The 72,089-nt window shown below is 42.6% G+C and overlaps 1 protein-coding gene and 1 long non-coding RNA gene across 3 annotated transcripts; one reads left to right on the top strand and one right to left on the bottom strand.

Annotated features, from left to right (window-relative positions):
• Positions 1–12,387: 12,387 nt before the first annotated feature.
• LOC120608722 (uncharacterized) lies at positions 12,388–22,196 on the bottom strand. Its single transcript, XR_005654495.1, has 3 exons — positions 22,081–22,196; positions 15,520–15,581; positions 12,388–12,808 (listed from the first exon to the last, which is right to left on the bottom strand). It is a non-coding gene; the product is annotated as an uncharacterized LOC120608722 (long non-coding RNA).
• Positions 22,197–39,595: 17,399 nt separating this feature from the next.
• On the top strand, positions 39,596–44,409 carry KLF4 (KLF transcription factor 4). 2 transcript variants are annotated; one of them, XM_039870653.1, is made up of 5 exons: positions 39,596–40,203; positions 40,315–40,435; positions 41,093–42,086; positions 42,186–42,350; positions 43,330–44,409. In XM_039870653.1, exons 1-5 carry the CDS (start codon positions 40,199–40,201, stop codon positions 43,503–43,505), a joined length of 1,461 nt encoding a protein of 486 aa, XP_039726587.1. In that variant the 5' UTR covers positions 39,596–40,198; the 3' UTR covers positions 43,506–44,409. The 2 variants fall into 2 exon arrangements, with proteins under 2 accessions (XP_039726587.1, XP_039726586.1); XM_039870652.1 differs by having other exon boundaries at positions 41,093–42,350.
• Positions 44,410–72,089: the final 27,680 nt, after the last annotated feature.

Genomic DNA, 72,089 nt, shown 5'->3' with positions numbered 1-72,089 from the left:
GCCATAACTGATTTCTCTAAAACACAGTTCTGATCATGAAACTCCTACGATGGTCTCCAATGGCTTCCAAAGGACAACTATCCAAAACCTCTCATCTGGCTTTCAAGGCGTGTTAAACGTTCTTGGATATAAAGAGCTTGAATAAGAGGTTGATGCCACTCTTAGAAAGAGGGCCCTGGTGTAAGTGGGGACATTGCCAACTTCCTATCTGTACTAGAGTTCTGAAGACCGCCTTCTCTACGGAAGCAGCAGCTCCCACGAAACTCACACATTTTGAAGATGGAGCTTCCAGCTTCGTTTCACACCACCCCTCCTAGTCCCTCTGCTCACACCAGACAGACTCTTTGTTGCTCCTTGTTTGCATCACCCCCTTTCCTGTTACAGCACTGTGGTGCATGTTATCCCTTTAGCTCAGAAGGTCCTTCTTCTCTTCTACTTCTGAGACACTTACTCATGCTTCGAGATTCAGCCTGAATTCCTTCCTGTGGGATGTCTTCTCCAGCTCATGCAGGCAGACAGAGCTTCTCCCTCTGGATTCCAATAACTCTTGCTACCGCCCTGCACTGTGGCATTCAGCATACAGCTAGTCATTCACCTCCTACATTTCCCACTAGACTGACTGACTTTGGCATCCAGACCACAACCACTCCCTACCCTGGGCTAGGCACATAGTAGATGGTTGGTGCTCAGTAATGCCTGCTGAATGAATATTTGTAGATAATGGAAAAATTATTTTACTACAGAAAACCACTGTTGATCAACTAATGGGTTCTAGGGAACCTTTTACCCTAATTTTCAAAATATTTTCCAAATTTCCCTAACTAAATCGATTATTACTAGAGTGTGGCAAGTTCATGAAAATCCCATTGGAATCTGTAAGTTTGGGGCTGGAGCAGCCACACAAGTCTTCGTATACCATGTAACTGAAGGAAGAGGAAAGTGACTCATTGATGAGCTGGTTTACCTTTACTTATTGTCCCATAAGACCTTTAACTCATCCTTTTCTACTTCCCCTTGACTACGAAGAAGCTCAATTCTAAGTTTCGTGCATTATTGCCAGAGGTATTCTTACATCATGTATCTGGATAGGCTAACTTCCCCATTACGTTTTATGGCTTTTGATCTTTCTTATTTTGACAGTTCTATTTACATTGCCTTGAATTTCTTTTGGGGGGAAAAAAAAAGCAGAGCATAATTTAGTGATAGATAAAAGACACCAGTACCCAACACTTTTCTTAAATGTAATCACATTTGCCTTCTGAATTTAATAGAGGATTCAAAATTAATTGCTGATTTAGAGCTCCCGAAACTTGCTCTAAGAGCAGAATAAGTGCTTTACACATTAGAGGTATAATCTCCTACACTCTCTCATTCAGAACTTTACAGAGCTTAGCACAGTGCCAGACATATAGTAGAAATGCCATAAATCTGGTGAATAAATGAAGGCATGAACAAACTTCAGTCTCTAAGGGCATCAAAGAACCTCAGCTAATAAAAATTTTGACACAATAAAAATCTTTCAAAGATGACAATGGTGATTAATAGCTTCTGTGTATATTGCAGGCTTACCAGCACTGACTCTGTACAAAGCACTGTGCAAAACAGCATTTTAGTAATCAATGAAGCCTGTGTCATTATACCCATTCACTGACTAAGAAGCTGAGGCTCAGAGCAGCTAAGCACAGCTAGGAAGTGCTGGGTGTTGGACTCTGGTCTGTCTGATGCTACAGTCCACGTTCTTCATCACCGTGCTGTACTTCTTCGGGTTTTTGTTTGTTTGTTTGTTTGTTTGTTTTTAATTTTTGATACTACCTCTGTAACTCGATCATGTATTCAGGATGTAATATTTGTGCAAGAAAATTTAAGTATTAGTTTTTTTTCACCTTGTCGATTCCTTAGGCAGCTTCTTCCATCTGGAACTACAAAACAGGAGGAGGAATAATATAGAAGGGGGATTTATGATTTATGATCCTTATATATGTATATATGAATATATATGTTGCATAAAGCACTAAACTCATCATTCAATCATAAATTCCTCCTCCCTTCAAATGTACCAAGTGATTTTTCACATCTGTTATGTCCTTAAACTCTAAAAACCTAGAAGGTAGATTCTAACGTTTCTGACTTCCAGATGAGAAAATCCAGCCCAAGGTGATCCAACAATACAACCATCACCCGAGATGTTGCCTGGTTCCAGAGCGCATGTGCTATTCCTTTTTCACGACAAAATCGTGACCTCCTTACGCCCTCCTCCGGGGGCATTCAGAACTAATGAGATCGTGTCTTAACCATGAGAAATTAGTATTTACGCATATTCCAAACCAGTAATTATACACCTATTTCAGGTAGAAGTAGAGGGATTAGGTATACGGAGGCTGGGAATATTTTGAAATAGAGATGAACCGAAAGTAGTTAGGCCTTGCAAGCTGCTGATGAGGGCTGAACGCTGAGCCTAAGGGGAAATACGTAAGGAAAGGCCTACACCTAAATAGCAATTGTGTTTGGATTGAAGCAAAAGGACTGTTTTTTGTCTATACGATATTAACCTTTTAACTAAATTTCCAGTGAACTACAACCGTTTTTCAAAGCAGGTATAGCTGAGCCCACTCTCTCCTCTCATTCATATATCTGAACTTAAGCAGCCGAGTTTGGGATGGCACATGTATACAGACCCACTTCTATCCTTCGCGGGCACCTGGGCCTCTCTTTCAATACCTCAGATCCCTCCTGTCACCATCTTCCTCTTAATCATCACCCCAGGAAAACTTTTAAAAGAGCGAAAGGGAATCAAAAGAACTCACAGCCTCCTGTCGTGCTTCAGAAAGTCCACGGTGGGGATTTAGGCCATTCAAGTCCCTGGCCCTGTAGATTTTCTTGCAAGTTCACCAGCCTGCTTGCTGTTCTATGCCCTTAAGCTGTTCTCTTTGCCTTGAAAGTCTTTCTTTCCTCCTCAGCCTGTAATTTGCCTCTCAAAAGTCAGCTTAATTCACATGGGATCCCTCCCCCCAAACTAGAACCTTCTTCCCTTTGCTCTCACAGCACTTGGCTCCATTCTACTGAAATCACTGCTTCCCACCTTCCCCACCTCACTGATTATTTTTCAGGTCTGAGATTCACATCTTATTGTTCTTGCATCCCATGTGCCTGGCATGGGGCTTCGCACGTGGAGGGCAACGTCAGAAGTTCACAGAATAAATGAATGTGGTACACACCTCAATTCTTGCAAGCTTATACCTATCTGAAGCCCCTCCTTACCAGAATTAATGTTTGTAATGGGCACCTCAGTTTGCACAGGACTGCAAATTACATTATCTCCCCTGATGCTCAGAGCAGCCCTGGGGTCTGGGAATTATCATGATCATTCTCAGATGAGGAAACAGGCTCAGAGAGCAGCAGTGGCCCAAAGTCACACTGTGAGAAGTGGTAGGACTGTGATCCTGGCCTTCTGGTCCTTCCCTCACTATCACACTGCTGACCCTTGAGGGGCACTTTCAAGTCTACACTACGTGTGGTTTTTCACATGTTGCCATGCACATTACAATTTCCATTCTAGATAACATGTACAACTTGCCCTTGCTAGAACAGTCTCGCCCTCCAGCTGCTATTTCTAGTTTGCTGTCACCAACAGCCTCCATTCCTAGACTCCTCTCTTTTCATAAACCAGAACCATCTGAGCATCTGCTGTCCTTCCAACCAAACCCAAAGCAAGTCCTGGGGAGGGAAGAGCACAGATCTATCTGCTAGAGAAGGGAGATCCGAGTTCAAATGATTCCTTCCCACATACCCCGAGGCATATCACCCCCACTCCAGCCTCGAGCTGCCACCCAAAGGAAGTGGCTCATCCATGTGGCCCATGTGTTCTTGGAATTGCCTTTGCTGACATTAAAATTAATTTAATGCACTAGGGACTTTGGTATCCAGAAGAGCCCTGCTGGCAATTATTAAGCAAAGGAAGATTCCTTCTGTAATGAGAAGGGCTGGCCCCAGAGTAACTCATTTGTACCTGATGGGTTTGCGTAAGGAAGCACCCACCAGCTCCCACTTCCAAGATCAGAGTGTTTGGAAAGGTGATCTTTCTGGGCGCCCTGCTGTCTGGCATTGGGCCCTTCATGTCCTCACCCTGCTTCCTTTTCCTCCCAAAGCACATGTGTAGATGTGAGGTCCAAGCTTGTGAGGTGAAGAGGAGTCTTGGACCCTCAGCGCATTGCCACCTGGGAGAGTGGAAGGTGGAGGAACAAAGTCAAAGAGCTGGCAAAACTATGTGTTAGATGACAGAGGGGAAGAAAGCTGCGTCTAGATTTCATAATGGCTCTGCTTCTAGGATACTTTCATTTTTACTGTGGAGACAGGATTTGATGACTCTTACTTTTGGTTTCATCATTGAGGGCAGAGAGATTGTGTCCTTTACCCTGATTGGCCTTCACAGTTGTGTTTCTGCGGCTCAGTGGGATCTTACTGGACCTGAAACATTATTCACAAGGGTGCCCCCCATCTCTCTCAGCAGCCAATTCCAAACCTCTACCCCCTCCTCAAACTAATAGCTGGCCATTTCCCCCGCCCATATACCCAGGGGCACTGCACTGTTAGTCTCCCCCTGCAGTATCTTTAACCCCTTCCTCTCTGCCAGCTCTCCCCATCAACATTCAAAGGTGCTCACATCTCTCACAGAACAAAATAAATGACTGTGGAAACCCCTTCATCGCAGTTCCCCTCCAGCTATTGCCTTAGCTCTCGCTACACTTGGCTCAAATGTCTTTCTCCCAGGTTCCACAGAGCCCACAAGCGGGCATCAGGCTTACTCTGCTACTAAAACACCAAGGTCTCACCAAGGTCACCATGATCCTTTGTTGGCCAAACCCAGCTGTTAGTCCAAACACCCATCTCCCTCCCTGCTCACAGCCATTGCTCACTTCATCATCCTCCCTAACACTTCAGCTCCAACTCCCAAATGCTCCCAGAGGTTCCTGGCCTCAGCAGCTCCCCCCATCCCCCCGCCCCTGGCATGAACTGCAGACCTACCCATAGGACAGTACATATAGTAGGATCTTGGAGGGTCCCAGATACAGTGCTGTAATCGAAAGTTAAGCAGTTCTAAGCTAACGTGTCCTGGAATATCCATCTCCACTTACCCTAACAGCCCAGACCCTATCAGCCTCTGCAGTTCCAGTTTCTTCCAAGATTCCAGCAATGACCTGGTCCCTTTTAGACTAATGCAATCCTTCTTTAGATATGTTAAAATTCTGGATACCCTTGCTCTGGTCAGTTGTTCTATCTCCTTTTGATTTGCATATCTCTGGTCCCTTCCTACTTTGCTAGTTTATAGCTCATCCCTTAGAAGGCAACCTCATTTATATGCAGCTAAGACACTGACATGCTATTGCTCTTGATGTCACCAATAGGGATCCTGTGACTGGCATGAGGTCAACTACCTTTCCATCTACTAATTTTTTGTTCCTTCCTCACCCCTGCCCCAGCATGCTCCTCCAGTTCTTCTTAGAGGCCTCCCATCTTGCAAGCCATCAGCCCCATCACAGTTCAGGCAGAACAAATGGGTCCCCCACTGGGTTCCCTCCCTGGACTATAAACTTACCATACTCTAGTATTGATTATTCTTGACATTCTATTAGGGCCATTTAAGGCTTATTGTCACATTTATTTTCATTTTAAAACAGAGTGTTAAAAAGGTAATCTATAACTGCATGATACCTACATAAACATGGGGAGCCATTATGTCAATAACTTGGTAAATGTTTCACTCACTGGTTTCCAGCTGCCATGGGGAGAGATCCTACCATTCGCCAGATGCTCAGATGCTGCCTGGAGAACAGATCTACAAAGTGCATTCTCCTGGGAAGGGGTGAGGAGTGGGGGAGGGGGGAGACTGGTAAATAAACCATTCCAGGGCTGCTGAATATTTCAGATTTATTTTTTAGAAAATAAAAAAAGAAAGGCTTAATGTAGTGGAAAAAGCATGGTAAACTCAGATTCATCTTGACAAACTGGACGATAGTCCTGACAATACCACTTACTAGCTATGTGAAAACTCTGGGACTCAGTTTCCTCTGTACGATGGGTACAAATAACAGCAAGCCTGCCTGCCTACCTCACTGGGAATTATTGGGGTAGGAGGTGTGAAAGCCCTTGTAAACCATAAACTAAATGGGCATCAAAGTTGTTTTTGCCTGTAGCGTTGATGTTTTGTGCTAAAAAGAAAAACTGGGACAGAGAATCAAGCACCTTCGCTTTGACCCAGCAGGATCACTTTGGACACAAGATGCCTCCATGACTTCACAGGATTCCTTGGGAGTTAGTGATATAGGAAATGGCAAAGAGCTTCCAGAAGTCAAACGTCTGGGCCAAGCGTTGAGGCAACTCAACAGCATTAACCTTTTATACAGCAGCAAATTGAGAACATCTATCCCCCCACCTCCTCTCCCATGGTACTATGGCACCAGAAGGTCCATGAGCTTCAGTATCTACCCAGAGCAGGAGCCAGTGACCACCCCCACCCATCCTCATCTTCCTAGTCTGGCCACAGAAGACTCCTGCAGTGTAGATGACCTTGGTCTGGTCAGTTAGGTTCCCTGTCCTCTCTTTTCATCTGTCAACTGGGCATGCTGAGAGCATCCTTACCACACGGTTACTGTGTGAGTATCAAGTGAGGTCATGTATTTGATAAACATTTAACTGTTTACCAAGCTGTACGCATGTTAACAATCAGCATTATTTACAGTAAGTGTGTGAGATAAATTGAGGAAAGCCCAATGACGATCCCTTTCTCAGCCCAACTAGGCAGAAACAGAAATTCCTTTTAAAAGAACCTGGTTTGGTGAAGTTTCCTTGTAATTGATGGAGCAGTAGGGGGTGGGGTGAGGGATTCTAGATCAGAGTCAAGAGTACAGTAGTTCTGGGATTTTAGATTTGAATCCTGACTAGTGGTGACAATTTGCATAATCTTAAGCAATTTATTTAATCTTTCTGAGCCTCCCTTTTTTCTTCTGTAAAATGAGAATAATAATAGCACTTACCTCACAGGGTTGTTATGTTGATTATTCGAGATAATGCACTTAAAACAATTTGCACAATGCCTGGCTGCATTGGTTAACAAAGTGAGTTTCAGTGAGTAGGTGGGCTGGACAAAGGAAGACAGAGGGAGTGGAACGGAGTGGAACATATGAACTGGTAAACCATTTATGTTTTGCTCCATACCATGGTCATTCTCACCCAATGAAATACATAAAAAGTGTGCTATTGGCAAGAACTGGACCATCACATGGAAGATGAGGACTGTCTTGCTAGTTATGGTGGAGGTGGGGAAGTGATTGCTTTTCCTTTCTTTTTCTCCTGTATTAATGTTGTTTGCACAAAGGACAGTTTTATCACATATATATATATATATATATATATATATATATATATATATATATATATGAGATAAACTAATATATATGTATATATATATATATTAGTTTAAAAAGAAAAAACAAGCCTTGCCTTGAGAGTAGTAGCCATTAGCGCCAGAAGTCTTAGGTGGTGACAGAAATCTTCAGCTTGCTGAGAGAAAGATCAGAAAAATGTTAAAGAGATACATTATATTTGGAATGAAATCCATGCTCCTTCCTATGGCCTAAGATGTCCTTGAATGTAGAAGGTATTCATGGCAGGACTCAGCTCTCACCTTTCTTTTGCTAGTCGCTTCTCCTCTGGCCTTGCAGGCTACCCATCATTCTGACTCGCTTCCCCTCACCTCCAAGGCTGCTTTCACCTGGGTCAGATACTTGCATGCTTGTAATTCAGAGCTCTGAGGAATATTATCTCCTTCCAAAGACCAATCATTTAATCTCATTATCCTTCTTTTCTTCATAACTGAGCATACACTATCGAACATCTTATTTGCTTATATGTTTATTACAGTGCCTTTTCTCTCTAGAATATAAACATCAGATCAAGGACCTTATCTGTCTTACTCAGCCACTAGATCTCCAGCAATGGAACTCTGACAAGGCACTCAGTAAGTATTTGATAAAGGAACAAATGAATACATGCCAATTGCTAAAAATGAGGGGATGAGCAGGAGGTGAATCAGCAGTACCACACCTTCTAGCTGACAGATATGCACACATTCCTGGGCAGAATTTCAGGCATTTTAGCCAAAGAGTGGATAGCAGCCGAGGCCAAGGTTTAGGTAGCAATTGGCACAAGAGGCTCCTATCATCACAGAAACCTGTAAATTTGGCTTCAGCAACATCAGCCTTGTCTATCTTTAAGCAGAAACCTTCTGGTTAAATTCAGCCACTTAGACTGGTGCCCTGGCTTTCGTGCAGCTGAGAATGTAAGGCCAAAAGTCCATGTCCTTCCCTGTGTGAAAAAAAGAAAAAAAAAAAGACAAAAATCTCACTCAAGGGAAACGAATTCTTGGGAAGTAGCAACACAACTCACTTTGATGCAATCCACATTTTCTGAGCCAAGTCCTGTAGCAGGATGAGCAAGATGCAAAGCATATACCTCTCTGGGTAGATATGACTAGAATAACTAATAAAGCAGAATAAAGAAAGAGTATTGAGCACTCAGTTCCCAGGGAGCACAAAGTAGGGATTCAGAAGCTACGTCTACAGTGAAGGCCCTGCATTCCATTCCTGTAGAGGTGAAAATGCTGCCTGGAGAGAAATCCACAACAAAAATAACCCTTGATGGAATCTCACCAGCCTTTCCTGATATCACTGCCCCTTAAGGTCTGACATCTTTTTTCTAGCTCTGCCAACAATGGTGGGCCTGGGGGCAGATTGACAATTTGCTTCTGGCAGAAGGGAGGACAAGATCTCAAACCACTCAATTCCTTGAGAAGAATGTTTAGTTCTTCTGGCCACGGCATGGGCAGTTTCTAGAGGCTGCCTGGAAGGAGGTGAGGCATCTGCCTACACTTGGCAGGTGAAGGCTGGGCTCTGAGCTCCAGAAGGTATTCTAATGTCTCCTTTTAACAATGGGCTTGCTCCTGAAAGGTTCTAAAAGACTTTGTTGACCCTTTTATAACAACAACAACAATAATAATAATAAAAGACCCTTCCAGACTGTCAGGAGTGATGCTGTTGACACACCTGAGGGGCACCTCAAGAGGTTTGTGGAAATAGCCAGAGCTTTGGGGTCCACGCATCTGGCTTCAGCCCTGTGCCACCTACCACTTGCCTTAAGCTACTCCCTTTCCAACACTCTGTGCCTCGGTTTCCTCATCTGCAATCTCACAGAATGAACGAGAGCAGTGTTTTTCAAACTGCCAGTTTGGATCTATTTATAGGTAATAAAATCAATACAGTGTGTTGCAACCAACATTTTTTTAAAAGTGAGATAGAAAAGTTTAGCGTATAAAATATCTGAGTGCATTACAGTTAATAGATAAGTATTGTCTTGTGAAACTTTAATTTCATCTATAAACACATATGTACTGAAATCGATATCAGTATTTCTCACTCTGGGTTACTGCTTTTATTAAAAGTTCAAAACAGACTATGTTGAGCTTTCAAGGCTTGTTGTAGCAGAGACAGACCAGTCAATAGGTCCATACTGCTTCTTGCCTAATTGCCAAGTTCCCATTATTTGCCTGAGGACTGAATCCAGCTGCAAGTGAACATACGATTATATATGTACATATCCAAAAAGAATATACTGAAAGTGAGAGAATGCACCCAGATGCTAGCACCATGACACCGTCCCCCCTCAAATGACTTGACTTTCCTGACTTCTAACTGTCCATGAGCTTTGCTTGTTTTTTGAACTTGGTATAAATGGAATCCCAGTATGAACTCTGTGGACATGATGACCTAGAAAAGGAGATGCTCAAAGCTGCATTTATTGTCCAGCATGACATCAACCAGAAAGCACTGCGAAAATAATAATATTATGATTTTTGAGTGAAGGCCTGTTATGTGCCAGACTCTGTATTTGAGTTCATTCTCACAAGGCGTATGTGATTCGAGGTCTATGTTATTAACCTCATTTTTCAGAAAAGGAAATCAAGGCACAGAGAAGTTGTGATGTGGCATTCCAAGGTCATAGAACCTGTGAATGGTCAAGGAACGGCTGGCATCCTTATCTGTCTGCCTCCAGAGTCCTTTCCATTACACACTTTTTCCAGGGGCTGAGATACTTTGCAACAAAGTAGCTGTGAAATAGCAGTTTATTCCATCTGTGCAGAACCAGTCTGTATTGTACAAGTAACCGAGTCCTCCCTGTCTGGCTTTCACCCACACTTGGTGGAATCAAGTTAGTTTACATTTTTAAGGAAGCAATCAAACTACCCTTCATGAAGCCAGCGGGTTCCAGAAGGCCTGAATTAAGCCGAGAGGTCTAATTGGGGACATTCTTACTATACAAAATTTCTTCCAGAACATTTGGTCCTTTGGGATTTCCCCAAATTGCCAACGATTAGACAGAAAATTCCATCTCCTTCTCTCTGGTTGCTTCATAGTGTCCAGCGTTTCCCCTGGACCTTACCTATGAGTACAGTTCCTTTTGGGCTACTTTGGCAACACCTCACTATCCAGAGAAATTCAGGGGTCTTTCTTGTTGCTTCTTTAACAAATATAACTACATTTCACTTCATCGATGAAGCCACATCTAACCAATGATGTTTAGTAATTTGTTCAGTGTACTCAAGAATAGAAAATAAATGGATCCACGTATCGATTTTCTTAATATTAGAGATTTTAGAGTTTTTATATTTCCCATCCAGATTACAACATAACTGCTACCCTGGAGTGCCAAGAAAATTAGTCAGGCCTTAAATTAAACTTTAGCCTTGTTTCAAATTAAAAGTATAACTTGCTGCATGAGTTTCATATGTTTCTATTTCCTGGCCTCAAAAACACTAACAGCTAGCTCTCCCTGACTGCAGTAGTTGAAACTCTACTTAGCACTCAATAACTGACACAACTTCCCCAACCCCCAGGCAAGCCTAACTGAGCCCTCTTTCTGCTCTCATGATGCTTCGTAAAATTTTTGAGGCTTATTCTTCCATCCCTTACCTGCCCCCACAAGTAAGTCTTCAACATATGTTGTTGCATTGAATTAATTCTAAGTAAGCTTTTAATTAAAGTAGAATGTGCATACAGGCAGGTACACGATTATAAGTGTTTGAATGTTCACAAAATGAAAAAGAGTATATCCAGCACCTCAAAAGACCTGCACCATGAAACGTCCTCCTCCCAGATGACATGACTTTTCTGATTTCTAACATTGTACATTAGCTTCACTTGGTTTTTTAATTTTGTATAAATGGAATCTCAGTATGAACTCTCTTGGTTTTGGCTTTTTGTATCATGCTTGTGAGACTTAACCATGTTGTTTTGTGTGGCACAGGTTGATTTATTCTCATTTGCTGCATGCCATTCCACTCTGACTGTGCAGTTATTTATTTATCCATTCTGTCGATGGACATTTGCGTTGTTTCTAATTTGGGGCTCTTATAAATGAAGTTGCTATGGACATTCTTGGATATTTCTTTCTGTTAAGTATTTACCTAGGAGTATGATTTTTTAGCTTTAGTGAACACTGCCAAACAGTTTTTTAAGGTGGTTGTAGAAATTGACAAGGTGATTCTAAAATTTACATGAAAATGCAAAGAGCCAAAAAATATTCAAGACAATCTTGAAGAACAAAGTTGGAGGTCTTACACCACTATATATTATAAAACTACTGTAATTAAGACAGTGTGGTTTGGGCAAAAATAGACCAATGGGTTGAAAGAGAAAATTCAGAAACAGATCCATAAATATAGGTTACTTGACTTATGATATAGGGGACAATTGCAGTGAGAGAGGGAAAGAATGATGTTTTCAATAAATGGTGCCAGATCGGTTGGATAAACACATACAAAAAATTAACCACACATTAAAATTAATTCCAGATGGATTATAAATCTAAAATGTTAAAAGTAAAACAATATGTCTTTTTAAAAAGACATATATATACACATACATATATATACATATATGTGTGTGTGTGTGTAACTTAGAGTAGAGTAGAAAAATTTTCTTATAAATAGTACAGAAAAAGCACTAACCATAAAGGAAAACTTTGATAAATTGGACTACTTTAAACATAAAAACTATTTTTCAAAAGACACCATTAAGTGATTGAAAACACAGCACAGACTGAGATAAGATATTTGCAAAAAGATATCCAATAAAGGACTTGCAAATAGAACATATATAGAATCCCTACATATCAATTACAAAAAGATGGACAACCCAAGAGAAAAATATACAGAAGGAGAAGGACTAGGAGGAGGAGGAAGAGGAGGAGGAGGGGAAACTTGAACGGGTTCTTCACGTACACACATGCACACATGCACACACACACACACACACACATGTATCCGCGTAGCCAATAAACACATAAAAAAGTGCAAAAGAGAAATAGACTTTAAAACTGCCACAGACATACAAGAGAATGGCTAAAATGGAAAAGTCAGGTAATATCCAGTGTTGGCAAGAATGCGGAGTAACCAAGCTCTCGTACACTGCTAGGGGTAGTAAATATTGGTCTGTCCACTAAATTTTTTTAAACGGGATCTGTCCCAATTTTTCTCTCTCCGCAGCTCACAGGGGAGTTGACTGCAGTAGGAGGATGGGGGCTGGGAAACTTCTGCAGTTGTCAACACTGACCTCTATTTATTCTTTTTCTTCTTTCTATTCATTCATCCAGCATCAAATACTCTCTGAGCCACATTTTCCGCTTGGCCCATTTGCTGGAGCCTGTGAACACCGTTGGGAATAAAACTCATTTCTTAGCAGGCTGGCCTCACAAGCTCCTGGAGAAACAAACAAACACATGCTATAAACATATAATTCTTACCTCATCCAAAGACCCAAAGCTTTCTCACTCTTCTTAAATATGTCCCCAAACTAAATTCCTAGCATATTAATTAATGATGTCCTGTATTCTCCCACCCTCCTCCCTCCCCCTGCTCAATCCCCACTTAACTTTTAAACATAACAGTTTGTTTATGAAAAGCTTTGGTTAAAAGTGGAGCTACAGGTGTCTTTCTTTCCTTCTCATATTTTTTGGAGAATGAGTTAATAGCTACAGTTGACTGACTCCATCATAGGCAGAGTGCTTTAAAAATCACCTAATATAGGCGGCCCGCTAAGCAACACGAGAAATAAAACAAAACAAAAACGATTAAAAAATACCTATGTCTAGAGTAATTATGATGAAATTTCAGAATACAGAGCATAAAGGAAATATTAAGCAATTTTGTTCCATCCTCTTATATTTGTAAGTGCATTTTCTAGGAAGAGGATCTAAAACAATTATTCGGTTCTCAAAAGAGCATCCAAAAAGGAAGTCTAAAAACCCTCTATAAAGACAACTTCTCCAAACAGGGGGGCTGGTAAAGGGGATCGACCCCATGTTAAGACAGAAAGGCCCAGAGATTGCCATGTGAGGACAGAGGCAGAGATTGGTGTGATGCATCTACAAGCCAAAGAATGCCATGATTGCCTGCTATCACGGGAAACTGAAAGAGTCAGGGACAGATTCTCCCTCAGCATCCGCAGAGCTAACCAACTGCTGACACCTTGATTTCAGATTTCTATCCTCCAGGACTGTGCGAGAATAAATTTCTGTTGTTTTAGGCCACCTAGTTTGCGATTCGTTGTTATGGCAAAATGAGGAAATGACTACACCCCCCTACATGAAACTTTATTTTATAGCAGGTATGAATTTCTGATTTTTAGTGTGAGTCAATGGGAGTTTTGGCTTAACTCCTACAGGGCCAGGACTAGGGCAAGGTATGTAAGGTGCCCAAAATTCCAGGAGATAGTCATTCTTAGGTCTCTGCCATCGCTGATCCCGGGAGTGAGTGCCTCCTTAAGAGCCGGGCACCTGTGTCTGTGCTGGAGCATGCAGCACTAGTCAGTCCCTCTAGAATGCTTTATCTAAAATCTTTGAGTGGTGCTTTGGGGCTAATTATAAAGTATAGTTCCAGCCGGCTAGCCCAGGGCAGAGCTAACATATATTTCTCACCATCTCAGAATACTCTTTCTTTACTTAAAGTGGAAAGCTGAATATGTCACCCCAAAATGTGACTGTAGGAATTCAAGACATGCCACCCCAAAACATAGTGTTTTAGTATATTGGTTATTTCGAGCTGAAGGCACTTGAAAAACAGCAAATGCAGGGAGAGGCTTTCTCTAAACTCCTTTTTTTTTTTCTGCCTAAAGACAGAATCTCCTAAAGGAACTCGGTTGTCATAAATCCCCTCTCGAAGAGTTTTATCAGCCAGGGAGGATTGACTCATCCCAGAAGACTAGAGATCACACCCAGACAAACTTTGTCACAAACTACCACATCTCCTATCTATTCTTCTATGGGCTCATTTCTCTTTCCTAAAAATCATTTCCTCTCCCCTAAGTGACCTATATCTCCCTCCCTTTTCCTTTTTAAGATGACATTTGATCTTGAATTCTAAACCACCTCAGGGAGTTACTCATTTTCACCTGGGTATCTCGCATGTATACATGAAGTATACATGTTAATAAACTTGTTTGTTTTTCTCCTGGTTTTTTTTTTAAATACCACATATAATACCCCTTCTGTAATAACTCTGAGGTTTTTATTTTCATCCTCAATGTACAGATGAAGAAGGAGAGTCTTCCAGAAATGAGGCAGTCACCTGCATGAAACCACCAACACGAAGGACCAAGATGCAACCTCAGGTGGCTGTGCCTCCAACACCCAAGCTCCACACCCAACGATGAACAACGTGGATGTTGAGCTGGCATTTTGGAGGCTGGGAAGTCAGCATGGCAGATGAGAGAAATTACTTTTTGAAGTATTTAGTGCCTTCTATTTATTCGTAAAATGGTTGAGCCTGGAAGGGCTTCGGAAGTCAGCTCACCCAGCTTCCTCATTGCACAGATAGAGAACAAAGCATATTGTACAGCCCAGAACCACGAGATGTGCCCAAGCCGACTAAACAGTGAGTCTTGGGTCCCCTCCCCCTGTGCAGTGCTTATAATCTCCATGTGGCCTCAAGATCAATGGCCCAGAGATGGAGGGGAATCGTGCTTGGTGTTGCACAGCCTGCACAACAAAACAAGCAAAAAAAGACATTGTCATAGCCCGAGGAAGCTTGCAAATCAGCAAGGGAGAGGATTAAGGCCTATAAATGACAAACACCATGAGTAAGAGGGTGAAAGCACTGTGGGGTCTTTGGAGGGCTCTTGGCCAGAATCAGAGAAGACTTCTCAGAGAAGGCTGCAGGAGAGCTGGGTCTGCAGTAGAAATGACAGGAAGGGCAGTCTAGGTGGGGAAGTCACACCTCGAAGGGATTACTAATAATGAAAGCTAACATTTATTGAGTTGTAAACATGCAGATTTTATGCTAAAGGCTTTATATGTATTAACTCCTTTAAACCCCACATCGACATTCTAAGGAGAGTATAATAATTATCTTCATTTCAGAAAAAGGGAAACTGAGACACAGAATGGATAAATGAGTTGCCCAAGAACATATACCTGGGAAGTGGCAGGTTCCAGGATGAGAATGCCAGCTGGAGTGACTCCTGCATTCTTGATACCTGAGGGAGGACCCAAGTGTCACAAAGAAGACAAAGATATAGGATAAGGGGAAAGGAGATAGGTTTCTTTTTCTAAGCAAGTTAACTTCCAATTGATCCCAGGCTCTTCCCTGGCCATTTGGGGCCTCCAAGGTAGGCAAGGAATACTCAAGTGAAAAGGGTCAGAACCCAGACCCACTGGCCTCTGGACCAGCCTCGAGACCTTCCAGAGACAATAAGAACTGAGCTAAGGGGCCCTGGCTGAGGGGCTACAGAGGTTGTTTGGCTCACTCTGGGACCACAATGTCCAAAAACCCATCCCGACTAATCTGATACCAGCTCAGGGGCTCTGTGGGGCCAGGCCTTGGACTCTGGTCCTAGAATCTGGCGGCAAATATTGTCTAAATGCCAACTACAGCTATGGCTTAGCCCACCTGAGGTCAGTGAGATTTGGAGGTAAGGGCACAGATTGCAGCCAGAGCCCAAGTCTAGCTCTGAGAGCTATGTGACCTTGGGCCAGCTGTGACCCTCAGTTGGATTTCAGGGACCACCTGGTGTGTGTGTGTGGCAGGGGGTATCCTGACCTCACAGGCTTGTTAGAAGGAATCTGTGAAACCAGATGGATAGGTGTCAGCACAATGCTCCGTGTCCACAGGTGTTTAATAAATGCTAAATGATTGGACTTGACATTTAGGCTTCTCTCTTTCTTGGAGCAGGCTAAGAATGGGATGGACTCACCCCAGTTCTCACTTCCTTATATTTCCTAAAAACAGATCCACAGGCCCTTTACGTGTTGACAGTGTTACTACTAATCACTTCTAGAAACAAGAGACACAGAAACCAACATGGAAAGTGTGACGAAGATCTCAGAAGCTATATAAACCCACTCATCGGCAGCCTCCTGCTCCTTCCTTGGACAGAACCCACTACTTAAACGGGGGATCTTTTTTCAAGTCTCCTCTATCCCAAACCTTCTCAAGGTGCCATTCAAAATTTGTTCATCCATTCTCTTATAGAACACCTACCCAATGTTCTGGACTTGAGATAACTAACTCTGAAGCAAATGGGAAAGCAACCCAAGTATACGTTGATGGATACTGAATAAACGAAATGTGATATATATATGCAACATAATATTATTCAGCCTTAAAAAAGGAAGGAAATTCTGACACATGCTATAACATGGATCAACCTTGAAGACATTATGCTAAGTGAAATAATTCTGTCACAAGAGGAAGACTACTGCATGGTTTTACTGATATGGGGTACCCAGAGTAGTCAAATTCATAGTGATATAAAGTAGAATGGTGGTTCCTAGGGGTGGAGGAAGAGGGGAATGAGGAGTTATGATTAAATATGTTTCAGTTCGAGAAGATGAAAAAGTTCTGGAGATGGATGGTGATGATGGTTGCACAACGGTGTAGATACATTTAATACCACTGAACCATATACTTAATATGGTTAAAATGGTAAATCTCATGTTATGTACATTTTATCACAATTTAAAATATTTTTATGTCATTTAGTAGATGAATGGATTCATAAACTTCGTACTTTCAGACAATGGAGTATTATTCAGTGCTAAAAATAAATAAGCTATCAAACCATAAAAAGACATGGAGGAGACTTAAATGCATATTACTAAGCAAAAGAAGCTAATTTGAGAAGACTGTATACTATATGATCGCAACTATATGACATTCTGAAAAGGCAAAACTATGGAGGTGGTAAAAGGATCAGTGGTTGCCAGGGGTTGGGAGGCAGAGCACAAAGAATTTTTAGGGCAGTGAAAATACTTTGTATGATACCATAATGATGGAGACATCATTACACATTTGTCCAACACCAAGGGTAAACTATGGACTTTGGATGATGATGATATGTCATCAGTTGATAATGTGCCAGTTTAACACATGCGCTCCTCTGCTGTGGATGTGACCGTAGGGGAGGGTGTGCATTGCGGGGTGGTGGCGGGCAGAGGTATATGGGAGTCTGTAACTTCCTTTCGATTTTTAGTGCCCCTAGAACTGCTTCAAAAAAAAAAAAATCTTTAAAGAAGGGGGAAGTTTTGCAAATCGTAGGTCTCCTGCTCCCAGAGATCAACAAGTCTATTTGAGGATGCTGACAGACAAACCAGCAGTTACGAAGCCATGTGTTAAGAGATGTCCATTATGCAGATGGCTGCAGGTGTCTCAGATTGGCCTTGCCCCAGCACATAGGGCAGAAGCTTCTCTGGAAGCAATGAGTCCCTTCCAGGTAGGAGGCCTGCAGCCTGGGCATGGCCATCGTAGTGGGTCCCTGACCTTTACTGGCAATGTCCCTATACAAATAAGGGACATTGCCAACTATTCACACCCTCACAAACCACAGTTAGCTATCAGCTGCTCAATGGGAATTCACTTCTGATAAGTGAGCTTTGACCATAACAGAGATGAACGTCATGGACACAGCACTCCCAAAATGACCCACTGCTGCACCTGAACACCTAACTCAGGTGGCCCTGCTCCCTATTATTTGGTTCTCTTCTTTTCATCCAATCTCTTCCTGCCTTCTTTATAGAACTCTTAAATCTATCTTGATCTTTCATTATCCACTTCTAGGGTTCTAGACAGGAGAACTGCATGGGTCTCAGAGGGCCTATTCTAATGCAGTAGCTATCTACTCACCAGGCCAGTCATGAGATTAGAATTAGAGGTGACATTGAGATGCCCTACAGCATTAGAGCAAAGATATGCAAAGCTGAAAAGAGATAGAAGGGCTCTTCCAGAACAAAGCTAAACCTGATTTAGGATCAAGGTATTTAAAGAAGGAATGTGTCCATCAGAAGTGGCTAGAGGCAGGAAGAGAAGGAATGTCAGTCTCCCAAGGTACAGAAAAAGAATTCATTCATACATTCATACATTCAACAAACAGTTACTAAACCTTTCCTGTGTGCCAGGCACTGTTCCAGGTATGAGGATGCGGAGCGAACAAAATGCAAGAGTCCTGATTGTGTGTGTAGCTTATGTTCTAGAGAGGAAGTGAAATGATAAAAAAAGACAACTAAGAAAAAGAAATGATATGTCAGATGGTGATAGGTGATACAGAGAAAATGAAGTCAATAAGAGAAACGGAGAGTTCTAGGTTTGGGAAGGAAGGATTGCAATATTTTAAAGATCAGTTATGCTGAGAAGTTGGTACTTGAGCAAAGACTTGAAACTGAGAGAATCTACCTTCTGGATGACTGGAGAAGAGTATTCTAGGAAGAGGAAATACGGATGCAAAATCCGGAGGTGGGAGGATGCCAGTAGTGTTGGAGGAGCTGCAAGGAGGCAGATATTGGAAGGGAGTTTGCCAGTGGGGAGCAGGAGATGAGTCAGGAAGGAAACAAGGAGCTAGGCTGTCTGGGGCCCAGTAGATCATGGCAAAGACTTGGTGAGACATAGATATAGATCCCAGCACTGTTCAGGGAAGAGAGGTCTTCACCGATGGAGTATGGGCCTTCTCCTCCCAGGGGCAGGGTGGATGCCCCAGGCTGTCAGGAGCTAATACCTTTAAAGAATAAAGGCCCATAACTGACCTCTTGCTTGGACTCCAGGCCCACAAGGTAACCTTCTGGTCATACCCTGGCTTCCCACGGACAGATCTTCTAGAGGGAGAGAATGCTGAAAACTAGGGCATTGTCCTCATTGTGACACTTCTACTTTTCATTGTAAATCAACATATAACATGGTATGGTATGGTATGGTGCGGTACGGTACGGTATGGTATGGTATGGTATGGTATGGTATGGTATGGTATGGTATGGTATGGTATGGTATGGTATCTAACCCTGAGAATTGAAGCAGCCATAGATGGACAGACTAACCCAGTCTCTAAACCCGCCAGGGCCCTAAGGTCATACTGTCTTCACAGCTGTGCCACTATGTGAGACTGCTCAACAGTCAGTCAGCTGCCCTTCCCTTGGTACTATTCTGATCTCGCCACTCAGTTTTTGATCCAAATCACCATGTCTCACCCAGCCTCACTTTACTCAACTATAAAATAGGTATGATATTTCCTTCCCGCTTTCAAGAATAGCTGTGGGAACCAATTGAGATAAAATGTCTGAAAATCAGCAAGGCTCATGGCTTCCCATCTCGCCCTTCCTTCCCTCACATAGGCCCTCAGCCTTCCCTGGTTGGACCACTCCCAGCAGTGCCTCCCCAGCCTCCCAGCAATTATTCTCATGCCAATGGCACACGGCAAGCAGGTACCATTCTCAAACACGGGCCTGATCATGGCCCTTCGCTGAGTAAAACCAAAATCCTTTAGCGTGCATCGAGGACCCCGCACTCTCTAGCCTTGACCTAGAAACAGAATATTCATCCTTTCCCCGATGGGATGTGTATCCTGCCCTTTGCACATCGCCCCGTGGTTAGAATGCCCTTCCTCTTCTCTGCCTGATGAACTGCCAGGCATCCTTCAAGTTCAAGCTTCAATTCCACCTCCCCTTCAAAGCTTTCCAGCCCTTTCTGCCTGGGTCAGTTCTCTCCTGTCTGCCCACAGCACCCACGCTTTCCTCTGTCGTAGCACTTACTGCTACACTGCTTTTAACCACTTAAGGTTTTTTTCCTACTAAAACGTGAGCTCCTTGAGGACAAAGGGGGATCATATTCTCAAATACCATATTTCATCATTTTATGAACCACTAAGAAAGAAAAAATACTGCCAATTATGTCATGACATATTGCCTTCTTATTGCTGGAAATTTCTACTTTATACTTAGTAAAGGGCCTCTTCTGAATTTACTTAGAAATAGCATTTGATATCTTTTATCACTCTTGTGCACATTATATACATTTATATATAAAATCAATCGATTAAAGCATTAACATGACTAGCACCTGCCCAACAGCGATTATAAGAGCCATTGATCATAATGCCTATCCCGGTTTTAAAGATGTTAAAATAGGAGAGAAAAAAAAGCATCCCGAACTCAAGAGAATATAGACTGACTATATCCTTTTCTCCTGGACTAGTGTCTGGCACACAGGAGATATTCAATGTTTGCAGGCTTGCTATTGGTTTGTGACATGTTCTAAGCCATTTCTATATTGTCCTGGGCCTCTCACATGTGTCCAAGGCTTCTGGAAGGACGGGTTGGCATCAAAGCCTTGCTACAGAAGCTCATTCAGGGAGGAGCTGGAGACAGGGGAACAGCATGGGGCCTTGGGGAAGGTCCTGGTGGACAAGAGGACCAGGAATGGGGTGTTGCAGGCCAGGTAGGAGGTGGTTGTGAAGCCCTTCAAATCCCTGGATGTTCAGCAAAGGCTGAGACTATTGAGGTTCGGAGCACAACGCCTTTGCGTCTAGAAGGATGTTTTTATCTAAGTGTAAACTTTTGAACCCTATGTCCAGGAACAGCGATGAATATTGTGCTCTGTGCTGTCTCCACTCTCGCTCAGTGAAGTATGAGCTGAAAAAGGAACTCTATATTTTTGGATAGCAAGAGACAGGGGAACAGTTATAACCTAAGGAAAATAATTACACGTTCAGGCCAGAAACTCCCCACTGTGTCTCCATGTGAATGTAATTTTGTTTGAATGAGTTGAACTAATTTTAATTTAAGCTGATCTTAAATTTGCAACACATACACACACACACACACACACACACACACAGATCTTTTTGTGGGAGGAAACAAAGACCCCCATAGTTCGATGTCATATTTTAAGCTTAGATGAATTCGGGAGGCCATTCTCAAGCCTCTAACATTAGGTCACCCTGAGCCTCGCCCTGTGCATGGAGGAGTTTGTTGAAACTCGAGTGAGTTCAGCCAGCCCGCATACTGGACAACATACAGACCAGAAGAGACAGGAGTAGGAGGCTTGACCGTGTCCTGAGAAGAGTCACATGTCTGCTTGATGGCCCTGGGGTCTGCAGGACCTCCCCTCTAGGCAAGAGCAATAGCCCATCGCCATTTAACAACCCATATAGCAGGGGAACTGCCAAGGGTTCCTGGGCTCCCACTAGTGTTTGGAGTTAACCTGTTAGTTACTGGATGATAAAAAATACTAGGAGAGGAACCAGTGGTCGTGCTGGGTGGGGGGTGGGGGTGGCACTCAGGATAGTTGCAATTTATTTACCAACTGCTACAGTACTGATATAATAGTAGGACGATCAATTTGACTATACCGGTGCATATCACATGAATGGCACCCTGCCTATTTGCTATCTGCAAAGTTTAGATGACATCATGCAAATGAATGAGTGAGTGAATGGGCATCCTGGACTGTGCTCATGAGTCAAGAATACTCTCATCCAGTAAATATTTATTGGACATGTACAACATGCTAGTTTTCATGTCAGGTGCTGAGGAGGAAAGGCTGATTCAGAAGGAAGCCTTCCTCGGAGAGTCCCCCTTGGAGTAATAAGTGATAGGAAGGCAGGGCACCCCCAGTGGAGAGAACAGTACAAGCAAAGGCACAGAGGCAAAAACGAAAGAAAGCAAAAGCAAGCAAAGAAAACAACACAAGCAAACAAACAAAAAGCAGCTTACCTTGTTCTGGAAGCTACAAAGCGTTGCTATGGTCAGTGCAAAGTTTGAGGCTGGAAGCAGTGAGAGACGGGGCTCGTGGAAGCCCAAAGGATGGCCAGTCTCGCGAGAGTTGAACACTGCTCTGTAGGAGAGTGGAAGATGGTCAGTGACAAATTATTTTCACAGTAAAATAATCAGTCTAGCAGCAGCATGGAGAATGCTTTCCCGAGGCTGAGGGTGCAGGCAGGGAGACTGTATTAGGGAACTCCTGCAATAATCCATGTGAATGATGATACAACGAAATAGAAATTGGTGGAATAAATTAAAACTATGACGTGTTTTTATTTCCGTTTCTTAAAGTGGAAGGGTGAGAGAGAGACAAATAGGGCCAAAACCAGATATGTGAATCCAAGGCTGGAGAGAAAGTGACATAACTAATGAAATGGTTAGAGGGTAAGGTTAGTAGGACTGGAGAATTACCTAAATAAGAGGGATAAGGGAGAAAGAGTAGTCCCAAGGCATTCCCAGGTTTCTAGGTTGGGTGACCCAGAGGTGACAGTGTTATCATCAGGAGCCATGGAACAGGAGCAGGTCTTGGGGGAAGGCATCAGGGGTGTGTTAAGCCAGAGGAATCTCTCAAACATACAAGTGGAGATCTTCAGGAGGCAGGTTTTTTTCCCTGTAGTCCCACCAGTTTTCCCGAGATTTGCTTTGAGTAATACTCTGAGCCCTGGGACAAGATAATTCTATGGATTCCGATTGCTTTACCATGATCTTGGTTTTAATGAGCTGACACCTTGTACTTTAGAAAGTTAGTAAGGATCCTGCCCAACGTGTCACTTATTCCTTTTGTTATTGAGGCGTAGCCTACAGACAGAAAAGTACATGAATCCTAAGTGTATAGCTCAACAAGCATGCTGTTTTGATTGCATTAAAGACTTTGAAAATACTCAGTGGTACACACATCATCATCATCATCATCATAACTCCTCCTCAAGAACTTTCATTTCGAGAGGATGGACTTTGAGCACTCATGGGTATGACAACACCATTAAGCCTAAGCACCCTACTTTACATGGAATATAAGACCCTTTGAGATAGACACCTGCTCACTTCTCCCTTATCTAGTGCTGACACCACCATTTTCTTCCCAAATCCAGCCCTGTCTTCACTAAGCCTCAGTGCCCCAGATCCCCATTGCTTACCTGTCTATCCACACCCACCTCTTCCTCACAGGTCCATCCAGCAAACTGTCTCTTGGGCTTTAAATTCCAATGCTTCCTCTTCTGTGGAGCCTTCCTCTTCTATTCTCCTACTTTCGTCCCTACTTGCACCCCATTTCAGAGGATGCTTCTCTTTTGAACTCTGTAACAGCACGGTTCCATGGTAGTCTCTCCAGACTGAGAGACTATTTAACTATCTTTAAATCCCATTGCCATCCTTGGGCCAACAACAACAACAACAACAAAATATGTGAGGAAGGAAGGAAGGAAGGAAGGAAGGAAAAGGAAGAAAAGGAAGAAGAAGGAAGGAAGGAAGGAAGGAAGGAAGGAAGGAAGGAAGGAAGGAAGGAAGGAAGGAAGGAAGGAAAGGAGGAAATATATGAGAGAATTAACTTTTATTCATAGTTCCTGAGCCTGACGAATTTGTTTTTGCTATGAAAAAACAGGAATCTGAGGCCCAGACTAGAGTCTGAATTCCACAACTAATGAACTGTGGACCACAGACAAGTCAGTTAACTTCTCTGGGCCTGATTCCTTCCACTTTTCAAACGTCCATGATCCTCAAGCCAAGAGTTTAGAATTATAATAAATAGGATGTTAATGATCTTGTTCTTCTATTTCCACCATCTCTCGTTTGGTCTCCACTCATGTGAATAAAGACTGATGCAAAACATATTTCTTTTCATTTTTACACTCTGAAATGTAAACCAGAGGGACAGAGAGGGAGAGAAATAAGAGATGCTGAATTCTTTCTACACATGATACAACAAAGTTAAATAATATGGGGTTTTAATTGTTCTGCAAGAGAGCTAGATCAATAGCGTGGTTAGCAACTCCACATTGACCTTCTCTCTTTCTCTACTAGGGCAATGAGTTGTGTACTTTCTCAAGGGCAAACTGGCTAACTGCCCTGCATCAGTCATTCTCTTTAATGAGGCCCCTCCATTCAGACCCCATTTTCTGCCACACAACTCATTTCATTAAATGGCTGCAGCTGCAATTAGGAGTGGGAGAATCCAGGCATGTGTTTGGGTTCGAGATGTGTCTTGTGTGATTTTTCGAATACTTTGGGTTTGGCAAAAGCCAAGACACATTCTGTCAAGTTCTTGTTCCCCTTCGTTTTTAAGCCCATGTGTATTCAAGAGAAATGTGGTCCATCTGATTCTCATTCATTTTTGCTTAACTCAACAAAAAGTTGTCTCAAGAGCTAGAAAACGTCCAAGCAGCAAATCCGGCCTTTTTAATGGAAGCCTTATTAGAATCTCTTTCTCTCAACCCCTGACAGTTTGACCATCTCCAAACAGACCAACAATTTTCATTTTCTTTGTGAGGTTGCACTAGCTCCCCAAGCCTGGAATGCCCCTTCCTTGTACCCACTTCTCTGCTTCTTGACTCCTACTCCTTCAAGTTCATGCCTTCCTCTTCTGTGAAATTTTCCTACTTTGTGAAGGCTCTCTCCAAGGCCTAACTTACAAATACAGCTGTCCTCCCCTTGTCCAAAAATATTAAACAGAAAATTCTAGAAATGAACAATTCATAAGTTTTCAATTGCACGCTTTCTGGTTAGAGTGATGAAATCTTTCGATGTCATGCTTTGTCCTGCCCAGGACGTGACTCATCCCTTTGTCCAGCAACTCTATGCTGTATATGCTCCCCTTCCATTCGTCAGTAGCTAGTAGCCATCATGGTTATCATATCGACTGTCGTGGTACCACAATGCTTGTGTTCAAGTTACCTTTATTTTACTTAATAACGGTCCAAAGTATAAGAGTAGGGATGCTGGCAATTCAGATATACCGAGAAGCCATAAATTGAAAAGGCGAAAGTTCTCAACTTAATAAGGAAAGAAACAAATTTCATATGCTAAGGTTGCTAAGATCTACAGTAAGAATGAATCTTCTGCGTGTGAAATTGTGAAGGAAAAAGAAATTTGTGCTAGTTTTGCTGCCACATTTCAAACTGTAAAAGTTGTGGTTGCAGTGCGTGGTGAGTGCTTAGTTAAGATGGAAAAGGCATTACATCTGTGGGTGGAGGACACAAACAGAAAGCGTATTTTAATTGATGAAAACTTGTTGCACCAGAAAGCATTGAGCCCGTATGGAGACTTCAGCAAGGGGTCCCCTGAAAGGAGTGACACCAAGCCATTTACTAGAAGTAAGTGATACCCAGATTCAGGAAAACATTTTTGCACTGAAAAATATAAAAATTGCTGAAGAGGCTGTGTCTGCCAATAAAGAAGCTGCTGCCACATTTCTGAGAGAGTTGAGGAAATTGATTAGGGTTCGGTATTATCCGTGGTTTCAAGCGTTCGCTGGGGCTCTTGGAACGTATCTCCATGGATAAGGGGGGACTCTGTAATCTACAGTCATCTGAGCTCCTGCTATATTTTACCTGTGGCCTTCAATAGCCTTTATTCCACTCTGCTTTGTGTTACAGCTGGTAGTTAAGCCAGGTTCGCCAAGACCTCACTGGTGTCTGCTTCGGTGTTAAGCCCTTGACCCTTAATTAAAGGCCTTCATAAGAAATGACAGACGAAAATTGGCATTTGTGGTAAAGCTGTTGGCCAAAACATTAATTATTGTGTCTATCAATGTCCCTACGTGGGTTTCCAGGTGAGAAGTGAACTTGAGGCTGGAGGACCCCAAATAACAATGGGATTCCTCCTCTATGACAATGAGTGCTGTGGAAGTCAGCCTGTTCCCTTTTTGTCTTGGCTGACAGGAAGCTAAGCAGCAGTTTGATGTTCAGTATAGCAACGATATTGCATGCTAGCTTCCCTTTTCAGGGACTTGTTTTTTTACTTCTATATTATTAACATTACAAAGGAAAACCCAAACTTATCCTTCACTGTTAGTCACTTAAAGTCTTTGTAGAATGGCAGAATGAAGTAAAAAGTAAAAAAAAAAAAAAAAAAAGAAGCTATTTATGATAGTTTCTTCTGTAGAGCAGATCTAGAATTTCAGAAAATAGGGAAAAGTTTTGCTTTTAATCTCAGATTTTTCATAAACTATTTGACTCTTTTACCACATGTATGTATTAGTTAATATAAAATCAATTTTTTAAACCTAAAAATTAGTTAATTATCAAAAACACAATTCTTTACAATTCTGACTACCCCAGGAATGCAGCTTCTGTAATTCATATTCTTCTCTGAACCTCCCTTCCTATAGCAGAGCACTTTGTACATAACTGGAATCCAGCAAATGTGTGCTAAGTGGATGAGGAACAGAGTTCACGCAAGTGAATTTAGAAGCCAGAGAGAGCTCCCAGGCTTTGGATCTCTAGACAATGCTGGGTTCAAAGCCCAGCTCTGGCCACATAGCCCTGTGACCACAGTTCCTTGGATCCATCCCAGTTTCCTCATCTGTAAATGGGGCTTTAACCACTACTCTTTTAGGGTTGCTTTAACTCAGAGACAACATGCTTGGTATTGCAAATTCCCTTCCTTTTACCTATGAGTGTTCATGGGCAGAGAAAACACTATATGTTTTAAACAGACAACTGACCACCAGAAGCTGCACTGCTGGGGAGACCAATGGGAGGGACATTGTCATTGGGTGGACAGTGCATGTTCTTCAGAACCACAGAAATGAGAGAAAATAAAATAAAAGAGAGAATTCAAGCCCAAAGCCTTCTTCCCAAGGATACAGTAAACCTTACCTCCTTGTCATAGAAATCAGCAGTTTAGGTAGAAGAGATTCTGCTCGATCACCGATTGTAACACACAGGTAATGGAAAAAAATAAGTAAACTTTTGGTTTTTCACAACTAAGTTGCTCTAGAGTTGAGGTAGAATGTTTATTACCAAAGCAGAATACAAGTACCACTCACGGGACTTAAGGTGATTTTATATGGCACATGAAGAAGCATTTATGATTTTCACTGCGATGCGTTTAGTATATTATGTGTTATAACACATTGAGCTAGCACATTCGAATTGTGCTATTGATACTACATGATATTATTCGATACGTTTTAAAGTTTTAAAATGTCTTTAAAATAAGTGGATCTGAAGAAAATGATCAATCATAGTAGGACTAGTAGAATACATCTATGTCAAAAAATTGAACGTATTTCTAATATCACTGGAAGCATAGGAAATACAACTTTAACATGTGAGTCTTGAGCAACTATTTGTCTTAAGGGGAGTCATGACACTGGGCCCCTCAATTTTGGTCTCTAAATGACTTTTCCAAAGATTCACCAATCCCACTCTGGTCCTACTGGGTTTCATAACAGTTCACCTCCATACCGTGTACTCTCTCGCCTCCATGCCTTGATCTACCTGGAGAACCCTCCTCTTCCCTCTCTGCCATGTGCACCTCAAGCAGAATCAATCGCTCTTTCTCCTGGCTCCTTGTGTACCCCACTTGCTATTATGACCCTTCACACCTTGTATTACAATTTTTTCAGGGGTGTGTATCCTAGGTAATGTCTTGTTTAAACATCTCTGTGCCCTGAGTCCCTAGCCTGGGGCATTACATAACTTTAAAATATTAAATAACTTTGAAATATCATCGAGAGGAACATTTAAGATCTTGTTGTATCTTGGCGCTTGTCATCAGTTTTGGCTCAAATAAACTCGTAAAAATTCTCTACAGGTTTGGATATTTCCTACATCGTCACAGGGTTCCCATGCACACGTATGTATTAAATTTGGTCCTTCTCTCTTTTAAAAAAAATTAAAATTAAATTAAATATCATTGAGGCTATGGTCGGTTTAGAAATTCAAGGGCATAAATACTTGTCTTAATCATTTACGGGAGATCAGAGCTCACAGAGAGAATATGACTTTCCTCACTACACTCTGTGTACTCCCCTGCGAGGCCAGCTCCGTAGTGTGCATCCTCTTTCACAGCAGTTTTTGCCATTTGCGATTATTTTCGTGATTATTTGATTAATATCTTTCTCTTGGCAATAGACTGTCAGCTCCCTGTGGTAGCATCACACCTATCGTTGTTCATCATTGGTATTCCCAGTGCCCAGCATCAAGCCAGACACATAGCTGGTGCTCCCTAAATATCAGCTGTATGAATGAATGAATAAATGAATAACACAGAACTGGTCTTTTGGCACTAACATTGTTATATAGATTGAGTGGGCAGATGGTTGACATAGAGACCAGTGTAAACTCTCCTGTTGGTTTTTTTCAGGCAGATTACAGTGGAAACATGATGCTTGCCAACCAGAAGGAGAGAAATTCAAAATGGTAAAAGCAGCATTCTCACTCACAGGCCTCGTTGAGGGCTTGACAAACAACACAGAGCCAAAATAAATTTTTTAAAAGTATACTCCAGCAAAAGAATATTTACCGTGTCCTTTCAAGAATTTTCCCAGCCATCAAGAAGAAAAACTTTAAGGACTAGAACTTTGAGAGGACTCAGGCACCCGGGGAATGTGTTACTTACACTGACGGCTTCTCGGGACCGGGAGACGCTGAGACCGCAGGAAGAAAGAAGAATCGGTGTTACATTAAGATGAAGGCAAAGCCGCTCTAAGAACTGTTTCTGTCTAGCCAGACAACAGATTTTTTAAAAGGATCAAAGCTACTTAATGAGCTCAAGTTTTAGCAGAGTTACAGGGTGGATGAAGAAGAAATTTCTCGGCCTTGAGAAATTTCATTCCTTTTTTTTTTTTTCCGTTTCTTTGATTGAGAATATCTAGGCTGAGGCCAAAGACAAAGTCAAGAATGGATCCAACCACCTAGATTAATCCTGATGCTGCTGAGCCACAAGAGCCTAGCTGCCCTCCTTCCTTCATGTTAGGGCTGAAGAGCCTGACATGCAAGATGAAGCACAACTAACTCAAGCTCACACGTGTGCACAGGTGAACCTAGACAAGAGGCCAGACCTTCCAGCTGCATGGAAGCGTTCACGTCCCTGCCCACCCTGCTCCGTGACTACACAAGACCAAACAGCAAACCTTTATCTCCCCGCAACCAGCACACCAAACAAAGCTGACTGACAGCAAGCTTTGCCTTCAGATCGGCCACATTTCAGCTCGTGTATGGTCTATTATCTCTCAATGCTTTTTCTATCCCTCAGGCATTCCTGAGGCATTCGCAAATAGAGCCAACTTGGAAAACAAGCAGTGAGTCTCTTGGTGCTATCTTTTCTTAAATATCTCCTGGTTTCAGGCAACATACACTGATCACGTACCAATATTTTTGAATACCAGACAAGAGTCATTGGCTGGTCCCTGAGCTGCTTGAAAAAAGGAACCACTTTTTATTTATCTGTGGGGCCCCAGCACCAAGGCTCGCGTCTGGCTCACAGTAGGACAGCCAAATGGGAGGCTGTCTGAAAATTACACAGCTTCTGAAATTAAAGCCAGAAAGAACTGTATTAGAATCCTTAGCCAGGAGCGTACAAAGGTGCTTAACCTCTGTGGCCTTCAACAGTTTCGCCTATAAAATAACACAAATAAAATAATTCGTATAGAGTCTCTGTGAAGACAGAATGAGATAACGTGTACAGAGCACCAGGCCCACGAGATGCTGCGTCAGTCCTAATCCTTACAACGACGTGTCCTCCGTCAATGCTGAGGCAAGAAAAAGATGAAGTAAATCAAAGTTTAAATTGGTTCTTTTCTAGGAGACAAGCAAGAAATAAAGGAAATAAAAAGTGCTATTACCCAGCCTGTGAGCAGTCAGACTTTCCTTTGCTATTTATTGTCAGAGCTCAGAGCCCTATTTTAAAGCCCACCTTGCCTCATCCCAGCTTGGGCTTCATCTCTCAGTGAAGTCATAACGCTGGGCTAATGCTCTGTCTATTGACACAGAAAGCCTGTGAGTCACAAATTCAACATGATGACTTTGCTGCAGTGTGATTGACTGGAAAATGTTCTCTCATCTGAAAATTTTTTTCAAGCAAATGGACATGCTTATTTTTGCAACACGGAGTGCAGGCTCTTTATTTATTTGATGTTGGTCTCCGTGACATTCCAGCTGGCCCAGGGAAGGCTCACAACCTTCATGATTTGCCTTAAGAAGTGACATATATTTTTATCCCCCTCCCTCTCCTTCTCCCTTCCTGCCGACTATTATATCTAAAGCAAACAGTTCCAGCACAATAGTTAGATTGCCCTTGAATTTGGTGTTTACTTGACATTTACACACTGGCAATGCTGGACAGCTCAGTCATTCCAGAACAGGGTCTCGGCCAGCAGGCATTGTGTTTGACTTGCGTGCAACCCTGAGCAACACAGATCCTGAAACAGCTAGACAATGTCTTGAGAAGGTGCTTGTGCTGCTAGTTTTCATTCTTATGCCTGAATTAGTGCTTTATCAGGGAGCAGGTATCAGAGGGTCTTCGGTCTTCCCAGTAAATATCTCACTTAATCACACGAGGCACACGGCTTTCGCCGACACTACTCTTCCTCCCTTTAAATCCAGCTCACACACTGCCCCAGTATTCATTCTAAAACAAATCTAATCTAGTCTAGGATGCTAAATCTCCTCAGGACTCATCACAGATCACTAATTTGATTAATTTAATCTCCGGTTCTTCCATTTTCTCCTCTGAATAATAGAATTAATAACTACCTCACAGGATTGTTGTGGGCATGACATATGCAAAGAACCTGGGGCAGGTTGAAGCTCATAGAAGATGCTCTGAAAATGTGGATTCTCCTCCCTTCCTGAGGTCCATGCCTCTGGCTTTGGGAAGGGCAGGTTGTGGGGGTTCCTGTGCCAGTGCAGTTTGATGCAGGGAAGGAGGCTTGGACTTGGCTGGGAGCCAGGGCACGTTTTCTATAGTCCCAGCTCAGCCAGCGTGTGGCATGGGGAAGTCACCTTCACTCCTGAGGTTCGTTTCCATATGTGTGAAGTGAAAGCCTCCGATTACATTCTAACATTGTACAATTTCCACATCTTCAGAGTCTGGAGGAAGTCCAAACTAACTGCCATAAAAGGTTGACTAGCCCCAAAGCTGATATATGTAGATGTCAGTATTTAAAAGGTGTACCGAAGAACAAGGTCATAATATCATGCTTCTCAGCACGTAAAGAAACCGATATCTTCCTACCTTGCTGATGGAGATGTAAATTTTTTGAGGAACTTGTTAATGGTTGATAATGTTGAACAAGTAAATCAATTGCTATAAATTGAGCCTAAGGAAATAGAAAATATGTTTAAGGGTACACGTGGAAATTTTGTAATAGTCAAAAGTTAGAAACAATCTAAATGCCCATCAAAAGGGGATTGATTAAATACATTAGAAAATACTATGATGTGTTTAAAAATACTAAGTATAGCTATGTATTAATATACATAGATGTATGCGGTACACTGCCAAGTGAAAATAAAAGCAAATTTACAGAACTGTGTGCAAATAATTAGTGTTTTAAAAATAAGTTTTAACATATTCATATATGCATAAAAATTCTAAAAACTTACATACCAAACTGGATTGGTAATATGTGGCTTTTTTTTCTTTTTAACTTGAAACATACATTGATTAATTGATTTTTTAAATAAGCAGGCATTAATTTTTGAAATTAAAAAAATTAACTTTAAAAAGTAAAATAATAAATGGAACATGGGATTTGGGTTAAGCATGATATATTAAACAAACATGTTTTCTGACACTCCTTCTGAATCCCCATTCAAGTGATGGTAAATAAATTGAAAAGACAAAGCCGAGCAGGACAGAGAGTGGGAACCGGGAAGCAGATAGACAAACTGGCCACAAACTTAGATTAGAGAAAGTAGAAAGAAAAAGAGACTGATTTTAAGGTGAAGGACCCTGGGAAGGCTTAGGAAGTATAGAAACCAAGTGACTCAGAAAGTAAGGTACATGTGGGAATAAAAACAGGATTACTGATTGAAGGCTTATAGAAGCAGCAGTTGGAAAATTCATCCCTCTATCCATCCATCCCTCCATCATCCATGCACTTAGGCCCTAAGATTCTTCCCCAGCCTGGTGCAGCTGCGTGACTGCTTTTTCCCCTCAACTTGGGCAAAAGATTAGAGGTAGGTTTACTCTCTGAAGAACTTGATCTAAGAATTCTGGACACAGATAAGCCTGGCACAGCTGAGGACAGGAACAAACAAAGACATATGTAGGAGTGATGCCTCCTTCCCTGTATGGGCTCCAAGAACTGTGGCTGCCTCGCTCACTTAGCTGTGCAACCCTGGGCTAGTCACTCTACACTGTAATTTTTAACTGTAACATGAGGTTCACAAATATGTATTACAAACCTATTATGAACTGGCAAACCACATTGTGTTCTGGAATAAGAACAAGTCAAGCAGGGTCCTTGCCCCTTGAAGCCTGCAACCTTACAGAGAAAATGACTTACTGCATATAAAGTGCTTAAAACTTAGTGTCTGATAGTCATCATGTTAATTATTAATTCTAATGTCCATGCTTTCCTCTGATTCCTAAGGGAGAACACAGCAGAACTCTTCTAGAAAGGACAAGGTTAGCACTTCGCCAACATTGTCAATCAACCAGTATATAGTTCTTTGATGGTGAACTTGACTTTGAAATGCCCACTCTGTTCAACCTAATTCTTGACCCGCTGTTTTTTCTAGATTTGACACAGCCAAAAAAGGCCTTTCCAAGTCATAGCACGAACCCAGGAAATGTGATTCCCAGTTAATTTATACCTGGCCCTACTTAAAAGTAGCTCTGTAAGGTTTTAGGTGAGCCTGGCCCTTAGCTGTTGCATCTGCAGTGATGCTGGGATATTAAAGGGGAAAGAAAACACTGAAAAAGCATTTTAGTGTTCAAATCAAGATATTGCATTATCTCCCAACATCTGGTTCTGCGGAACTGATTGAGTTTACCAAACTGGGATAACCACCCGCTGGTTTCATTGCTAGAGGGGAGAAACTAAGGATGGTAGCTTTCACAGCTATTACCTCACTTAATCTTCACAACAGCTTTGTGAGGTAGGTACATTCAGACCTATTTTACAGAGAGGGAAAGTAGAGGGCAGTTAGGTGACATAACTTGCCCAAGGTCATCTGGCTAGAAAGAGGCAGCGCAGGGCCTAGAATCCAAATTTTGGGATGGCAGTCTCAGTCATCTCCCCCAGAGTCTCTGACTACTGTCATTCCAAGCCATTCCTTCACCTCCCATAATCCAGTGAATTCTACCAAGACCCCTCCTTCACTGAGTCAATAGCGAGAGTACAAAGAATTAAACTTAGATAATGATACTCAGATAGCCTGAGGATAGTATCTTCTCTTTAAAGAAGCCCAAATGAGTTTCTTTTTTAATGTAAAACCAAGTTTGCTAAATTTGCTGAATGAAATCCAGAACACTGAAATTCAACAGTTCAGTGTTTGCCATAAACAGGTCACTCTGAGAGCTTTGCTAGGTGAAAGTAGCAACCAGAAAAATTCATCAGTAACTGACAACACAGCCTGAGTGCAGCCTTTGAATAGATTACCTTCTTGCATCTCTATTGTAATGCTGAGAATTCTTTCAAGAAGCTTCTGATCATCCCTGGATATATAAGAACATGTGTCTAGATTTGAGTTTTCAACTTAAAAAAAAAAATTCATCAAGCACAATATGAGATAGTTGAGTGCTGCCAGAAATTTATTTTGGCCTTTTTTTTTTTTTTAACATTGGCACTGGCCGCCCCTCCCAACACTCTCCCCACCAGCCAGTACATTAAAATTTATTAACACATACAATGTTTGGGGGGGAGTGGGGGGGAGAGTCAACCACAGGGTAATCAAATGCATTATTATTTTTTTTTTTAAATATCATTTCCTTGGCTCAGTGTACATAATGTCAAATTGGCAAAAATAACCTATCTTCTTGTCCTGCCCATAAACTGAGAAGAAAATTAAACACAGAATTGTTTGTTTCTTGTTTGCATTTCTCGGGGTGTGAAGCATTCGTTTCAAACCCTCAAAATCCCTATACTTTCCATAATGCAAAAATTTTACTTCTATTCTGATTAAAACCAAAGAACAGTGCTTTTCTCGAAGGGCAACACAGTCTAAGAATCTAAGGGATGGAGGCTTTTAAATTAAGGAAATAGAATCTTGGAGAGTATAATATCTTAGTTCTTCTTTCAATGCTAATTATCCAGGGGAAAGAATTTTACTAGGCCAGGAAAATTTGGCGAACTAAGTCAAAGAGAAAATTCTAGCGACAGGTTTTCTCTGCTGAATTGCCTTCTTTGCTAGTTCATTCACTTTTAATGCTATATTTACTTTCAAATGCATATGGTATCAGAGGATTCTTCTTGTGATATTAAGACAATCATACTAAAAAAAGAGATAAATGCTGGGCCCCAATTTCCTTGTTAAGAGAAACATTACTACTATACATCTTACTCTTAAAAGATAGTTCTATGTACTTAAACATTTAAAAATAAACAACTTAAAAAGAGATGGCTTGTTTTGGGGTTTTTTTGTTTCTTCTTAACATCTAAGAATAAGCTGAGGATACTGAAAGGTTGAATTTAACATATTGCTGTCAGAATAGTTCAAAAAATCTTTACGATAATCCCATTTAGAATTCTTTTTAAATAGCTTAAAGAATGCATTTGGCCTAAATTCGGGGCCTAGGGGCAGAGGGTGCTAAGAATGTAACTTAAGTGATCAAAACTAAAGATTTATAAAAAGATTTTGATTATATTTCTGAGAATTGATTTTTAAATGTAATTCATTTTCTGCTCTAAAAACTTCAATACTCAATGTTTGGGTTTCGAAAGGCAATGGATTTGGCTACAGAAAAGAATTGACTCTTTCTCCATTTGGTTTCGGTTGGGCTTTTGGTTTTGTTTGTGTTTTCTAGTTGGTTTTATGACAAGGCCTTGTTCCAGGCTGTTCTCTCCCTTCTTGTCCACTATTTTGAGAGGCCAGAGTTATGATGGATTTTATTTTCGGTCTTGTTCATATAACTTTTCAAAGTGGGTAGAGGATGAGACGGGATAGAAACTAGAGTACCAAGCCAATGAACTCTCAACCAGAGATACATTTTTTGGACAAGACAAAGTCAGGGCTCCCAGGTGAACTGTTTTACCTAGGTAGTTTTGCTCACTTGCTTCATTCTACAGTGAATTCTCACTGGGCATTTTTCCTAAAGATGCCACACTAAAACAAAAGTCACAAACAAGTAACCAGATAATAGCGGTCCACTGAGTAAATGGCATAGCAGAGTCACCATTCAACTTTATTAGAGTTTAGAGGAAAAAGGACTAACCTGGATGGGGACTAACAAACCAAGGGACAATTTAGAGGGGCTCTGGAGTTTGAGGACGATGAGGGCCCCCGAGGGGAGAAAAGGCATTTCAGACAGGAAACACAGCCAGTGAAAAAACACACAGTGTATTCAGAGACTTGAGAGAACATCAACTTAAAGTTTAGGGAGGGTGCGGTCAGTCTCTAGAGATGATCCTGTAAAGTCTGTCGAGGGCCAGAATAAGAAGAGTTTGGTAGGTCAGGCTCAGGAGTTTGGTCTTGCTCCTGCAGGCAAAGGCGAGCAGGTGCGGGGAGGTGTACAGAAGTGAACCAGGGTGATTTGTGAGCAAAACAGATTAGATCTGGCAGGGAAATTCCAGTAGGGCTCTTGGGGAGGTGGAGGAGGAAGACAGCAGTTTGGAGGCTACGGCAATAATTAAAAGCTATAAATGAGGAGGGCTTGAACCAAGGCAGCCCAACTTATAGTAGGAAAAAGAAAGTAGAGCTATTCAGGAATGGAAATGGTTGAATTCTATGGACACCTGGTGCCCAGATCAAAGAAAATGAGGGAGGAATCAAGGGAAACCTAGGTTTCTAGCTTGGGAATCTGGAGAAGTGTGATGAAATAATGTGGGGAAAACTATTTGAAGTGTCTAGGTAGACTGTGGTTCCTGACAAGAATGGGGATTAATGAGAGCTGAAAGGAAGAACAGGCTTCCTGCTAATGGGCCATTCAAAAAGGAAAAGTACATTATTCATTCATTCACCGAACACTTATAGAGCATTACCATGTGCTAGACAAGCACTGTACTAGGACTTGGCAATATGGCAGTGAACAAAAAAACAATAGCTCCTGTCCTCATGAAGCTTATAGTGAATACTGGAAAATACTGGTGATAGTAATGCTAATGCCTTGAATGTCAAGTCTTATGCTAAGAACTTTACTTGGAAGATCCCATCTATAATCCTCATCACTTTAAGAAGTAGGTACTATTAATAACCCCATTTTATAGAAGAAGAAACAGGTAAATTGAGATCAAGTAACTTGTCCAGCTAGAAAGCCACAGAGCCAGAAGACAAACCCAGAAAACCTAGTGCCATTTTCTCAACTTCTACACCAGATGAGGTTAAAAAGAGGCTGGAGTATACAAGGAGATGGAAGTGAAGGCTAAGAGAAGCTTTTGCCATCTTGTGAAAGGCACAAGCCCCTCTAACAGTTTATCAGTAGGGATTTCAATTCAAAATGATTTGGATACTTAAAATCATCTCTTGCTTTCTCTCTCTTACAAAGCAGCTCTTCCTAAGTCTGGTGACAGTCATGCACGCACACTCCAGGTCAGGGTGCAGCCAGGTACCAAGATCCAGTATCCAGTTCTGGGTGCAGAGTTCTTCACTGAAAGATTTATTCAGCTTCTTCAATCTATCACACCCCTCCAGGACTCCACAGTAATCCCCTAGCAATAATGGTTTCCATCACATCTTCTGCCAACTAATGCAGTTTGTGCTGGAAAAAAAAAATCTATAACTCCAAGGACGTTAATAATTAACTTTCATACCACAAAACTTGTAATATCAGTTTGCTGAAATAAAGTCACCAGTATTTAATTCTTCTTTAAAGGGTGTCTTCTATTATTATTTTAGAGTGCAATTTAGTCATCAAAGGTTTACTCAGCCTCATGTATATAAATTATATAGGGCAGGGATTTAACTCTTCTAGACCTACCTGTTCTGAAAAGAGGGAGGGTCATAACCCTGTTGTCACACCAGGCACCTGCCTTGTAAGGAGTTGATTTGTGAACTTGAAGTTCCTTACCTCTTTTAGAAATCTGGAATGAATATATAGCGACTTCTCCTTATGATGCAATCAGAGGAATAACCAGATAGTTGCCTGCCACGAAGCTCTGGCTTTCTTCCTCCAGAAGACTATTGGGAAACTACAAGTTCATCTTTTTAAATTGAGTTTCAGAATCTTGTCTTGATTATATGACATAATAACAGTGGCTTTCCAATTCATCTGTGTAATATTGTTTTTTCACTGTGGTGGTTACTTTTGTTGAAGGAGAAGGGTTACTGCCTTAGAAAAATAAAAGCAAGCAGGAAAAAAACCTCATGCGCTGGCTACCTAAGTTAAAAACTCCAAGTCCCAACTTAGATGTTTATATCCTGAGGATGATGGTTGCCAATTAAGGGCTCATCCAAATTCATTGGGGTTTAGGAACCTTGGCCTTGATGGGAAACTGGGTAACTTTTCCCTGCAATCTTCAGGTCCTAGCATCCCAAGAAATTTTTGCCATCACAAAGAAAGGAGTGGGTGAGAGAACATAACAGGTGTTTTCCCTTCTTGATTCCTCCTTTTTAAAAGGGCAATATTTTCAGAGTTAAAGTAACTGGTTCGCACTTATGGGGTGGGGTTGAACCCCTCTAGGCCATGGGAGGAAGGGTAAGGGTTTTCCTGCTAAAGCACGCCCATATCCCCAGCTACTGGCTCGCACAGCCCTTGGCCAACTCCAAGCTATAGTATGGAAGTCATCTTCAAGGGAGTCCAATTCTCCGGACCCAGGGTTGGCAGAGAGGGGCGAATGAATTCATTCAGGGCGACATGCATTCCAAGAATGCTTCTGTGGTCGGCAAGTAGAAAAATCAGAGGTAACAGATATTCTGAGGAAACCTAATAGGTACCAGAATCGCACGACTCAAACAGCTGACAACGACTTACAGCACTAGGCAGCTAGAACTCAATGGAGGTGAGTGCACACTCTGCCCAGTGCTGCGGCTTCGACCCTTTTCCCGGGCCCCCTCCTCCCTTTTCTTTCCGGAACTCAAGCCAGACCAGAGCGGCAACATTTTACTGGTGAGGAGGATAGGTGGAGAGGGCCGGCGGAACTCTTGGCGCGCCTGAATCCAAACTAAACACCTCGCAGGCGTACGTTTAGCAAGCGATACCCAACACCACACTCACGTTTTTAAAAAAAGGCACTGTTTGCAGGGAAGATGAGGGCGAAAACATTTCCCGACTGGAAAATTACTGATCACAAACTAAAGGGGGAGTGGGGTGGGGAGGCAGAGTTATAAGACTGAAATAATGATCGTCGTTTCCTCTTATCTTCCTGGTGGGCAGGGACGACGATCGCGGGTGCCCTTTTCGAGAACCAGGGTCCTACCGCATCGCTCCACTTCCTAGCCAAGTCCCCATCAGTGAGGTGGACCGCTGGGAGCCTGAGACCAGCGAGCGAGTTGCCGCTTGACCTTTACCTCGCCAGTTCACCTCTTTATGACTCAGTTTTCTCATCCATCAAGTGGAGAGTGCGTGGCTCGTAAAGTGCTTTGAGATTCCCTGGTTGAAAGGCGTCTCCACGCCTCACAGCCCCTCTGCCCGCCCCCACCCCAAAGTAAATCTTGAGCCCTTTCGCTCCCTTCCTCGCTCCTTTAAATGTCAAAACTATTACTCCTTTCCCCATTCCGGCCTCTGCATGCCCTTCCGAGGCGAGGAACACCCCTCCAGTTTTCTCAGGCTCCCCGTTCTCGTTACACAGCGTTGGGCGCTCGCCCCGCCCCCCACCTCACGCCGACCTCACCCCGACCTCCACCCCCCACCCGGCAGAGGAGCCCGCGAAGACGCGTGCAAGGCCAGGCCAAGCGCCCGCACTGGCGCTCCGGGACCAGCGCTGGGCTCCCGCGTGCGCACGGGAGGGACCGAGGGCCAGATGAGTCACGCGGATAACCGCGCTCTTCTCTAGTGCGTTACCCACCCCCTCCGCCACCACCAGCCTCCTCAGCCGCCAGCTTCGAACCCAGGGAGCCGACCATAGCAACGCAGACTGCTCAGGCCGCGCGGCGACCGGAACTGCACCGGGCACCCGGAGCCCCGCGCCAGGGCCGCCGCCGCCACCGCCGCCGGCGTCAGCGCGGCTCCCGCCCGCCAGCTGCCGAGCTGGCGTCACTGCCCGGCCCGGTCCCGCCCGCGCCCCTCCCTTCCCCCCGCCCCCACGTGCGCCGAGTTTGTTTATTTAGCTGCCATGGCAACGCGCTGGGGGCCGCGGGTGGGAGGGGAGAAGAAAGGGAGGGGCGGGGCCTGGTGGCGGGTGGCGACGCACAGAGGAGGGTAGGAGGCGGGGAAGCAGGAGAACGAAGTTTATAAGTAGGGAGTGCGCGGCGGCTGCCGGCAGTTCCCCGGCCGGAGAGATCCAGCGCGGCTGCGGGCGCGCGGGGACCAGAGGCGGTGGCGGGCGGCGGCGGCAGCGGGAGCCGCCAAGTGCCCCTCCCCGCCCCTCCGGCTCCCCACCCACCCACCCGCCTGTGGCCAGCGCCCATGGCCGCGCGAGCCTCGCGCAGCCCCCCGGACTCCGCGCCCTGTGCCGCCGCCCAGTCCGCAGATCCGCGCCACCGCGGCCAGTCTCACCTGGCGGCGCCGCCCGCCCGCCACCCCGGCCACAGCCCCAGCGCCCACGGCGACAGCCGCGGCGACCGCGACAGCGGTGGGGGACGCTGCTGAGTCGAAGAGAGAGCAGCCGGGCCACCGGACCTACTTACTCGCCTTGCTGATTGTCTATTTTTATAAGAGTTTACAACTTTTCTAAGAACTTTTGTATACAAAGGAACTTTTTAAAAAAGGCATCTCCCATTTATATTTAATCCAAAGAAGAAGGATCTTGGGCAATTTGGGGTTTTGGGTTTGGCTTCGTTTCTGTCTTTTTCCTCTTCGTTGACTTTGGGGTTCGGGTACCTCCACTGCTTCGGACTCCCGAGGACCTTTCTGGGCCCCCACATTAATGAGGTAGGTGTAGTGCGGGTCGCAGGGAGGGTTGAGGACCGGTGGGACACGCCGGAGTGGAGGCCGAGAGTGACCCCCTAACTCCTGCCTCCGTGTGCCCCACCCGGCCCATAGGCAGCCACCTGGCGAGTCTGACATGGCTGTCAGCGACGCACTGCTCCCGTCCTTCTCCACGTTCGCGTCCGGCCCGGCGGGAAGGGAGAAGACACTGCGTCCAGCAGGTGCCCCGAATAACGTGAGTGTTGTCGCGGGCGGTGGAGAGCGTCTAGTGGGTTTCTGTGGGTAGGGTGGGGACGGGCGGAGCCCTGGGGTCACCGAGAACCACCAGGTCAGGGAAAGGTTTGGCCACCTCACGGCCTCCGCAGCCTTCCCCGGATGGCTTCTGCGCCCTTGGCTCAGCTATACTTCTGTGTGGTCTGTACTCTGCGAAGTGCCGAGGGCGCACACGGGGTTCGCACACGTCCTCTAGCGCTCAGGCGGCAGGGCGGGTGCACGGGCCGCTGGCGGGAGGCGGTTATGTCCACGGGAGGTGGCTGGGCCCGAGAGAGCTTGATGCGTAGGTGTCCCCATGGCTGGGGCGCATCGGGAGAGCCTCGGTGTCCCAATACTGGGGACGGCGGAGAGCGGCCCGGGGATCTGGCAGGGGAGGGATCCCGGCTGGCGAGCCGCGGCGACGCTCGCTCACACGCAATCAGGCAGACACAACACCGTCCATATCAACGCAATCTCTCGGACCCGGGTGCGAGCCGAGATTGCAGCGCTGGCACCGGAGTCCCCGGGCGCTGCCTGCTCAGTCCCCATGCTTGGGTAGTGTAGGCGCGCGGGGCCAGCCAGTATGTCGGGTGGCAGCAAGAGACCGCCACTGACAGTCTCTTTTGCCCTGTCCCCACAGCGCTGGCGGGAGGAGCTCTCCCACATGAAGCGACTTCCCCCACTGCTTCCCGGCCGCCCCTACGACCTGGCGGCGGCGACCGTGGCCACCGATCTGGAGAGTGGCGGAGTCGGTGCGGCTTGCGTCGGCAGCAACCCGGCACTCCTACCCCGGAGAGAGACGGAGGAGTTCAACGATCTCCTGGACCTGGACTTTATCCTCTCCAACTCGCTGTCCCATCAGGAGTCAGTGGCCGCCACTGTGTCCTCGTCGGCATCAGCCTCATCCTCATCCTCCCCGTCCAGCAGCGGTCCTGCCAGTGCGCCCTCCACCTGCAGCTTCAACAGCTATTCGATCCGGGCCGGGGGTGACCCGGGCGTGGCCCCGGGAAGCACGACTGGTGGTCTCCTTTATGGCCGGGAATCCGCGCCTCCTCCCACAGCTCCTTTCAACCTGGCGGACATCAACGACGTGAGCCCCTCGGGCGGCTTCGTGGCCGAACTCCTGCGGCCCGAATTGGACCCAGTGTACATTCCGCCGCAGCAGCCGCAGCCGCCAGGTGGCGGGCTGTTGGGCAAGTTTGTGTTGAAGGCGTCGCTGAGTGCCCCTGGCAGCGAGTACGGCAGCCCGTCGGTCATCAGTGTTAGCAAAGGCAGCCCGGACGGCAGCCATCCGGTGGTGGTAGCGCCCTACAGCGGCGGGCCACCGCGCATGTGCCCTAAGATCAAGCAGGAGGCGGTCTCCTCGTGCACTGTCGGTCGGCCCCTGGAGGCCCACTTGGGCACTGGACCCCCTCTCAGCAATGGCCACCGACCGCCAACGCACGATTTCCCCCTGGGGCGGCAGCTCCCCAGCAGGACTACCCCGACCCTGGGTGCCGAGGAACTGCTGAGCAGCCGGGACTGTCATCCTGCCCTGCCGCTCCCCCCGGGCTTCCATCCCCACCCGGGTCCCAACTACCCACCCTTCCTGCCGGACCAGATGCAACCGCAGGTCCCACCGCTCCATTACCAAGGTCAGTCCCGGGGATTCGTAGTTCGGGCTGGGGAGCCCTGCGTTTGTCGGCCCTCTGGGGCCCACGAGATGATGCTGACCCCACCTTCTTCACCCCTAGAGCTCATGCCACCGGGTTCCTGCATGCCGGAGGAGCCCAAACCCAAGAGGGGTAGAAGGTCGTGGCCCCGGAAAAGGACAGCCACTCACACTTGTGATTACGCAGGCTGCGGCAAAACCTACACGAAGAGTTCTCATCTCAAAGCACACCTGCGAACCCACACAGGTAGGAGGACAGAGGCTACGGGAAAGGAAGGGGGTTGGTTGTCCAGCGCCGTGGGCTAACTATGGACACTCCTCAGGGCCTCCCTGGGGATGCGGGGTGCAATCTATCCCCTCCATCTTCTGGATCACAGGAAAGAATAGCAAACAGCGCCTACCTATTTGCCCAGGAGCCTTGTGCTTGATGGATGGTATCAGTGCTTGAATGTGCAGTTTTGAAAGGCAGGGAGATTCCAGGCGGAATGTGGGCCTCTCCTAGCTTAAGCAAAGTACTGCCCTTGTAATCAAGAAATTATACTTAGCAGTGGAAAGGCATGATGGGTTGTTTTTTTTTTTTCTGTCAGTTTTTAATTTTCTAGACAATTTCCATTGGCTGTTTCTTTCCTAGATTCACCCTTTCTGTTGTTAGTTCTAGTCTTAATAATTAGATTTTATTTAAATTTTAAGAATTTAACTTCCGATTGCTGAGATTCTGGTTTAAGATCGCGCTGCAGAGAATTTCCATGTCAGTGTAAGTAGGTACACAAGATCGTGTAGACGTAGCATTCAGTAAAATAACAGAAATGTAGATATAGAAAAAGTAGGCTCCTGTGGCTTTTTAGACCCAATTGTAATGGGGTAGGATATTATTGCTTGGTTTGGGCTAAGAGAGACACACTAGCAGACATAATTTGCAAATTCATTTCTACCACTCTGATATCGTGGCTAAAAAGAATGAAAAGGTGTAGGTTTGGGTATTTGTGTGTTTGCAGTGCATAACTATCTAATGCTCCTTTAAAAAAAATGAGCAAAAAGAATACACATAATGTATTCTTATTTATGATCTGAAATTTAATAGGGTCTTTGGTGACATAAAGACGTTCCTGGATCCTTTCAGAATGGGATGCCTGGGGAGTTCGTTTAATACTGTGGCTCTAGTTTTTAACACGACCAATTCTTCATTCTTTAGCAATGGCTTCAATGGCTTTATTTTCCTGTTACAGGTGAGAAACCTTATCACTGTGACTGGGACGGCTGTGGGTGGAAATTTGCCCGCTCAGATGAACTGACGAGGCACTACCGCAAACATACCGGGCACCGCCCCTTCCAGTGCCAGAAGTGTGACCGGGCATTCTCCAGGTCGGACCACCTCGCCTTACACATGAAGAGGCACTTTTAAATCCCCAATCAGTGGATATGACCCACACTGCCAGAAGAGAATTCAGTATTTGTTACGTTTCATACTGTCTTCCCGGTGAGGGGAGGAGCCCAGCTGGAAAGCACTACAATCATGGTCAAGTTCCCAACGAGTCAACTTTGTGAATGGATGGATAATCAGGAGACGAGAGGAAGCCAAAAGACAGATCAAAGAACAGATGGGGTCTGTGACTGGATCTTCTATCATTCCAATTTTAAACCCAACTTGAATATTCCTGGACTTACAAAATGCCAAGGGGGTGACTGGAAGCTGTGGATATCAGGGTATAAATTAGATCCGCGAGTTGGGGGGAGGGAAGACCAGAATTCCCTTGAATTGTGTTTCAATGCAATATAAGTATAAAGATCACTTTGTATTCTCTTTGCCTTCTAAAAGCCATTATTATATTAGAAGAAGAGGAAGAAATTCAGGTACAGAAAATGTGTTTTAATAGCCTAAACGATGGTGCTTGGTGAGTCTTGGTTCTAAAGGTACCAAATGAGGAAGCCAAAGTTCTCAAACTGCTGCATACCTTGACAAGGAAAATCTATTTTTGTCTTCCGATCTACATGTATGACCTAAGTCAGGTAAATACACCTGGTTTACTTTAACATTTTTATGCAGACAGTCTGTTATGCACTGTGGTTTCAGATGTGCAATAATTTGTACAATGGTTTATTCCCAAGTATGCCTTAAGCAGAACAAATGTTTTTTTTCTATATAGTTCCTTGCCTTAATAAATATGTAATATAAATTTAAGCAAACTTCTATTTTGTATATTTGTAAACTACAAAGTAAAAATGAACATTTTGTGGAGTTTGTATTTTGCATACCCAAGGTGAGAATTAAGTTTTAAATAAACCTATAATATTTTATCTGAACACTATTTTTGTTTTGTTTCGTTTCGTTTTTAATGTAACAGAAATGTCAGTTTAAACACAGTGGTTAAGGTATGTGAAAAGCACACTAAAAAGCCAATTTTCTCTCAATAGAGATTAAGAGGAGACTTTAAAGGCTGCTTAGTTTTACAATAGGTATTATCAATGTGGTAGGGCTGAAAGCCCTCGGTTTTGGTGAATATCTAGAATTAGATATACCTGATTTGGTGAATATCTAGAATTAGATATACCTGATTCAGGTTGCTCTTTCCAATGTATATAAAAGTGCGTGAAAGCAGTTTCCTTACCTGCATGTGAATTTACAGGTAGAAACGGCTCAATCATTCTTCAATTTGCTCCATTTATATGAAAGTATTCATAAGGTAAACATATATGTTCCAGTTTCACATTTTAAAAGATCCTTATGGTTTCCCTTTAAAATTAAATGAAAATATAAAAACTCTCTCTTGGAGGCCTGGCCTTGCATTCAGAACAATTTGAGTAACAAAAGAATCTTCCCACAGCGGAGAACCCTAAGAACATAGTTCCACAGTGCCCTCCTGAGGATTAAAGGACTCATTTATGCTTAGTGTGTGTTACAGATATTCTAGTTATATAGAGCCCTAACGAGGTCAGAACCAAAGTTTCTAGCAGATCGTTTTAATATATCAGTCTTAAGAAGATGGCTAGCCCCATTGTTTGTTGAAACAGATTGAAACCAAAGAATTAAAAATTATTCGGTCACAAAACTAAGTGTAAAGTAAATTTAAGTAAAATTTTAAATGGTTTTTTTTGTAAACTTGTAGCATATATCTGAAGAATTTAAAGTTTAAAACTTCACTGAGACTTTTTTGAGGTGGGTACCTATGAGTCTGAAGTTCATTCGTAGCAGTCACAAAATGGAAAAAACATTTGTGACAATTGTTGACACTATATATTTGTAATGGTGATATGAATGACTAATTAACATTGTCAAGTAGATAAACTGGTGTTTTAGACTGCTTATTAACTATTCTATCTAGTGTCCAGAAGTGTTTGCACTGGAGGTGTATTTTATTTTATAAATGGAACAAAAAAAACCTCATAAGAGGCTCAACAAGTGGATCAACACAAAATATTTTCCTCGGCTTTTAAGAGGCCAGCATAACTGGAAAACATGGCATGTGTCTTAACTTAAAAGAAAACAGGTGCATCAATAGGTTGGAATTTTATGTGGCCAAGTACATATTCAAAGCATACTTAATGACATGGAAAAATGCTCATGGTATGTTAAGTGGAAAAAGCAGGATATAAGACTATAAACAGTATGATTCCAATTGTATAAGTTTAAATGTGTGTGTGCACTGAAGAAGAGAGAGAAGCAATAGAAACTTAAGGAAAAAGAAACACTAAAATATCCACACTGATTTTCTCAGTTTAAACTTTCTGTAGTTTTCAAATATTCTAAAATAAGTAAAATGGAGAAACTTTAAAAATGCAGGTCCAAATATTTAAGCTTTATTTTTTAGAAAGTAATTAACAAGAAGCCTACATTCAAACACTTTTTTTTCTTTTTTCTTTTTTGTATTAAATAGTGGTCGTTGCTCTTGTAATCCACTTTTATACAGAGCCTTCTGGCACATGGTTGCTGTATGAAAAGTGTTGCTGGATGGTAGCTGCCATCTTCATATTTGCTAAGTACCTATTACCTCAAATACAAGAGACATCGTTCATAAAATATGACATTTTAAATTTATTCAAATGTTTATGATCTCATAGGGACACATCACTTGCATTAACTTTTTCTAACCTGAGAAAGTTTCGATGTCTAAAATGAATGAGGAAGACTTTACAAAATGTAACAGGACGAAACTATTAAACATGCACAGATAGATACTCTAGTACCTATCAGTTTTGAGCTCGTCAGGTATACTGTCACCACTGCATTACAGAGCTGTTTATACTGTATAATAAAGAGTACCTGATAATTTAGATGCCTGCTTGTTACATTTTCCTTATGAGATTTAATTTTATATGTTCTAGATTTTAACTTGTGTACGCACACAAAGGATTAACAGTAATGTTTCTTACACGTAAACTTTCAGTCTATCTCTTTTCTAGCAAAATATTCTTTCTACCTGAAAACCTGTTTGATTCTTACAATCCTGTTTTGATTTGTTGAAACTGGAACCATCATCATCTCAAGTAGGGCGGTCAGGGAGAATAATTCTTTTCCTTTCAAAAATTCTTCCAATTTTAAGAAATACAATATTTCACATTCGGAGATTAACAGTTTTTAAATATAATTTCTTTACATATAAGAAAGCTCAGATGAGGCAGTCCTTATGTTATGGAAGCAAGCTCACAGGAAAATATTAAAACAAGCAGTGATGGTACCTGTTGTACTCTTAAATATGGGAGTATCTAAATTTAGCAGCCCCTGTCAGCAACCTGTTCTATTAAATGTTCTGGCTTCTGAAGCTTTGTTCAGCACACCACCACACATACCTAAGTGAATTTACAGTCTTTCATTCTACTCGCTCCAACCTTCTCCCTCTCATAGACACCATCGGGTCCTACACAAACCTTTTTATTTATATATGCTATTATTTTATCATTTTACTTCTTATGCATTTATTTTATTTCCTCATATTTTCTTAGCACCTTCTAGAAGCTATTATATAGTGACATGTTTTCATAGGGCTAAACCGAAGTTATGTCTGCCTCCTAAAGTTTGTTTATGAAACTACCATTGTTCACATCCAGAGTCATTCAATAATATTTCATATAAAACCACCAAGAACTCTCTACATAACAAATGCTGTAGAATATTTCACAGAATGTTCTATCTGAAAACGCAAAGGAACTACTGTCACAATCAAAATACTGGATGGAAACAGTCTCTTTTTTCCACATCAAAGGAAACTAAAATAAAAGTTGAAAACACTCTTTGATAGCCTTTAAGCAGAATATAAATGTAAATTTTTCATCATCTCCTGAAAAACTAATAAATTCTTAAATCCTATGAAGTACCTAGAGCTTCAATGCCCTGGTCACATTCTCCACACAGAGGAAGCAAACTGCATAAACAGAAAATCTTTCAGGCTGGAATCGAGGCTACCAGAGCTAGAAATCTTAGTTGGGAAAAAGAGGGCATGTGGACAGAAAATCAATCAAATTGCTTTTCTGGAATCACGTACATCAGGAATCCCATCTTTTTAGTTGTTTTCCATGTGCCATTGATAGAATCACTTTTTTGAATTGCTTTGGTCTTCTCAGCACCCTAGATGAGTCAGCATGTTGTAACCGGTCCTCCCAAAAGTCCTTCTCACTTGTTCTCAAAGGAAAAGGAGGAAATAAAGAGAAATCTCACTTAACAACTACAAAAAATAGATTCGCGGATCCTTTTGACGTGTACCTCAAAGAACATTTTTTGTTGAGAGAACACAATTATAACGATACCCCAAACTGTGAGGACCATTTGCCATCATTTTGTTTCTTTTCATGTCTATGTTACATGTTATCATCTAAACAAAGAGACAAGAGAAGTAGCTTTATGGAGAGATAGGTAGATAGATGATGATGGATGGATGGATGGATGGATAGATAGATAGATAGATAGATAGATGATAGATAGAGCCCCATGTAGAGGTTTGATAGTTTTCTAAAAGCAATCAAATCTGTCCAGTCCAGGGTATCTGAAGCCAGGAGGTTGAGTGGGGTTATAATACCTATATCACCTATAATATTTGACCCTGTACTAACTGGCGCCGGATCAAGAAATTACTGAACGGTGGCCAGATGCAAGCCAATGCGTGCAGATGCTATACCTGCATACTCACTTAAAGATAAGATGGGTAAATAACTTTATGGAGAAATTGAAGGAACTCTAGACACACTCTCTGAAAGCCAGGGAGATAAGCGAATTGTTCGAAACCAGGAAGCAGAGTCTCGTAGACAGGACAAGTGGAAAGGATTTTTTCAGTAAGGGCAAACACGCCTCTAGTCAGGTCTGGCTCACATCTACACAACTCTGTCTATGAAGCACTTACACTCTCCATTATCTCAATTAATCCTCGCAACAAAAGGTAGGGGTTGGATTTCCCTCTCCCAACCCCATTTTACAGATAACCTAAATGAGGTTTCTTTTGCAGGTAAGCATTTCGTTTTTGTTTCTCATGTTTGTTGACATACTCGAAGCATTTCTCTTCTAATACTTTTGTCTTCAGTCTGTTGGGCATGTCGGGCTACAGGCAAAACGGATACACCCCAATTCAGAAGGATTTGCTAACATCCAGGTTCTTCCAGTAAATCTGTTGAAGAGTCAAAAGCCCCAGACTTTCTGTCTCCTAATCAGTGTGCAATTTCCTTTGTCATGGTAGACTAACAGGAAGCCCGAGTTCCCTTCAGATGTTTCTTGAGCTGGTCACTATATCATGAACATGACCTACACTTGAAGTTTGATGGGGAAGAAAAAACTCGTGTTTCTGTCCTCACCTCTGGCCCAGCACATTGGTCTCCTGGTCAAACACATCTGGTCAAACCCTTTCCCTACTTCTCGTGGTCCCCCGTGCCTAGTGGATGAAGATTTAATATGGTTACTCTTCCAACCGTGGCCCCCAGCTACTTGTTCAATATCTTCTTTTTAAGTATCCAATCATTTCTTAAGGGTACGGGCCATGGTAAACTAAACTATTCTCAACCTCCAACATACCACCATGGCTGTTTCAGTCTTTCAGCTTTTGCTTGCAGATGTTGGCCTCTGCTGCTTCTGGGAAGACCCATAGTCCCCTGACAAGCTCCTATACATCCTTCAAAGCCTGGCTCTTAAAAAGTCTCCTCCATTCCACTTGATTCAGGTCTTTCACTAAATTCGTATCCTTATATATTATAAGGTTTTATGAGTCTGGCTCTTCCAACAGACATGAGCTTCTGAAGGGCCCTGGGAGCTTTCCTTATGTGCCCTTGAATTTCCATAGCTACTGGATTTAATTGAATAAATTAATTTATTTAGTCTCAAAACCTGATGTCTCTTTTTAGAGGCCTCTTCCTTGTCAGGTGATTCTTTGCATTGATTTTGGAAAAAACTTTTGTTTATTTGGGGGGTTTGTTCTATATTAGGGGAGGCAGATAGGTATCAGGTGATACCCAGGAACCACTGGGCATGGCCTTCAGGAAGCCAGAATTTGAAAAAGGAAATATTTTATCCCTCTCTTTGGGTAGCCTACGTGCCTCCTTGCAAGGGCAAAAATTTAAATGTATGACAAACAATGAAGGTTTGTTTGTTTGTTTTTTTAATCACACTTTAAAAGCTTAAAGAAGTCACTTTCCACTCTAGGACCCTGGCTGGGCCAGTCTGCCCAAATGAGGAAGGATCACCCATCGGTCACATCAAGTGGGCCAAGGTCACATCAAAGTCAAGATCCGAACACCAACCAGTGCCTAGGTCTCACTTAAGAGGTCAACGGCTGACGGCTATATCCAGGGAAACCAAGGGAAGTTAGAGGGGAATTAAAAAATTTTTAAACACCATACAAAAACGGGTAGTTTTAAAAGAAAAATTTTAATTTCAATGTAACATTGTGCTCTGATATCTAAAAACATATTTCATTGTTCTCTATAGTGTTTCTGTAGTGTTGTTACCAGCCACCTAAAAAAGGATTCTATTCACGCACCACTGTGCCCCTCTAAAGAGAACACAAGAGCCATTCCATAAAAGTGTGAAAACATGATTCTGTCTTTGTTCTGCTTTCTCTTTTCGTGCAGTTCCATTAAAATATATTTAATATCCTCAAGGTCCTACCTTACCAGCCTCTGTGTGCAAAGGTGGGTGGGGATCAAAGATGAATAAGTATATATAATATGCAGGTCTACAGATACTTTTTCCTGGTACAATTGCTCCACAAGGAGTATAAAAAACTTAAATGAAAATCAGCATCCTAGCCCTGGTAAAAATAGTTTACCTCTTTTGGAAAAGTGATGGTATATTTCTTGGAGAGACTCAACCACACTAACTACAACCACATATACCATTTTCCCCCTCTACAGTTTTCTTGATTGCTTATTATTTTAGATACATCCAACGTGTTTATCAAGTACGTGTTAAAGCATGTAAAACGTGTTATTCAGGTTTAGCATGAATGTTTTGGCCTTATTCAACAAAAGATCACGTACTTCTGTTGGAATTAATAATTCTGGCAAAATGGAACTTAAGCTGCAAACCAAGGTGGATTTCTATGATTTGGAGATTACATATCTAGACCAGGGGGACAATCTGATTTAAAAAAAAAAAATTCATTAAATTTATTGAGATGACATTAGGTAATAAAATTATATAGGTTTCAAAAATACAATTCTATAATACATCATCTGTATATTGCATTGTGTGTTCACCACCCGAAGTCAAATCTCCTTCAGTCACTATATATTCGACCCGCTGATTTTGTTTTAGGCACAACGAACTTTATAGCTAGGGAGCATAACTGACTTCATAAGTTTCCCTTGGTGCCGAAGTCTGGGGAAACAGGAGGCTTTGCCTAAGAGATTCTTTGCATTAAAGACTTTGTTAGGCAAAGCCACTCTGGCCTGGGAGTCTGATTTGCAATTTGTATCTTTGTAAAAGGATTAGAAGGTGGCTATTGTTTAATGTTTGGATCTCAATTTGCATTTAAAAACACATGACCTCTTCCAGGTTTAGAGTTCTCCCTCTATTTTCACTTTCTCGTCCAGATATACAACCGATACTGTTTGTTAAAAATTTGATAGAACTGCTTGGCCGAATGTTTGCACTGATTAAGGAAGTGTGATAGACTGGTTTTTGGTATCAGTGGTGGAGTCTACCTGGGCTCCAGCAATACGGAGCCAGTCAGTAATCTTTTTAGCAATTGACAAATAACTTGCAGGTATAGGTACACACACGTTTCATTTATTTCCTTAATTAGAATGCTTGGCACTTTCCCCGCCTCCCCCCCTAAATAAAGCTCTACAGAGGTCTGATCAGATGCTGGATATACAAAAAGAACTGAAAGAAAAAAAATCCTCTGACTGCCTCAGAACATATTTGAATGCTCCCGTCCAATGTCTTCCTTTATAAATAAAGGCTTGAGAAAAATTATTTTAGGTTTGTGATAACAATACTCTCAGCTGTACATGATATTTAACAACCTGTCCCTTGGTAAACAATTTTTAACTAACATTTGCTTTGACAATGTTCCCAGATTGGCAACATAAAACCTAGAATAGAAACTGCGTGACCAGGGACAATTTTTTAGATTGTAGGTTTAGGACACGTGGTTTATTTGTTTGTTTGTTTTCTTTTTAACTCTTCAGTTGCTTACATCTTTACTGTCATTGACTACAGAAAAATATTTCTTGTGTGTCAAGATGAATGTACTTGGAACCTGGACTTGGAGTTGCTGGTCGAGTGAGCTGGAGGTAGATGGAAAGTATTCACGTTCACTGAGCACCTATGGTATGCCAAGAACTTTGTTATATGTTTAAGAATTTGTTATCATGCTATCATACCCATTTTGTAGTGGAGGAGACTAAGGCCTGGAGTAGTCAAGTGACTTGCCCAAGGTCACACTGCTATGATCAGAACTCAGATCTACCTGACTGCTAAGCTTAGACTTTCTGCCACATCGCACTCCCAAATAAAGTAAAGCTAACTTCGTTTGGGGGGATTATCTGCTCCTCACCTCTTTGGAATGTGTGTGTTTGTTTTTTATCTAAACTGGGAATCTGTTTGAGACACAGGAAATTATCGGACAAGACTGGCCTAACCCACCTCTCTTTCTAATAGAAACAAGTAGTCTTATCTGTCATTCTATTGAAAATACACCACATTCCCGTATGCTCCAGTTTAGATAATGACTCAAGAAAAGGCAATTCATTTCTGCATCATAGCATCCCGAGATCCTCTCTAAAATCATCAAAAGTAAATAAGCCTTCGCTTTTCTTCCCAGATATTTCATTCACTGATTCCAAAGCACTTGACACACGTATTCAATTAGAATAAAAACTAACAGCCCTTTTGACAGTTGGGCCAATTGGAAGGAAGCCTAAGAAAGTATGTATCTTTTGCTGAAGATCACACACTCTGAGGCCCCCTGAATGGAGCATGCAGAAGAGGAAGTCAGCCTAAAGGTGTGGCACCTTGGGGTGTGGTATTTTGAGTCCACATTTTCAATCACATCCCATGGGAACATTGCCTCTTCACTATCTTCCAAACTGCTTTGCCAAGATTCTCTGAAATGCTACCAACATCTAAAGAGAATCCCTTTCCCCCTAAACGAGATCTCAACCTAAAATAAATCTGCGCATGTGTCAAAGAGCATGAAAAAATGACTCGGATCTCAGAAACAGGGAAGGCTCTTCAGAGCATGGGGGTGCATAGTGTGAGAGCCAGTTAGGATTCAAGGAACAAATGAATGACAGGGCTGGAAGGAGTTCCAAAGAACATGCCACCTAAAGGTTCCTTTGCTCAAATAAGAAAGCTGTGAGGCCCCAATCTTCCACAATTATGCCATTGCAGAACCTCATTCCAACCTAAGACTTTTCCAGACCCTCATCTTCGGCCTGCACATGAGGCCATAGACGACTTGCTCAGCAAGACCTGAGGGTTAGTCTGAGGTAGGCTTATATCCAATTCTTTCCGGCCAACAGTAAGTAGGGCATTAGTTAATAAGGCCTAGTATGTCCTTAGAATGAACTACCATGCTCTATTAAAATTACTTGATAAACAATAATAAATAAGAGCTAATATTTATTAAGGTTTACTACATGCTATCCTTATACTCAGTATTTTACATGCATTTTTCTCATTTAGTCCTCACAATAACCCTATAATGTAGGCAATATTATTCTCATTTTAAGGATAAGGAATCTGAGGCAAAGAGATCTCATGTAACCAGTCCTGAATCACAAAACCAGAGTGCCAAAGCTGAGATTTAAACCTGATTCCACCAGTCCTGTGTTCTTGAGCCATGTACTCTCTACACACATTAGAATGTTCAGAAGTTAACGTGAGTGGGGAAAGCCTATAACAGTAGAGGGAAAGCCTTTATAGAGCCAACTTAGTAAAATAAATCTAAGTTTTTGTGTTTGGGGTATATTTGCACTGAGAAAATTCTAAAAGGACCGCTCAATGTCAATTCCTTGGAGCAGCCTTCCCTGATCACACTAAAAGAGATATACTACCCTATCCCTGTTATTCTGTATCTTTAGAACATGCTTCATTTTACCTCATGGTACTTATTACCTGAGATGTAACACATACTGGATCCATTTATTATCTAGCCCTTCTCTAGAGTAATAGGCAGCACAATGCCTTAAAAAAGTGCCTGGTATATAATAGGTGCTCAATAAATATTTGTGGACTAAAATGAATGTAGCAAACTCTTAACGTTGGTTGTTGTTTTTTTCCTCTCTCACTGTCAAACAAGAACAATTTAAATTCTTGATACTTAAATAGATTGGATTTTTTTCATGTTCCCCTGAAGTCCCCTGAGTTAAGAAAACAAAAACAGAAAACATTCCACTTAGAGGTCAAGAACCTAAAATGGTCTACTTGAAAATAAAAAGGTGACTTCCTTCATGCTGGATATACACACCTTCTCAAGAACAGAAAGTTCTTTTGATTGCAGAAGTAGAGACCATTGGAAATCTTCTTAGATAAACTTGCTTTGAGTCAAAAGAGACTCATTAATGTTTCAACTGCTAATCCATTTAGTGTCCTATTCATCCAGTCGGCTTTTCTGAGCATCCCACTGGCGGTTTCAGAAAGATAAACCTTGGAGTCCTTAGGTTCAATTAAGCGAAGGCAAAAGACAATTGCCTGCAGACGAAGGCGTTGACTGAAGTTTTTGAGATGAATAAGTGATCACTTATCTGGCCAATGTGAAAATGAAAGGAACATTTGAAATGAACTGATACGAGTTAGTGAGGTTTAGCTCAATAATAAACTCTCTCCTTTCTTCTCTAAAAAAGGATTAGGCCTCCCATAAATGGGTGTCTTGTCTTCAAGTCCTATGGCCTTGACCTTTCCTTATATTGTTCTACTCACTTTAAACCAAGGATGGCAGTTTAGAATTTTTTGTTCTCAGCCTTGTCCTTCTGAAGGGTGACTGTTGCCCCACCCGCAGCTTCTAGAACCATCTACATGTCAGGAGCAAAGTATTACTGACTTCCATGCTGAGGAGGATGCTACTTTGGCGTGCTTCCTGCCTCCCCCCACCCCCCACCCCCAAACAGAACCAAGCTCCTATATAAAATTCATAAATTCTTGGCAGGAAAAATCCTCCCATTGGAAGGAACAGATGTTCTAAGAGTAATTTTTGCCATCATACTGCTCCTAATATCATAAAGTATGGGGGATGTTAACTTTTTTTTTTAATGTCAACATGTTCTGGGCAGCTTTTCCATCTCCATCTGTGGCATGCACATCACCAGTCCTCCCATCGCCCCTTTTTAAATTTCCAGAGAAGAGTTGGGAATTGGAAAGATATTAAAATCTTTCCAAAGCGGAAAATTCAATTCAACAAGTATGCTAATGTATAACCTAATGCAGAAAGTAATATGATGTTTCCCGCCCAGTTGTAAACCTCAGAAACATTCTTTCCCTTGTACTCTTAGAACTTGGAGGGGTCTTACAAGACTTTTAACAAGGTAATTATGACCAATTAACATTCAGGGGTTATTACTGGTAACAAAATTCCATGAGGGTAACCTATTCATAAAATTCTCTTTCTAAAAAAAGCTTCAATCAGGGCTTTCAAATTCAAGAGGCTACTAGGCCATTTTCACTTCGTTATCACCTCGTTAAATTGCCCACCTTAAATGTCTGTGTCCCAGGTGATCGTGGGGAAGGGCCAAGGTCAGTGGATGCCACATACCTCGCCTGGGGACAACTATAGAAAGCGTGACCTCACCTCGGTTGGACCGAGGTGGGGTCCCCTCCCCCGGCACAGCGATGCCCATTTGCAGCTGCTTTAGCGAAGGCCAGAGAGCCTGCTGGCCCCAAACACGCCTGACCACATTTGGGTTTAAAGTCAGAATTCGGTGAGCGCGCTGGGTGGGGTGTGGAATCCGCAGGGCAGAGGAGAGGAAGGTGACAACGTGGGCGGGGTGGGGAAGCAGCGGATAGACATTCAAATGTAACAGGGATCCTCCTGGAGTCCCGGCTCTCCGGCCGAGTTTCCCCTCCGCCGCCGGTCGGAGCCAGACGAGTCTAAGTACCCAGATTCCTGGCGGGGTCCAGTGCCAGGACAGCCGCGTCCACCCCGGAAGACCAGGTCCCTGGAGCCTTTCGGTGCCTAAGTGGAGATGTAAGTGTGAGCGCGCGCAGGGCGGGGCGCGGGGGACGCCCATTTGGAAAGCGGACCCGGGCCCGCGCCACTACCACCTGGGAGGTGTCGGGCAGGCCGGGTGGACCCGGATCCTGCTTCCGCGCGCGGAGTCTGGTCCGAAGCGCAGCAGCCCCCGGGCGCGCGAAGCTGGAAGAGGGCGCAGGGCGCAGGACGCCGCGCGGTCTGCAGTGCCCCCCGCCGGACGGCGCAGCACAGAACCGCTCCGGGCCGCGGGTCCCTACGCCGCACCTCTGCGTGGGAGACGTGCGCCCCCTTTCTCTCTGCTGAGGCTGAGACGGTGTTACGGAATTTAAAATCAGCTCGAAGTGGATTCTCATCCTGGCTTCCGGCTCCAGGGAACTCTGGACTGCTGCCTGCCTTTGTTTTATGTGGATAATTACCCGACAAAGTTAATGAAATAAAATGAGAGCACGTACTCAAGTGCCTGGTGTAGAGTAAGTACTCAATAAATGGTGGGCATTATTATTATTAATTATTAATTATTATTAGCTGGTCAGGCCTTGGATGGGGATCTCACTGAAGTCCCTGCTCTTCTGTGGCGGGGAAGGAAGCCTTCTGCCTCGCCTCTAAAGTGGAGAACCTGATCATACAGCCGGGATCCAGCCTGGCTGTGCCTCTAACTCCACCTATAACTTTGCACTCAGCCATTCCCTCTTTGAACCTAATATCCCCATTGCCAAATAGGAATAATCATACATGACTCACAGAGTTGCTGCAAAATTAGAAATGTAGAGCTGCTGGCACATAGTAGGTGCTCAGGGCAAGCCTCCTCTCCCCTTCCCCTGCTGGCATACTTCCCAGAATACTTGTACCTGTAGCACGTGGTAGATGCAGTGCAAGACCCCCTGCCTCTACACACAGGCAGTAAGCAGGCCCAGGTTCCCTTACAACACATAATAAGTGTTCAAACACAAGCCCCACTCATCCCCAGCAGTCAGTACTGTAATTTATTGAGCACTTCCTATGTATTTCAGGTGCCCCTGCATCCCCCCGTTTGTGACCAGGACAGCTTGGGCTGCAGGAGGCTTTAACTGCTGGAATCTCTCTCTCTCATCGCCCCCGGAATGTGCCCCCACTCCCACAGATGCCTCAAATCCTTTCTGGAAATTAGTAGTGTTAGAAATACTAAGCTCACACTCCTGACCTAGAATAAAGGAATGTACAGTGAGAGGACCCGGCTGTCAAGGGCAGCCCTACAAGTTCCTGATGGTCTTTACTCTGCAAACCCTCTGGAACCTCAGTTACTTCATCTTTAAAAACAGAGACAGTAACACCTTCTGGAGTGGACCAGTGTGCCGATGAATAGATATGTGTGTATGAAAGCACCAAGCACATAGCAGGTATTCTGTAAATACTAATATATTATGATTTGTTTCAAGCACAAAGCAGGTGCCCAACAACTATTGTTAGATTGAACTGGGCTTTTCTCTTTGCCGTGTTCTATACCTAGGAAAACATCCCTTTGGGTGTTCTCCTTGTTTCTGGCTTTGTCACATGTCATACCCTGTGTAATTTTTACCTTCTTTCCAGAGTTTGGTACTTTGCATATAGGAAGGGTGATGGATCTTTCCAGAGTTCAAAGCCTAGTATTGCCTCTATCAAACCTGTTCTGTGATACTTCTTTCAAAAGTTAACTGAGATAAAATTTAACATGGAAATGTTTTTGTTTTGTTTTGTTTTTGGTGGCCAGTGTGACTTTTATGGGGGTTGGGGGGTGGTAAAGTGTTATTTAAAAGTCATTCTGAGTTACACGAGCATTTCTGTAACAATATTTTCTGCCCGCAATCCAAACATGATTCGTTTTGTGGATATGTGATAAGATGCCAGCAACTCTGGGGTCCTATCTTGATTTCTCTAGCTCTTAAACATGACAAACTCCAAATGGGAAAGAAACAAAACTAAAAGAAAACAGTGTTAAAAGAAAACAGTGTCCACACTTTATATGGGACCTTAGCAGTCACTTTGCACTTTTGTGTCCATTACATCCCCATCCCCTGGGCCACACAGATCAGTAGTGATCAGTAGTTTATTAGGAAGTGGGCCACACAGCAGGAAATGAGCAGTGGGTAAATGAGCAAAGCTTCATCTGTATTTGCTGCCGCTTCCCAGTGCTAGCTAGCATCACCACCTCAGCTCCACCTCAGATCATCAGGCATTAGATTCTCATAAGAGTGTGAACCCTATTGTGAATTGCAGACTCACATCAAAACCCTATCAGTACGGTGGCCAGGACATAGAAGCAATCAAAGTGTCCTGCAACAGATAACTAGATAAAGAAGTTGTGGTACATATGTGCAATGGAGTATTACCCAGCCATAAGAAGAGATGAAATACTGCCATTTGTGACAATATGATGGACCTTGAGATAATCATGCTAAGCGAAATAAGCCAGACAGAAAAAGTTGAAAACCACATGATATCACTTATATTTGGGATATAAACCTAAAAGCAACAAACACAGGACAGAGACTCATGGACAGGGACAATAGAGTAGTATTTACCAAAGGTGGCAGGGGCAGGTAGTGGGGAGGTAGATAAGGTAAAAGGGGTCAAATATGTGGTGACAGAAAGAAATCTAACTACAATGCAATACAAATATGCCTTATTGTTGAATTGTACACCTGAAACTTACTGAATTTCATTAACCAATGTCACCATAAAAAAAAACAAAAAACAACAAAACCCCTATCAGTGAGTGGCAAGTGACAATTAAGCTGCATCTGGTGGCAGGCTTTATAGTGGCAAGTGAGTTGATGTGTATTTCAATTGTACAGCTGCATCCAGTGGCACCTGATTCTGCATTATCGTGAGTTGTATAATGATTTCATTATATATTACAAAGTAATAATAGAAAAAAGTGCACAATAAATGTAATGTGCTTGAATCATCCATTTCCCCTTCCCATCCCCATCCGTGGGAAAATCGACTTCCACGAAACCATTCCCTGGTGTCAAAAAGGTTTGGGGACTGCCACATTATATCTATTTAATTCTCAGCACGGCCCATTTTCCAGATGAATCTCACTGAGGCCGAGTGACTGACCCTGTGCTCATTTCCATGACATAGTCGCCTCTCCAAATCCTGCCTCGTCTCCACGCTGTTCTCACGCTATGACCTGGGGCTTTTCACAAGCCATCTGAATAAGCGTTTTCAGAGACTCTTTAGAAATGATAGGACATGAACTTTATTAATACAGAGCACTAAACAAATTAGAAAGTTTTCCCACATTATGACAAGGTGTGTGGCAGCTGTTACTTTACCAAAACTGTTCATTATGGGGTCGTTAGTTTAAAGGTTGCCCTGGTGGCTTGGAGACAGTGCCTTTTGCTCTCTGACTCATAGGATGCAAAAATAAGTTACTATCAGGTGATGGTCATACTTAGAAGTCAAACTAAAAATGAGAAGGTTTGTCATCCTTGGGGGTAGGGCAGTTGGCTCCACTTTTCAAATTGGTAAATGCTAAGCTGTTGAAAATGTAAGATTTGTGTGTGTGTGTCATACATTTTTAAAAATCTATTCAAGCATTTGCTGAATAATTATGGTGTGCCAAATTCTGTGCTTGGCAGCACACAAAGGAATATATGGTCCCTGTTATCCAGTGTTTCACAGTCTGACAGGAGGGCTCTATATATTAAGTGCATTCAATAGTCACTCATCTATAGAGTGAAGATAACCATAGGGGCTGAGAAGCCAGGCCGCAGGAAGCATGGGAAAGCAGCAGCTGTTGAGGGCCTGACTCAGCAGGCTCTCACATACACAGGGGTTGCATTAACCCTATACACAAGGCAGGCTCTCACATACACAGAGGTTGCATTAACCCTATTTTCAGACACAAACAAAAACAAAAACAAACAAACAGGCTCTGAGCAGGGAAGAGATTTGCTAGTCCATAGCATAGTCAGGATTCAAATTCAAGTGTTCAATTCAAAGCAACTTTGTATTTTCTCATTTGGATCAGGGCGACTCGTTGAACAGCCTTTGGAAGGCCTCTCTTTAACTGGTCTCTGTGTATAGTGGGATTTAAAGGTTGTCCTGATGTGTGCTAGCTCTTTGTCCTATTAGATTTCTCGACCATGTCAAATGCATGCTCCGTCCTCATTCTGCTTCTGTTTTCCAGAGTTCTATTGAAAGAGGAGCATGACTTTTAGTCTCTGAGTTGATCCTGGAAGTTCACATGAAACAGCTTCCCTCACTCCCTCCCAAAAGGATTGATTTTATTATCTGAAGTTCTTTGGGAATAAAACAAGTTTTGGTTTGTTTGTTTCCTATTCAACTTTATTAGGGTATAATTGTACACCAAAAACTCTGCATGTTTAATGTATACAATTTGATGAGTTTGGACATATGCCATACACCTGTGATTCCATCCCCAAAATCAAGGTAATAAACATATTCATCACCTCCAAAAATTTCCTTATGCCCCTTCGTGTGCGTGTGTGTATTGTTGTTATTGTCGTGATAAGAATACTCAACATGAGATTAATCCTCTTAACAAATTTTTAAATACACAACATATTTCTAACTACAGGCACAATGTTGTGTATAACAGGTTTCTAGAACTTATTCATCTTGTATAACTGAAATTTTAGACCCATTAACTACAGCTCTATTTCCTCTTCCCCCAGCCCCTGGCACCCACCAATCTATTTTCTGCTTCTGTGAGTTTGATTATTTTAGGTTCCTCATCCAAGTAAAATCATGCAGTATTTGTCCTGTGACTGGCTTATTTCACTTAGCATAAAGTTCTCCAGGTCTACCTATGTTGTCATAAGTGGTAGGATTTTCCTCTTTTTAAAAGACTGGATAATTTTCCATTATATATATAACATTTTCTTTAACTATTCATCTATTGATGGACATGGGGTTGTTCTCATATCTTGGCTATTGTGAATAATGCTGCAATGAACATGAGAGTGAAAAGACATCTCTGAGAGCCTGATCTCAATTATTTTGGATGTAGACCAAGAAGCGAGATAAATGAATCATGGTAGCTCTAGTTTTAACATTTTTCGAGGAACCTCTGCTGCTTTCCTCACAGCTGTATCGTTTTACATTTCCATCAAGAATATACAGGGGTTCCACATCTTCACCAACACTTACTTTTGTTTTTTGGTTATTGGTTTTTGGTTTTGTTTTGTTTTGTTTTTGATAATAGCCATTCTAACAGGTATGAGGTGATATCTCTTTGTGGTTTTGATTTGTGTTTATCTGATGAGTAGCGATGTTGAGCATCTTTTCTTATACCTGATAGCCATTTGTATGTCTTCTTTGGAGAAATGTCTGTTCAAATCCTTTGCGCATATTGAGTTATATATGTTCATTGTATATTTTGGATATTATACATTGGATATTTTGGATATTAACCCTTATCAGATAAATGGTTTGCAAATATTTTCTCCCTTTTCACTCTGTTGATTGTTTCTTTTACTGTGCAGGGTGTGTGTGTGTGTGTGTGTGTGTATGTGTGTGTGTGTGTGTGTTATGTAGTCATAATGTAGTCTGTTTTGTTGCCCAAACTTTTGGTGTCATAGCTGAGAAATCATTGCCAAGACCAACATCAAGAAGTTTTCTCCCTACGTTTTTTTCTAGGAGTTTACAGTTTCAGGTTTTATTTTCAAATTTTTAATCCATTTTGAGTTGATTTTGTGTATAATGTAACATAGGGGTCCCTTTCCATTCTTTTACGTGTGAGTGAATATCCAGTTTTGCTAACACCACTTGTCGAAAGAGACTATCCCTTTCCCATTGTGTATTGTTGGCACTCTTGTCAAAGACCAGTTAACAGTATGTGCATGGATTTATTTCTGAGCTCTCTATTCAATTCTTTTGGTCTATATGTCTGCCTTAATGCCATTACCACACTGTTAATTACCATAGCTTTGAAATATATTTTGAAATCACAAAGTGTGATGTCTCCTGCTTTGTTCCTTCTCAATTCAGGGCCATTTGTAGTTCCGTATAAATTTTAGGATTATTTTTTTCTATTTCTGTAAAAATGCCATTGGGATTTTGATGGAAATAGCATTGAATCTATAGATAACTTTGGGTATTATGGACATTTTAACAATATTAAGTCTTCCAGTCCATAAACATAGGAAATTCTTTTTTGTTTTCTTTAATTTCTTTCATTAATGTTTTATAGTTTTCAGTGTACAAGTCTTTTACCTCTTTGGTTAACTTAATATTTAAGTATTTTTTTCTTCTGATGCTATTATAAATGGAATTATTTTCTTAACTTTTTTTCAGTGTTATATTATAGAACACTTGATTTCTGTATGTTGATTTTATATTTACAACTTTACTGAATTCATTTATTTTTAATAGTTTTTTGGTGGAGTCCTTAGGGATTTCTATTTAAAAGATAATGTCATCTGCGTTTTACTTCTTTCCAGATTTGGATGCCTTATACTGCTTTTTTTTGCTTGATTGCTTGGGCTAGGACTTCTAGTACTGTGTTGAATAGAAATGACAAGACTGGACCCCCTTGTCTTGTTGCTGATCTTAGAGGAAAAGCTTTCAGTTTTTTAGTGTTGAGTATGTTGGCTGTAGGCTTGTTATATATGGTCTTTATTATTTTGAGGCACATTATTTCTATACCTAGTTTGTTGACTGGTTTTTATCATGAAAGAGGGTATTTACAGTTTCCAAGGGAGAGTATATACCTACATAAAAAAAAGAGATCAGATACTACATGTAAATCATGTCTGGGGTTGTAGAAACAGCTATAAAAATAATAGCGTCATTACAGAAGGATTGCAGTGGAGTCCATTTCAGCCACAGACTTTTAGCAGGAACTCCACAGACTATACCTGCAATTAAAAGGATAACCCAAGACATTTTTTTAGTGATATTTTTCAAAACAATATACACACAAGGAAAAAAATATGCTGGTATTTATTACCAAATTTACCATTTTATAACTTATCTTCCCAAACACTGTAACATTGCTACCTCTCATTGTTTTGCGTGCTCTTAGGTTTCTAATAATCTCTCTGGGTATTTTTTGATGATTTGTGTAAGTGTTGACTGAAGATTGATTCCAAGTTCCTCTTTCCTAGGAATTTAGACTGCCCCTTGACAAATGATGGATGGGCCATCTTAATCCTGTTTGGCTCAGAAAGGACCATCCAGCTGAGGCGAGGGTGGAGCTGATTACTAGAGACCCTGAGAAAATGACACTGTCTATTCAGGTCCCCTCTATACAGAATAATCAGTATCTCATAAAAATAAACCTCTGGAATAAAAGCAAATAAACAGGCTTCTGAGTGTGTTCTTGTGGGCAAATTGCCTTCTCTGAGCCTCAGTTTCCTCACCTGTAAGATGGGGTTAATATTCACATGGCCAGTTTCTTGCAAAAACTTAATGACATAATGTACATGAAAGCAGCCACTAGGATATAGTAGGCACCTGGCAATAGTACCCGTAGTTAGAGCAGTAATAGTCCTAGCAATGACACCATTTCTTGAACACTTACCCTATACCAGGCACTGTGCAGAGCATTTGACACACAGCGTTAGGGAGATTCTATAGGACAAATATGGCTGAATGTGGCTTCTGGAATGAGTCTGGGTTTCAATCCTGGATCTGTCACTTACTATGAGCTGGAGCATAGAACTTAATCTACCTCTACTTTGGTTTCCTCTCTGTAAAATGGGGATAATAACAGTACCTCCTGAGCAAGATTGCCAAGTAACCCATTAAAGTACATGGTATGATAGTCTCAGGTGCCTTATAAGAGTGTGGGAGTTGTTTGCTACTGTTAGCTCATTCGACTATCCCAACAACCTTTGGAGGCTAGAAATTGTTATTACTTTCATTTACAGATGAGAGAGCCGAGGGTCTGGGAGACTGAGTCTCTGCCTAAAGTTTCATTGCTAGTCCTCCCCAGAGCCCAAACTTGATCTCAAGACTGGCCAACTCCCAATTCCTTGCATGTTATTAAGTACCTCGCCAGGCCACCATGCTGCACAACTCCAGGGTCCATGTTCATTGCATTTTGTGTAGAGGCATGCCTCGGAGATACTGCAGTTTCGGTTCCAGACCACGGCAATAAAGCAAGTCACAGGATTTTCTTTTTTTTTTTTGGTTTCCCAGTGCATGTACAAGTTACGTTTATACTGTAGAATATTAAGTGTACAATAACATTATATCTTTAAAAACAATGTATATACCTTAATTAAAAATTACTTTTTTGCTAAAAAATGCTAACCATCATCTGAGCCTTCAGCGACTCATAATCTTTTTGCCGGTGGAGGGTCTTTCTTTAAATTTGTAAACGATGTAATATCTGCAAAGGGCAATAAAGCAAAGTGCAATAAAACGAGGTAGGCATGTACATAGTACCTCCTGTAGGATCTTGCAATGCCTGACATCTTCAGGTGAGTAGCCTGAATAAGTAACAAGCACTTTTCTGAAAACAGGATCCACACAACAACTGAGGCTCAAAGCAGCAATCTCCTTCCTTTTCTCGTTGCTCCTCAACCAACGAAAAATGTTAGTGCATCCTCCCCATTATATACCCTTATTTGTATTTATATTCTAAGCCCATATGTGCATTTATATATAGATAAGTGTGCACAGGAGTTAAAAAAGATGTGTGCTTTATAGTAATTCACTAAACTATACATTTGTATGGCTTTTTGTACCTGAGCTTTATTTTCCAAGGTTGAAAATATTACAGGCAGCATTCTCCAGTTTTATGTGCATGTGGCTTTAAGCTCTGTTACCCAAAGCAACAGTTAAGGAGTCAGTGGCTGGGATTCTTCAAAAACCCTCAGCGTTTTGCCACTGGCTTCTTTTCTCACAGCACCATCAGGAAGGAGAACCTGGAGTCTGACACAAGAGAAATAACAAAGGATTTGAACTTAGATAGACCTAGACTAAAGCCTGCTGTCCACATTTTTTACTTATTGCCTTCTACTTAATGGCCATGCAACGTTGTGTAAATTCCCCAATCCCACAAATCTTCCATTTCCTCATGTATCAACGAGTGATAATGTATTGTTGTGAGGATTAGGTAAGTGTGTGCAATGGTACACAGTAGATGCTCAAGTGATGCTATTACTATAATTATTTTCGTGAGTCAAAGAGCAGGTTTGCCAGGTTCTAGGACTGGAAAGTGCGTGTGAGTCTGACACCGTGCTGGGTAGTCATTCTGATTGTTCCCCTAAGTTGCTCTGAGCCCACTAGTTTATCCTCCTCCTGCTGTCTCCTTTATCCTGGAGGACAAGTCCAAGCAGGGAAACATTGGGTCATACCTTTGAGGGCTGAGAGCATGTGACCCTCTTGGGGGTGTCCTTCCCTAGGACATTACATAAGGAATCGATGAGTCACCCTTTCAGTGACAAAGTTAATGACAAAAACTCCTTTATCAACTGTTCCTTTCCCATCTGGGGTCTGAACTTGGGAGGCGTGAGCTCATCTGCAGGAAGCCTTCTTCTTCCCCAGGTCCGTCTTCAGCTAACACTGATATCTGGAGACGTTTTTTGGTTTTCGTAACTGATATCCAGTGGGTAGAGTCTACGGGTGATTCTAAACATTGTATATCACACAAGACAGCTACTCAGAGCAAAGAATTTTCAGGCCTAAAATGTCTATAGTGACCTACAGGGAAGTGAGCAAGGCAGCTTGTGACCTGCAACCTCTAGGTCCCAGGCGCCTTGGCATGCACCCAGTTTACAGACAGAATGCTTGAGACTATGAGAGGCTCTGTGACCTACCCAAAATCATTGATCTGTCAGGGAGATGGTTTTCTGACTCTAGGGCTAATTCTCTGTTAGGGATATGTCTCCTCAAGATTTCCTAGTAACTGAGGTTTACGGTGACCCTTTAAAATAAGACCTTCAGAGGACCACTTGAGCCACAGAGAAGGTGATGGCTTTTCCCGATCTTATGAATTGCTCACAGCACAGGCTGTCAGTGGTTCGCCATTCCCGACTCGGAGGTGATGCAGCTGGGCCCCTTAGCCAGGCACACAAGTCCTTTCAAGTTCCGGCTCTATTCAGTTCTCCGACCTCACATCCCAATTCTCTTGCCTCACACTCACTCTCTCAGCGTTTCCCCCACACCCTGCATTCTTACTCAGAGCCACACCTTTGTTCACTGTTTGCCAAATGTGGTACCCAGTCTACCTGATTATACCAGATAATTTTAGGGGGATAAAAGGATGACCGTTTTTCACTTGAATATTTGCATATTTATTGTAATATGTATTAGGAAAAAAGAAAGTAGCAAGCAGCCCTCATGATTTAGTGTGTCCTTTTTAAATGAATGCATTTAATTTTTAAGAATAGTCAATTAAAAGTATTATTTAGATAGTGTACAGGTGGTCGTCAGATGTAGTAAAAATAATGAGGGTGGTGCGCATAGACCTGATGCATGTCTTTGCTCAAACTCCCTGTCTTTTTTTTTTTTTTTCCTGAATTTTTATAAGAGTTTATTTGAACCAAACTGATAGCATATGCGGGGGAGCAAGATCTCAAATGCTCCAGAGAGTAAGAGTTTTTCAGCTTCTTCTATGCATTGGAAATTAAGGAAGGAACATAAGGAAGATTACTTGGAGGTGCGAGAAAGCCAAGCGAGGATTGTATTACAGGACAGTTAACAAGATTATGTGCTCTCGTGAGGCTGGTGATGACTTATTTCGAAGGTGGCTCTTTCCCTGTCTTAATGCCTTTTCCCCTCCTGGTCTTCCTATCTCTGCAACTTGTCTCCCTGTCTCCTCATTCATCGCCCCCCTAATACCTACTCATGCTTGAAGACCCAGTTCAGGCTTTCATTCCTCCAGAAGCTTCTCTGACCCGCACCCCACTTCTAGCTCAGCTAGGCCATGTTTCCTCTGTTCCAGGACGCAGGACACAGGGCTGAGTTAACCGTGACGTAGAGCTGCCCAGCACAGGAGAGACGGAGTGGGGCTCTGAGGACCTTGTGGTTGAACAGCAGGCACAAAACACTGCATGTCACCGTGAGGTTGCAGCCTCCATGTCAGCCTTTCCTGAGAAATGAGTTCTGACCAGAACAGAATATCGGCCATAAGCCAAGGCTTCAGAGCAATTCAACTTCATCTCTGCCTTTACCTTGGACAGATACCAACTACGTTGTATCGTACCTCAACCTCATCTATATAGGCTGTTGCTACATGCCCGAAATTCTGAACTCAGGACTGGAAGACCTTGATCCGTATTTGCATTGGGCCAAATCAGTTTTCCTCTCTGAGCCTCATTTTCCCCATCTGTAAAATGGGAGAGGGGAGTAACATCCACCTCCCAAGGTGGTTATGAGTTTTGACCTAAGTGAACAGCTGCAGAAGCCCTTCGTAAACCATAAAACGCTACTGAATGAATGGAAGGGGTTGTTATTTTCATGCTCATAAACGAGGGCAGCCTGGTGCTATGAGTTTTTCAGTGTGATGCTGTGTAACTAGAATAACTGGATTGTATGTTCGTACATCTATACATACATGCATGCACACACCCTGATTGCAGAATGTGGCTTTAAGGTCTCTCAAAGCCCAGACACGCAAGTCACTTGGGGAGGACAATGAATGCTCTACAGCTTAGAAAGGCAGAGTCTGAGAGGAGAGAGGCACGATCAAAATTCAGAAACAGTTTCTTCCCTTCAGACATTCAACAGCACGTGCTTGAGCAGCTCCTCTGAACCAGGTCCTGACAACATGGAGACAAAAGTTATGTCTCTGGACTCAATAAGCATCTATTCTATCAGGAAGGTCCTCCATGTGAACAAGCCATTTCATGCCAAGGGATGAGGGTAGGACTCACACCACAGGGTATCACGGGAATTCCCAGATGTAGCCCCAATCCTGGGGAGCCAGAGCTCACTGCAAGGCAGATGAGAAAGAGGTTGTCTTAAGATGAAAGAAAAGAAACACTACTTTACTAATCATCTTATATATGATTCACAAGAAAAATATAATGTCTTTATTTTAAATATATTTTAAAATTTCCTAAGTGTTTGGGGAGAGCAAGAACTTGGCATTGAGAAGTGCAGCTAAGTGGCAGGCCCTTCGGAAGGCTGGAGTTGTGTCTAGTACTTCCCAGCATCACCCCAGTGTTGAGCAGAGCTCTGCACAATGATCAAGGATGCTGATAAATGCAAGGTCAGCATCAGCGTACTCGGACAACCAGCCAACACTGCCTTACCCAGTCCTGTGCAGGGCCTGGGGTTAGAGGAGGTGGGGGGATACACGCTGGCTAGGAGTCAGGAAGTCAGACTGCAAAGGGGTAACTGCGTGATGATGCCTGATGCCGGGACTACCTCTGCCTGGGTGGACAGCAAACCAAGGGACCTGGGCAGAGGAGGACGTCTATGCCAGTGATGAAACCAGCTCCGTTCCTTCCCACTGTGGCCTCCTCCAAAGCAGATCCTTGGGGCCATCATCTGAGGTTCAGAAGAGCCAAGACCTGATTCCTCAACTTTGTGCATCCCTACAATTCTCATTCTCCCAACAACTTTAGCTCCTCTAGACCATAGACTGATTCCTCTTTCTCTCCAAATCCCTGGCACAGTGTAGGGACTCAGAATGGCTATTGAATGAATGAAAGATTTGAACGGTACTACATATTTATAGGACTATCCAGGAGAACGCCACAGGCCCTGAAACCTTGCATCTCAAGAGTTACAAGTGGCTCTCATTCGGATCTGATTCATTTAATTTGAGCGTTTCTATTAGACACCTCTGCATTTTCTTGTCAAAATTATTAGTAGTATTAGGAGGTAATATATGATGTATACAAAAGAGAGAGAGAATGAGAGAGAGAGATACACACTACATATATAAATTTTGAAATATAATTAAAAATTGAATACCCATAGACCACCACCCAGCTCAGGAACTAGAACATTCTTAGTACTGTGCATCCACCTGGGTGAGCCTTTTCTAACTCATTCCCTTGCAGATTCTTGCAAACCACCCCTCATGCCACTATCCTGAATTTTCTGTCCTTTATTCTCTTTATTTTTAAATGGCTTCACTCCAAATGTGTATATAAGAAAACAATCCATTATTTAACTTATTTTGTTTGCTTGTTTTGCATTTCATGAGGAGGTGTCATACTCTGTCAGATCTTGCTCGTTAATTCCATGTTGTTGCTTGTGCTTATGATTCAATCACGCTCACCTCTGTGTAGTGTCCCATTGTGTGAATAGCCATCATTGTTATCCATTCATCTGTCGATGGACATTACACTCCCTTCCAGTTGTTTGCCAGTATTTACAATGCTGCCGTGGACGTTCTATGTGTATTTTCTGGTGCACACAAGTATAAGGCTTCATGTAGGGTATATACCAAGAAATGGATTGCTAGGTTGTAAGGTTTGGGAATTCTTAGGAGCTGGTAAACTCCATTCTTGGCCTGGAATTCTGAGTAATCTGTGATCTGGTCCACAATACTCTCCAGCCTTGCTCCCGATACCCTTGCCGAGCCCACTCCTCTATATGCCGTTCCCAGACTACTGATTTGCCCTCCTCGTCCTTTCTTGCTCCTCTTCCATCTCTCTGCTCTCAAAGTCCAGCTCAAAGCCCCACCTCCCTGCCTGATGGCACCTCTGTTTGGGGTTGGGGAGGAAATAACCAACACTATGCAGCAGCTCTACAGTCTCCTGCAGTGATTTTAGAGAGTATTACATCTCTCTGAACCTCATTCGCATACCTAAAACAGGAAAATGCTACAACTATGGAAAGTTTACTGAGGCCAGACATATTTTTTACATGCATTTTGCAATTAATACATGTGGTGTCACATTATGGTAGGATCATTCACTTTGGAATTAGATCATCTTGGGCTCGAGGATTAAATAAGTCAAATATATAGAAGACTTAGCACAATGCCTGGCACATAGAAAAGTAATTTGCAGTAATTTCTAGCTGTTGTTAATACTCACACCCTTATGAAGGAGTTGCTATTTCTATTCCCAACTTACAGATAAGGAAACTGAGGCACAGAGAGATTATATAGCTTGCCCAGGGTTGAAACTTAACAAGCCCAAATCCCCAACTACTTCCCATAAAAGCAGTTTGAAGATGAAAGTCTAAAAAGAAAGTACGAATGTCTCCTTTTCTGCCTCCTGGATATTTGGCCAAACCCCTTTGACTTGAGCCTGATCTGTATTTTCTCTCTTTGAAAGTAAAAACTTCCAGATGGAAAAGCCTGGCCATTTTTGCATCTGGTACCTTCCCAGTATAGCCAGGGCAAAAGAATGCATTTAAATTATCAAAATAGTTCATTTAGGGGGAACCTCCTTGCTAAGAGTCATTGCCCCTCTCTGTCTTTCTCTCGCCTAAATTAAAAAAAAAAAAAAAGAAGAAGTTTATGAAGTAATAAGCCAACACTATAAACATGTTTTCCAATTCACTACCAGCTGTCTGGTGAATCATAAAGCTCCTTGGAATGAGGTCTGAATGAGGATCATCTCAACAGGGGAAAGATTAGACGTTAGGCTTTATAGTGGTAAACTGGTAACCAGAAACCTTCAGACCGTTTAAGTCTTTTGAAGAATAAACACCCTGTCTTATACTTCCCTGGCCTTTTCATCTGGGTACCCCAAGCACTCGTCAACAGGATTTGATGTTCTGCTAACTTTGGGCTAAGAGGCAACAATTTTATGGCATTTTACTTTTAATTGTAATAAAAGGCACACATAACAGAAAATTTGCCATCTTAACCGTTTTTACGTGTACAGTTCACTGGCACTAAGTACATCCACACTATTGTGCCACCATCACCACCATCCATCTCTAGAACTTCATCTCCTCACACGGAAACTCTGTACCCATTAAACACTAACTTTTCACATCCTTTTCCTCCCAGGCCTTCATAACCACCATTCTGCTTCTTGTCTCTACAAATTTAACTACTCCAGGTGGAATCACACACTATTTGTCTTTTTGCGACTGGCTTATTTAACTTAGCATAATGTCCACAAGTTCATCCATGTTGTGGCATGTGTCAGAATTCCCTTCTCTTTAAAGGCTGAGTAATACTGCACTGTATGTATACATCACATTTTGTTTATCTCTTCATCTATTGGTGGACATTTACGTTTCCATCTTTTGGCTACCATGAATAATACTGCTGCAAATATGGGTGTACAAATATCTAAGACCCCGATTTCAGTTCTTTTGGGTATATACTCAAAAGCGGAACTGTTAAATCATGTGGTAGTTCTACGTTTAATTTTTTTGAAGAAACACCATACCGTTTTCCATGGTGGCTGCATTTCCATTCCCACTAACAGTGCACAAGGTTTCAATTTCTCGATTCTCGCCAGCACTCATTATTTTCTGTTTTCTTAATGGTGGCCTTCCTGATGGGTGTGAGGCAGCATCTCATTGTGATTTTGAAGACACCAAGTCTTATAAATTTAACTACTCAACACACCACTTGTATTAATCCAGGTCCTCCATGAAGTAGGTGTTAAGATGGAATTAGACATAGAGGGGTTTTTATTAGGAGAAGCACGCGTATGAGAAAACCAAGAAGGTGCAATGGAAGGCTGGGGGAGCTCCAGGTGTCAGAGAGGAAGTAGAGTTGTTTATGGAGTTATCTCAAGAGGCAGAACAAGGGTGGATGCAAGTCTAACCCCAAGTGAAGGAGACCAGGAAAGAATCTAGAGTAGAAGCAGCATCCTAGATGGCCATGCAGTCAAAAAAAGTTTCAGCAAGTTTGTTGGGGAGTCCTTGAACCAACGTCATCTCTCGGAAGCATCCGGTATCTCCCAGAAACAGGGCAGCCTTGGTATGTCTGCTGCACTCAGTCAATGGCTGGGAACAGTCCGCAGGAAGTGTGGCCAGTACGAACACAGCGATGGATTTCAGATGGGCTCTGGGTCGATCATGGCCAATGACTCGCTGATGTTGGAAATCTAGGTTGAACGAGGCCATACTAGATAGAGTAGTGTGGGCCCCAATCCAATATGACTGACGTCCTTATAAAAGGGGAAGATTCGAATGCAGACACGTATACAGGGGAATGCCATGTGAAGATGAAGGTGGAGGTGGGCGATATTTTTACAAGCCAAAGAATATCAAAGATTGTTAGCAAACTACCAGAAGCAAGTCAAGAGACATAAACAGATTCTCCCTCAGAGCTGTCAGAAGCAACCAAAGCCTGCCGACACTCATCTTGTCCTTCAAGTCTTCAGAACTATGAGACAACGAATTTCTGTTTAGGCCTCTTAGCGGTATTTTGTACAGCAACCCTAACAAATTAATTAAGGAGGAGAAGAAACCAGATTTTCATGATGATCGCATTGGATATTTACTTTTGAAAGATCATCTATCCCACTATAGGATTATATTAAGAAAATAATGTTACTAGAAAAAAAATA

The sequence above is a fragment of the Pteropus medius genome, unplaced genomic scaffold, assembly GCF_902729225.1.
Source record: "Pteropus medius unplaced genomic scaffold, Ma_sr-lr_union100, whole genome shotgun sequence".
In the NCBI taxonomy this organism is placed as follows: Eukaryota; Metazoa; Chordata; class Mammalia; order Chiroptera; family Pteropodidae; genus Pteropus; species Pteropus medius.
Note: the sequence above shows the minus strand (reverse complement) of the source record. Positions and strands in the feature narration are given on the sequence as shown.

Coding starts and splice junctions, on each gene's coding strand:
- KLF4 (XM_039870652.1), top strand. Junction 40,436..41,092: donor CAGCAGGTGCCCCGAATAAC/GTGAGTGTTGTC, acceptor CTGTCCCCACAG/CGCTGGCGGGAGGAGCTCTC. Junction 42,351..43,329: donor ACACCTGCGAACCCACACAG/GTAGGAGGACAG, acceptor TTCCTGTTACAG/GTGAGAAACCTTATCACTGT.